Below are 68,658 nucleotides of genomic sequence, written 5' to 3' on the forward strand. Positions count from 1 at the left end.
TATTACACAGAGACTATTTTCTACGTGTTTTGGCTTTTGCCTGACACTTTGAATCAGGGGTTGATTCAGCTGTGCTTCATTCAGCAGCATGGCCAAGCAATAGCCCAGTACTCCCCTGTGTCTCACAAACTCTTCCCTCTTCCATCGCAGCAATGAGCCAACATTGCAGGAGAATTAGGCTTCCTCCAGTCATGAATGCTTCTGGAAGTGCACTGAAGGGTGGGAGGGAAAAAAAAGGAGAAGAACAAGGTCAGCTAGCTGATGGGGCATGGCTGAGCACAACCACTGCCTGCAGCAAATATCCCACATCCCACATGCAGAGCCATGCACACCTGATAGAAACTTGTCATTTCCCGGTCATTGACCGGGACATCCTTTGTTCCTCTTCCTCCTTATTCACATCTAGATGCATATTTCTCTCAATTTCTGGGCTCACATATGGTTAGAGTGACTTCCCAGGGCCTTCAGACATCACTTCTCACAGATATCCCCAATCCTCTCTCCCAGACTTAAGTAGTACCAACTGCTGCTTCCTGGACCACTCGCACTTCAGAAACCTTCCTGGATCTTCCAGTGCTTATTAGGATCTTCCTGAATTCTCCACAGTTCATGGTGAGACATCTTCTGTATGACAGGGCCTTGATGAGCAGCTCTTATGAAACGTTTGTTTGTAAGGCATGTTGTGTTGTACTCATGCTGAGAATTCCATTTGTCTTGGAACTGACTTGGAAGAGCAGCAGCCTGATTTACCCCATGTGAATACCAGCTGCCAACCAGAGGGTCAGGGATAGGGTTCAGTGTTTGAGTTAGGTTGGATATTAGAGTTAGGGCCGGGGCTAGCACTGATGATTAGATTTAGTGTTAGGTGAAGTGCTAGCACTTGAATTAGTGTTAGGTTGAGGAATGTGATAAGAGTTGTTATTTAGGAGAAAGAGTTTGAGTTTAGTTTGAATTTTAGGACAAGAATGGGTTAAGGTTAGACTTTAAGATTTTGAGTTTGAGTTATGGGTTAGGAGTTTGGGTTAGGGTTAGATTAAAGGTTTAGTATATGGGTTAGTTAGCATGAGGCACCAATTCCCAGCTTCCTTCCATGGAGAAGAACTATGTGAGGACACAGATGGGTATGGCTAATTGACAGCAAAAGAAAGCAAAAGGCACAGTTCTGTAAAAATAAGATTTATTAAGTCCAAGTCATATCCACTGAATCATAGAATCACAGAATGGCTTTGGTTGGCAAGATCAGAAAGATCATCCAGTTCCAAACCAAATTCTCTGGGCAGACTGATGCGGTGTCTCACCACCCTCTCAGTGAAGGATTTAGTCCTCACAGCTAACCTAAAAGCCTTCTGGTGTAAAACCATTCCCTCTTGTCCAATTGTATGTCTAAAAAGTTGGTCTATCTCCAGCCTCTTTGTTCCTTTCAAAACCTAGAAGACTGCAATGAGGTCCACTGGAGCCTTCCTTCTCTAAGCTAAACCATCCCAGCATCCTCAACCTTTCATCAGAGGAGAGGTACTTCAGACCTCTGAAAATCTTTGTAGCACTCCTCTGTACCCGCTCCAACAGCTCCATGCCTTCCTTGTGCAGGGACTCCAGGCCTGATCTTGATTTTCAGTACGAATACAGACCGTGAAAGCGGGGCCTCACGATCCTTTTGGCTTTTTAGTGCTCCAGATGGCACCTTACAAAGGCAGAGGAGAGGGGAAAATCACCTCCCTCTCATTGCTAGACACCCCTGTGTTGGTGCAGCCCAGGATACCATTGGCCATCCAAGCGAAAGAGCGCAGTGCTGGCTCATGGCCAGCTCTTCATCCATCAGGACCCCCAACCGAATCCACTTTCCACAGTGGAGAACCTCTGAGCAATAGAAAATATCTTCTCGTTGTGTCAAACACAGATTTCACGACCCCCCAAAACACTTACTGCCCATGTACTTTCATTGCTGCTGTTTCATCTCTGACACAGTGAGGCATATGCTGAAATCTCAAGTTCCATAGAATCAAGGAGGGAAAAGAAGAGACAAATGGAAAGTATTGGAGGGGAACAGAAGAAGCACAAGTAGTTAGAAAATGTTACAGATGTATTAAAGGAAAAAACATACTAATGGAAAACAACCAAGCACAACCTTAGAATGGGACACATTAGAGGTCTCCTGGGGAGAGAGATGGAATCGTTACGGTTACTGAAAAACATCCACAATAGCAGTTTCCAAATGGCATCCCTCAGTGCCTGGTTCCTCACGCTGTAGATGAGGGGGTTCACTGCTGGAGGCATCACCGAGTACAGAATTGCCACTGCCACATCCACGGCTGGGGAGGAGATGGACTGGGGCTTCAGGGAGGTAAAGAAGCCAGTGCTGATAAAGAGGGAGACCACAGCCAGGTGAGGGACGCACGTGGAAAAGGCTTTGTGCCGTCCCTGCACAGAGGGCATCCACAGCACGCACTGACGATCTGCACATAAGAAAGCAGAATGAAAACAAAACAACCAAAAAAGAAAGAACCACTAAACGTTATAAGACTGAGATTCCTGAGGTAGGAGTATGAACAAGAGAGCTTGAGAATGTGAGGAATTTCACAGAAGAACTGGTGCACAGTGTTGCCTCGGCAGAGTGGAAGTGGTATTGGCAGTGTGCAGCAGAGCATGGAGAAGCCCAGTGCCCCAGGCAGCTGCTGCCATGCTGGCACAAGCTCTGCCATCCAGGAGGATCCTGCAGTGCAGGGGCTTGCAGATGGCAACGTAGCGGTCATAGGACAGTGAGAAGGTAAAATTTGGCTGACAACAGGAATGAAAACAGACAGACCTGGGCAGCACATGCAGTGTAGGAGATGGCCCTGGTGTCCCAGAGGGCATTGGCCATGGCTTTGGGGAGAGTGGTGGAGATGCAGCCCAGGTCGAGGAGGGCGAGGTTGAGGAGGAAGAAGTCCATGGGGGCGTGCAGGCGGTGGTGGCAGGCTACGCCTGTGCTGATGAGGCCGTTGCCCAGGAGGGCAGCCAGGCAGATGCCCAGCAGGAGCCAGAAGTGCAGGAGCTGCAGCTGCCGCGTGTCTGCCAGCGTCAGGAGGAGGAACTCGCTGATGGAGCTGCTGATGGGCATCTGCTGCTCCTGGACATGGATAATCATCAAAGGAGAAACAAAAGGCAAGTTAGGTGAGACTTCTCTTGGCAACAACCTGTACCATTCCTTGGTGACCTTCCCACTGCTGTATAATCCAATACGTTTTCTTTATCTGAGGGAAATGATTGTTCAGATCCAGGACTTGAGACTATTTTCATGACTTTGAATACATAAGGAAGAGGAGAGGCTTCTGCCCATGGGCTCTTGAGAAAGCAATCCTCACCCACCCAGGTGGGTACTTTGCTAAGAGGCAGGAGTGCTTGGTTTTCCTTGTAGAATGTGACATCTCTCTTTGCATCTCCCCACTTCATCTCCCTGGGCTTTCAGGTATGTGGAGAGCATGATTGAGACCTGGCTTGCTGAGAAAGGCCACATAGACAGTATTCAGCTGATGAGGCGAGAGTAAACAAGACAAGGACACGGCGCCCTTGAGCAATGTAACAGAATGAGAAAAGAAGGGAGCAGAATGTAGAGATGAGAAAGACAAATAGCATGGTCTACAAGTAGCTGAAGAGCCTATCAGGAGCTCGGGCTTTGCAATATGTATGAGCTTCATTAGCGCCAACATAAATGCACGCAACCTTCTGATTAAAGTTGAGACTTTCTGATCAATTTTGTGGTCGTGTGTTTGTCTTCCGCTGAGCTCCAACACAGGTAAGGCTTTCAGGGAAAGATTTGCATCCTGCAGGGCAGCTCACAGCTTGGAAAGGCATCTGTCTTAGAGAGAGAGCCAAGTGCCCTAGTGATGGCATCTCATTAAAAGAATGTCAGCTCTTTCCCCAGCCTCACAGACTTTGCTGTCCACAGCCCCGAGCAGCTGCTCTCAGCCCCCGTGTGCTGCAGAAGGAACTGAGTTCATGCCTGGAGAGATGCAGCTCTGCTTTGCTCTGGCTGCAGACGAGGGGGTTCATGCTTGGACACCACTGCCATGAAGGCAGAGGTATTTCTGGGTGGGAGAGGATGCACGGGGGCTTGCTCAGAAGAAGGAGCCAGCTTGGAAGGGAATCCTATGTGGTTGTCTCTTGAGTTGTCCCTCCTGACAACATTTCTGTTTTTCCTTTCCTCTCATTCCCTGATTACAGCCCAGCTGCCCGGAGATCGTCTTCCCTGCCTGCTGTTTACAAGTCTTGTGTATTTTCCTTCTTTTCCTTTCCGCACTCACATTCACCACCCCAAGGTCAGTGCACCCATCTTTGCCTGTCAGGAAACTGCCTGTTTGCAGGGCAGTACCTGTGTGCATGCCTATCTTTGCAGGTATAAACAGACATATCAGAAAGCCTGAGTGGGATCAACAAAGCTGATGCTCATTCTGTCCACTGAGTGAGGAAAGGCTGATGGAACATGAGGATGCTGCTCACAAACCTGTTCACCTCCTGAGCTACAGTACAACAATCTCAGCAATGTGTCAGCTTAGACAGCTTCTCTCCCATTTCTCCAGTCATCCCTATCCTAAGGGTAGGAAAATGAAGCCCCATGTTTGGTCCTCCTTCTTATAAGTCCCCTCTGCTGGGTCCTGAGCGTGCAGTGCAGCTGTGAGCCCCCAGCCCCACGCAGCACCCTCAGCAGCAGAAGGCCCCTGTGCTGCTGGGGGGCTCCTTCCTTCCCCCACACATCTTCTTGCAGCTACCTGGCTCTGCTGGACAGCCCTTTACGCTTCCATAGGGATGGGATTCAGCTGAATCAGTTGAGGCATCTTATCCTGAGGTCGTAGCCCTGGGACCTGGAGGGCAGTCAGCTCCCTCCCGTGCCTCCCACACACCCAGCCAGACCAGCACTGACCACACATTTGGCCACAAGCAACTGGGCCCCCATCATCCCTCCTCTTTCACAGGCCTCTTTCTCCTCCATCTGCATTAATTCCCATCTTGTCTGGTGCAGTCTCTATCCTCTTATCAGCTCTCACTGACTGCATTTCCCTCTTGGATCCCCACAATGCTGGCCCCATGCTGGCTGTACCTCCCTCTCCCTGACGGAGCTGCCATCTGTGTCACAGGGGTTGTGCCGCACTCAGTGACATCTCTGTGTCTGCTGTAATGAAAAATAGCCTTAAATATGACAACCCCTTTTCTGGACAGTGCTCCTTGAAGACTTTGTCTGCAACACTGTGACCTCCCTAATGAACAGTTCAAGCCTTCAGGACTTGAGGGAAATGGCTTGTTAGGTCTTTCTGCACTGTAGTGAGCCCCACAGCGTGTGTGGTGTCCGTGAACTTCAGGCACTGAGAGAAGACTGCTGTAACCAAATGATGAAGGTGCATTTAAAATGCTGTCCAGAAATGTTGGAGAGTGTTGGAGTATTAATTGGTCCCTGTGGGGCCATTACCAACAAAGCCTCCCCATAGCTGTGTTAGAGCAGACAATTGGAGGCCATGATCACAGGCAAAGGCCCTGTGCAGGTGCTTTGAAGTTGAGAAAGCCCTTGGTTTGTCTGATGCAACAGAAGGGTAGGGCCATCGCTGCAGCCTCTGGGAAGGGTGGTCCTGTCCCTCACTGATGGCCCAAGGCTCTCTTACGGTCAGTGGGATGTGGGTGTGGAGTGTTCTGTGAGGGAGAATGATAGGACAACTACTGGGCTCCCCATACGGCTGCAAGGCAGCAAGGAGGCCCCCGTGGCACGAGGACAACACGTGCCCTCTTGAGCCTCAGCAGCAGATACAACTGCCACAGCCTAGAGGACAAAGACCTTGGTTTTCTGTCGGGGCCCTCCAGCATTGCCAGTGCTGTTACACAGAATCACAAAACGGCCTGGGTTGGAAGGGACCTCAAGGACCATCAATCTCCAACCCCCCTGCCACATGAATGGCCACAAACCTCCACATTTCATACTAGATCAGGCTGCCCAGGGCCCCATCCAACCTGGCCTTGAACACCTCCAGGGACGGGGCATCCACAACCTCTCTAGGCAGACAGTTCCGTTTCTGGCACGAGAAACTCAAATCTAACAAGCAGGGACACTGCAGGGGTTGGTGGCACTGTGGGTGTTGGGATCAGATGCCTCACTCTGCTTCGAGGAGAAATGTGCAAATGAAGAGTAGGTACCCATTCGTGTGGGTAAATTCTGTCAATACACTCAGAGGCGAGGCGATCTGCATTCCTGGTCCCCAAAGGAAATCCTGTAGCACAGAAAAGGCACCTTAGCCTTGCGTATGAACCACTCAGCACTCAGCTCTGAGCAGAAATGAAACAAATATCTCATGTCAATCTGAGCAGATCAGATCCTGGCACAGCCCTCAATTTCGGGGAAGTTGGTAACCCATTCACAAGTAAGGCTGTTCTTGAGACACTCCGTAAAAGAATTAAGAATAATTAATTGGTATCGTAGTCCAGGCTGAGTGGCTTATAGTAGACTCCCGCAGTGACGCCCACTTTAGTTCCCTATCCCTCAATCCATACCCAGAGGCTTTCAACCATGTCATTCATTACTAACTGTAAGCTCCATTCCATCCAGCCCACCAGTACACACAGCAACCCCATCCCATCTCACCTGCCCTGCATCTCCGCCCTAGAGAGCCCAGAGCCATCCATCACACACAGCACACTCCTCACAGCACCATTCCCACCATGTCTCACTCATGCTGATGATGCTGCAGCACACAGATCCTCCAACTCTGAATGCCTACATGAAAAACAAGTAACAAATAACAGCCTTGCACATGGGCACCCGGGGGGCTGGTTGTTCCCTCTTAATGCAACTAAACATGACATGTGACAAACCATGAGGGGAAATCCACCATTAAGATGATTTGTTCAGGATAAAATAATGGAAAAACAGCTTCATTGTCTCACCAAAATCAACTCCAATTCCTGCAAGCTGCATTCCAAGCACAGAAGCTTTATCTGAGCCCAGCAAATGAGAAGGCCCTGCTGCAGGAGATGTCAGACACACCTTCCCAAGGACAAAGCAAAAACCTTCAAGCTCAAAAGGGATCACTTGCAAGGCAGGCACGCACTGGAGAGCACTCTGATATCTCTGTGCTCTGGGGATGAGCAGCTTGTGCACCGCGTGGGTTTGCATTGCCTTCTGCTCCCACCACCTCCAGAAACTTGGGATGGTGCACTGAGGAAGAACAAACTCAGCTTTTTGGAGTTTTATTGCAGACAAACAAGGCTTGGCGTCATACAGCTGCTCTGACCAGCTGATTAAAGCATTTGAGAAGAGCAGCAGAACCAATGTGCAGCACGGTTAGGAAGGATGATGGGGCTGTGTGAAAGAAATGCCTCCCCAAAAGCAAGCACTGGGCTGGAGGAGGCACCAAAACCAAATCCTGCTTGCACCTTTCCCTCTCTTCATTCCACGTGCTGACATTTGTTTTCAGAACAAAAACAAGACTACAGTGAAGAAAGCTTCAGAACAACTCAGCTACTTTATTCACCCCCTTCCCTTTCCACTACAAATGGTTCTCAGAAAACCTCCAAGAATCACATTACTGCTCTCCTGACCCTTCTCCCAGATTCATCAGAGCACTCACAGATCACTGAGAGCAACACATGCACAGACACACAGAACATCCCTACACTGCCGCTTCTCCTTAGGAAATGGCATCAAAAAGCTGCTGGCAGGAAGAGCAGAAGAGGAAAGCGGGCATGGTGAGAGAACTGCTTAGGGCAGCAAGGAAAGGCCATCTGAAGCTCCTGGCTTAAGTCCCTTCTGCAGAGGGTGCCAGTGATGCACCAGAAACACCACCTGCAGGGCCAGCGAGGAGCTCTGCCCTCTGCACAAGGCCCTTCTCACACTCAAGGCAGTTCTAAGGCTTCCAGCCACGTGAACTCACTGGTGCAGGCACGGATTGGACTTCACCCAAGTGCAGACACTCCGGAACCTCAGCAGGTTCCAGCTGTGGCCAAAGCTCTTCTTGCAGGCTGCACATTTCTAGGGTTCCTCACGTGGATACACTGGTGTGCTCCCAGTTGAGCTCCCAGCTCTGGACAGACCTCTTCCTGCAGTCAAGGCACTCACAGGGACTCCCCTGGTTGCTTCTCTGGGGACTACTGACGGTAGAGGTCCAGACGAAGCTCTTCCCAAACACCCTGCAGACAGGATTTCTTCCTTCCTGATGACATATCGGCCAGCTGAGGTCTCCTTTGGGTCCTCACCTGCTGCCCCACAGCAGAGGAGTTTCTACAGGGAAGGTAAGAGGTGACTCTCCTTGCACACAGCCCTGGCAGAAATGTGCCACCTGGCAGAGGATTTCCTGTGGCTGTGACACATCCCACCCTGGACTCTGCTTTGTATGACCACTCAACAAAGCAACTGCAGCTGGAGGAGAGCAATACGCATAATTCTCATGGAAAGAAGGAAAAGAGGATTCAGTTTGGCCACAGAGCTCTTCCTCGACTCAAGGGATTTGTAAGGTCCATCACCACACAAAGCCATAGTTGGTCACCAAGCTGGGGCTCTGGCTGAAGCTCTTCCCACGTTCATGTGTCTGCAGGCTCTGTACCTTGTGTGGCTGTGCTGGTAGGTAACAAGACTGCAACTGCTTTTGAAGGTTCCCAGCGTCTTGAGATGCTTCTACAGCCTGCGTGCGCTGTGGATGTGCTGGTGGATGTTGAGACTAGACCTGCGTTTATAGCTCTTCCCACGCTCAGGACACTGAAAAGGTCTCTCCCCTGTGTGGATGCGCTGGTGTTGCTTCAATTCAGAACTGCTTTTGAAACTCTTCCCACACTCAGGACACTTGTAGGGTCTCTCTCCTGTGTGGAAGCGCTGGTGGTAGATGAGATAGGAACTGCTTCTGAAGCTCTTCCCACAGTCAGAGCACTTGTATGGACTCTTTGTTGAGCGTATGCACTGGTGGTTAATGATGCTGGAATCTTTTTCAAAGCTATTTCCACACTCGGTGCATGGATTCTGCTTTTTCTTCTGGCACACAACCTTGCTCCTGGGTTCTTCAAACTCCTCTTGACCTATGTTGAAGTCCAGTGGGCTCCTTGATGTCTTTCGCAGACACTTTCCCTGTGACTTCTTGATGTGCTCACCCTGACCTTGCTCCAGGCCTCCTTGGACATCCCTTCTGATTTCTTCCACACAGGCACTACTGCATCGCCTTTCAGCCACACCACTTTCCTGCTGATCCTCCAATACCTCTGTAATCCCGATTCCTGCTGGATGAAAGAGGAAATCCAGAAATAGCACACAGTGCCCAAAATAAAACACAGAGATGGCTCTTCCTGCCCCAAACCTCTTCCCTCCACCACCTCACCTGGGCTGAGGTCTCCTGGCACGGCCTCAGGGCTATGCACATCTGGGATCCAGGGCTCTTCTCCTCCTTCAAGCAGGGAGATCACCACGGGTCTGGGGGCTGCAAGTGGAGCTTCTACGAGAGAAACAGGGGAGATGAGAACATTTCCATCCTTCTGGCACAGTGCCTGTTCAACAGCTGCACTCTCTGTCCCTCCCCAGGGAGAAACCACACTTTGGGCCTGAATGATACTGGCCCACAGCTTCCTTTCGAGCAAAGAATGCTTTCACAACTCTGAAAATTATGAAGGAATGTTTTCTTTAAAATTAAATTGTGAACGGCCTGTTTCTTTTCTGAAAATATATCAATGACCAAGGCATCAAAATGTCTATGGCAACTGAATGCAAAATCCTACATGGTAAAGGAGTAACCAGGGAGTCATGTATGAGCCGGAGCTGGTAGCACCGTGCAGCGCACTGACAGAAGGGCTGGTTTTCTCCCTCCTGGATGATGCCTGCATGCCAGCACCGACCCTGGGGCGTTTATGAGTCTGCCGTGCATGGTAATCCCTCCTGAAACTCACGCTTCTCAGTGTTTCCTTTGTTGCTGTCGTTGTTATCAATATGTAACTGCACAGCTATTATTCTAGGCCCTGCCTGCAGAGGCTCATTCTGCACAGCCAAAGGTGCCCTAACGAGGAGGAAAGGCAGCAAAGCCCTCACCCAGCGAGGCCACGCACTGGTACGTCTCCAGCATCACGTCCCGGTAGAGTGCTCGCTGCGCAGGGTCCAGCAGCGCCCACTCCTCCCTGCTGAAATACACGGCCACCTGCGCAAAGCTCACGGGCTCCTGCAAGCAAAGAGGCTCCTTGCTGGGAACAGCCCAGGGAAGCAGCTCGCACAGGACACAAACTCCCGTCCCAGCCGCTTCTCTGGCCCCAGCACACACGTGCTGCATGAGGGCACCTCCCTCTCCCCCGGCATTCGCATCCCTCGCCCCTCGCCCTCTCCTGCCTGCTGCCCCCAGCCCCTACCTGATACGGATGTGCTGCGGCCATCTGCTGCTCTCCTGCAGGTGAGATGATCACGGCCGGAAGGAAAAGTCGAACTGGAGCCTGCAGGGACAAGAGAAATGGCAGGGGAGCTGTGACAGAACGCAGCAGTCCCTGCCCCAGCCCAGCCCTCCACAGCCCATCTGCAGGACACTGCCTGGGGGATGGCACAGCAGGCCTTGCACAGGAACACAAGCAGCAACAGCACGGGCAGCACTCTAGCTACAGCTGATTACAAATCACACAGCTGACTCAAACTGGGGGGCAGAAAGCACTGACACCCGGTTCAACAGCTGAGGGTACATGAACTGTATGCCTAAAGGCAATGCAGAGCAATGAGTCAGTCATCTTACCCCTAAACAGGGAGCAGCCCAAGCGCCCCTTGAGCCCTCCTGCACAGCATTGGGTGCACAACAGGAGCTCCCCACAATCAGGGATGTCTCTTGAGGTCACACCTGTACAGAGATCCCTCTCAGCTTGATGTCAAGACACCTTGCTGACACAGACCTTCTTTAAGAGACCCAACATTAGTCTGGAGCTTCCTGAGCTTCTAAGGGGTTGTGTTACAATGAATATCTGAAGGTAATCATAGAATTATACAAGGGCCTGGGTTGAAAAGGACCACAGTGACCACCTAGATTCAACCCCCGGCTGTGTGCAGGGTTGCCATCCATCAAACCGGGCTGCCCTGCGCCACATCCAGCGTGGCCACGAATGCATCGAGGGATGGGGCATCCACAACCTCCCTGGGCAACCTCTTCCCGTGTGTCACCACCCTCTGGGTGAAAAACTTCCTGCTAATATCCAACCTGAATCTCCCCTGTCTCAACTTAAAACTATTCCCCCTTGTCCCGTCACTATCCACCCGTGTAAGCAGTCGATCTTCCTCCAGTTTATGCGTTTCCCTCAAGTCCTGGAAGGCCACAATGAGGTCTCCCCGGAGCCTTCTCTTCTCCAAGCTGAACGAGCCCCCTCCCTCCTTGCACCAAGAATGCCTCGGCGGCTGCATTTCCCTCCTCCCCCCCCCCAGGGGGCGCTGCTCCCCACTCAGCTCAGCACGCACCCGGCGCTCGCTTCCAGGGCCCGTTCTCAGCACCGGGTGCCCTTTGCACGAGGCAGCCTGGGCTGCGCTTTGCTGACCTGCTGCTCGGGCGGTTCTCCACGCGTGCTCCAGTCAGCCCACAGGCTGTCAGCTTTCCAGCGTCTATCACACGGCCCAGTGCCGGAGCTGGCGCCGATGCTGGACGTGCTCAGGGCCCGCAGCTGAGCGCTAAAGGCATCTGCGGCTGCCCGGTCAGCCCGAACAAAAGCCTCGGGAAGGGTTTGCACGACCCCAGGTGAGCCATCAGCCCGGCGCCAAGCGCACAAAAGGTAACGCGGAAAGGGCCGCTGGAGGCAGGTGTTGCTGCTGCGTCCCCGAAGGGAAACTGCGGGCTGCCGGGGAGGGCGAGGGGAGCGGAAAGTAAGACACTCCAAAGGACTTATCGGGGAGCTGAAAGCTTCCATGGATCCATGCGTGTACAGCTGCGGAGCGAGGTCATCTCGTGCCTCCCGTGGCCCAGAGGGAGAAACGCAGTCGCAGCTGGGCTGTTACACAGAGCCAAGCGGGCAGCAGAGCACGCTCAGCTCCTCTGCTCGCTCCCTCTCTGTCCCAGCTCCAACCCCTTCCTGTGGCCCTCGGATCCCAACCCGGGCTGCAACACGCCTGGGAACCGCTGCTCCCGTCCCCTCGGGGTGCTGCTCGCAAGGAGAGGGAGAGCTTCCTGCAGCACGGGGACAGTGCGCGAGGGGATGGGTAAAAAAAAGCACACAGAGCAACGGGAGTAAGGGATACAAGCAACCAAACAACTACTGCTACTGAACAAAATCTAATTAGTATTAATACTGCTTGACGGTAAGAACTCTGTGCCCTGATTTAAAAAGAATCTCTTTCTTTCTTGACGTCCCAAAGCTGCAGGTCATCTACTAGTCCTCAAGTAGTGCTGCAGCCCTCCCCAGTCCCTGCCTCGAAACGGCGTTCACCTGGAAGAGAAAAATGCCTGCAGCTCCTCTGCACGAGCCACGAGGGGCACCTACCTCGGGTGCGGAGCAGGCTGCTCCCACCTCTGGCGCAGGCAACCGGGCTCCTGGGAGTCGCTCCTGGGAGAGCAGGGGATGCCGAGTGCCCGCAGCCCGGAGCTGGCCACAGGACGGCCTTGCTGCACCTCCTGCCGCCGCGGTGCTGCCCGGATGGCTTCCAGCCAGGCTCTGGCCGCTTCGGCACAGCCTCAGGTGCCGGGCAGCAATTCCCACAGCGAGCACGCCCCGAGCCGGCTGCCAGGCCTTGGCAGTTTCGCAGTTCGTTCTCATGGCACGTCTGCACCCGGGGGAGGGAGGGGGGATGGGGGCTGTGTGTTGTTACGCTAATGAAGCGTCGCTTTCTGCTGGGTCCCTTGCTGCCTTTGCTGGGGCCATTCGCACATCCTTGCGGTCGCACATCCCCACGTTGCTGTCCTGGCGCTCCTTTAACTCCTCTCACCCGTGAGCAGGTCCCAGAAGAGGCAATCTCCGGCTGCCCTGCTCTCGAGGGCAGCATCTCCCTGCAGCTGGCTCACTTCCTCGCTGTGCGCTGCCCATGGCACTCATGGCACGTTTCTCCTCACTGAGCAAGTGACGTCTGTTTCTAACGACTTCCTATCCTGCTTTCTCAGTTCAGTCCTCTCTGCACGGCATGAGCATGGTTAAGCTCTCTGCTGTACGAGGGCCGGCGCTGCTGTTTGCTGCTGTAGATCTACAGACTTTAAGGTCACCCAGAAGGAACCGCCCTCGGGGTAACCGGGGGTTTGTGTCCAGGAAAGACTGCTTCCTGTTCTGCTTCATTTTCTGTGGGGCAAACATGGCCTGCAAATTTCACTTGGCAGTGTTTAAACTCTACGCATCTTTCTGCAGGGGATGTTCCTCTGAACTTTGCTGTGATCACAGCCGCATCTCTTTCCTTTGCGCTGATAACCCAGTTGTACACATGGCCAAAAGTACTTCCTCCGCTCACGTCAGAGCTTTCCAAAAAGAAATGGTTTTGTAACACATTCAAAGGGCCGTTATCCCTAACGCAGAGGGGGTCAATGCATCCTCTTCTGACACTAATTCACTTCACTAGAAATAAACCATCCAATAAAGCTGTGGAAGCCAGAGGGCCTATCTATAAGGGGGTCATTCCCCGCTTCACTCTTTTCCAAGAAGTTCTCTGTATCCCTGGAGGAGGAGCCGTTCCACTGAAGCACTAAGTCTCCTCCTGCATAATGTCCTTTCTAGTTCTCAGGAAGGGTCTTACATTGAGGCCTGTCTATAGCTGTACATTGAATTTAGGTCCTTTTTCCTATTGTTGCCATTTTATTTGCACACCTAGGCCTACTTCCTGCTGCACCCCATAGTGTCCAATTGGTGGAGAGAATCCCACACTGAGGGATTTCCATTCCTCCATCTCTTGGTAAGGCTGTACGTATCCAACAATCAGGGAGCTTTAGGCTAACTGCTATTCCTTTAGTGATGTTTAAATAGGTATTTTCATGCCAGGCTGAAGCAAGTCTTATATAACACGTGCAACGTATAAAACACATTCTAAACATATTGTCTCTTAATCCTTAGCTTCAATGGTCTGGTCTTCTTAATAGTCCACTGCGGTTGAGATGTCTTCTTAACTCACGATGTTTACTCCTTCACCTTGATCGCTATATATGATGTTCTGGAACCCCAAATCTTGGAATTATATCTTGTAACAATATTTTAGTTACTCCCTGCACCTTGTTGGTCCTGCAAGGGAAAAGCCTCTGGCCAGCCCGAAAAGGTGTCTGTTAATACCAGCGTACACCTATATATATTTTCTTGGGAATTCAGAGAAATCAATTCACCATTGTTGCCCAGGATAACGTCCCTTCCCTATTTGTCCCATGGCACCCTGGGGCCTGTTCTAGGATTATCCTGTAACCAAATCTCACATTGCTGTGTTACCTGCTTAGAGGCGGTGGATAAATTCCAAGCCACGATCTGTTGGCTCAACTATTCATACAGGGCCTCGGTTCCCCAGTGAGTTTTCCTGAGCTCAGCCATGATTATGGCCCATAACAGGGAGGCGGGAGCTATTATCTTGTTTTGAAGCCTGCACCTCTGTGTCCTCTGTTTCTGAATACTCTCCAAGCCCCTCGATTAGTTTATCCAGGTCCTGTATTTTGTTTCCTTTAATCTCCTCTGAACCAGAAGGAAATAAAGATATTCTTGCTCTGATTCGCAAAAGACCTTTGGAGATATAGACAAGTTCAGCAGACACAGGGGGAAAAAACAAAAGATTGTAACTGTTTGTGCCAGACAGAACCTCTGGACGTGATCACGCGACATCTGGCTTGTACACCTGGCATGGGAGCGAGCAGATGCTATCAAGGTCAAGTTGACCAGTGGCAAACCTGAGGGGGCTGACGGAGGTGAGAGGCAAAGAACCATGGGTTCATGTGTGACAAAGGAGCAGATGGTGGACTGCCAAATGGTGGAAGAGTCCATCACTTCTACGTGGAAGTGCTTTACGTTGCCCCAGCCAGGAACAGATGGGGAAGACGACCTGCGCAGAAGGTCGAGCTGCATCTCACTCAGGAACGGTTCCATGGCAGGCTGGCAGCAGGGCGTGGAGAGCAGCACACTGCTGAGTGGCTGCTGACGGAGTACTGCACCGAGATGGGGGCCCTGATGCTCCTTCCTCGTCAGGGAGAGTGAGACTTGGGATGGCACAAGAGGGACGAGCCCAGCTCTAGTGCCATCTCCTTCAGGGCAGGATGGAAGATCCAGCACTGCCGCATGCAGCAAAAGGGTCACAATTCATAAGACACTTGACCAAGAGCATATTGTTCAAGTTCACTGTACACAATAAAAGTTTTTGTTCTGCACTAACAACAGAGTCTGTGTCTAATTGCCACAGCCTTCATCTGCTTTGCCTTCCTCAACTTGTATGATGACCTTTGGATAGGATTTAAAAAGGGCATAGAGAGTTTTTACCAGTATTCCATAGTTGTATATCCATATGCAACACCACCTTGTCATCCCTAGGAAAGTCTGGAGCTCCTTTGCTGTTTGAGGTTCCACAGTCTGGCAAATTGCTTCCTTCCTCGTTGTTCTCCAGGGCTTGGGATCCAGCAGCAACTTCGTAACCCAAATAGGTTACTTGTGGCCGTGCCATCTGGGCTTTCTGTGGAGAAACTCAGTAGTCATTAAGTCTGAGAAAGTTTAGCAGACTAATTGTCCTTGCTGTGCATACCTCGTTTGTATTGGTAGCTATCAGAAGGTCATCCATGTACTGTAACAGGGCTCCTTGTCCTGGGTCCGTACCTATTGCTCCACTCTTTGGCAAGTGGTTCCTGAAAAGAGTGGGACTTTTTTTTTTTTTTTTTAACACATGGAAAAGCGCTGTTCATGTAAGTTATGTTGGGTTGTGTTGTTCTTCCTAAATCAGGATTCTCCCACTCAAAGGTAAACATGAGCTGATTCTCTGGACTCAACGGTAGACAAAAGATGGCATCTTCTAGGTGGAGAACGGTAAACCATGCCAATTCCCCTGATAATTTTGTAAGCAGCATGTATGGGTATGCTACCAATGGGTATAAATCCTACACTATTCTATTGATGGCCCTTAAATCCTGTACTCACACTCCAATAACAACCCTGTCTCCGAAAACTGTCAATTACTGGCCGGATTCTTTTCCTGTCTCCGAATTCGAGGGGGTACTGTTTAATCCAAACAGACTGAGCTTCCTTCTTTATTCTGATTGCTATTGCTGGTGCATTCTTAGCTCTTCCTGGGGTTTCTATTACCCACACCCCAGGACAGACTCGATCACTTCCTTTGTCTGGGATCCTTGTCCCAGCAGGGGTAGTGATCAGTGCTAAATAAGCACTGCTATTAACAGTTCTTCTTTGACCTTAAATTCCGATTCTCCTTTCAACTTGATTTCAGCTTCCAGTTGTTCTAGTAAATCTTGCCCTAGTAAAGGCTTTGGTGAATTTGGCACCTTCAAAAATGTTTACAAATACGAAGTTGTAAAGACTTAAGAAAGTAAACCTCCTCACTTTTGCCAGTGGCTTCCCTTACGGTTACAAATTCATCACCTAATGAAGTTAGAGAAGGATTTAACACCCAATTAGATGCTCCAGCCTCTTCTACGAATACCACCCTTTGCAGCAATTCCTTCCTTAGCTTAATCTTCTCCACCCTTAACTGTTATTGCAACTATTACCAAATCCAGCGCCTCTTTTTGCACTAAGTGCTTTCCCGTTCCACCGGGGCAGAACCTCCTGGGCCCTTCAGCTCCCCTCCTTCAGCTCTTCCTGAGGAGATCTCTGGGTCCTAGAGCCCTGCTCTCAGCTCCTCCCCTCCTAAGGCTTCCCGTGCTAACACTGGGATATCAAGTTTCCCAGGTCTCTGCAGATGAAGGCTATTCGCTTCCAGCGTCTCATCTCCTGCCTTCGCAAAAACAATATTCACTGCTAAGTGCTCATCACCTTCCAACCACCACTGATTACATTTTTTAATTAAAGTTTTCTTGCTCACGAGGCCCCCAGGATCTCCAGCAATATCTCAAGGGGAATTTGCCTGGGAACTTCCTTTCCCCGTGCTCCTCCATACTAAACTTCACTGAGTCTTTATTGTTCCTAAAGCCCAGACCTTATAGCTGTACGTTAGTGTGACCAAATACATACTCCTCTTTAAACCCCAGCCCACAACGCCAACCGAAATGCCAATTTCCTCTATTCCACTGTAATTCCTGCACAGTACTACAGTTCAAGCCTCTGACAACAAATACAGGGTTAAACAAATATCCAATTAAACTCAATTCCCACATTCACACCACTCACACCTCCGATCCAATATTTAGCATTCAAAGCAGCCACTTATGAAGTCTCCGCTGCTGGGTAATGGAGTCTGCCTACTTCCCCAGGGCATGGGAACACCAAATTCCCTGGGCAAGACTATAACCAATGTTCCCCAGCAACAAGAGCACTTGTGTTGTAAATGGAATTCCACAAGCAATAATTCTATAACAGAAACACTTAACAATCACAAAGATAACGACAATGAAAAACCAATTTGAACATTTACACGTTACATGGTCCAACCAGGCCCCTTCCTGGCAGCTAACTGCAAATGCCCCTGAATACATCTATTGTTGTGATATTTTTCCAAAGTATTACAAAGCTTACATTCCTGAGCGTCACTCTCAGGGTGGAGCACACTCGCTCTGACTCGCGGAATCAAACTCTATAACCCAGAGTTAGGTTATAAAGCAGGTATGTTTTATTCAGCATTTGGCGCCAAGCTGGGTGCAAGGGGGATAGCTCCTCCAAACTTGCACCCCGTAAGGAAGAAGCTTGGTACAGATACAGGCTGAACGAATACACAATCAGTGGAATTCACGTGCGTATTCATTACATTCCTGACTTATCAACATACAGTCCTGCCATGAGCAGTGGGGGTCTCCTTTGCATGGGAGGAGAAGACACATTGTCTCTGACAGAAATAATCCGATCCTGATCCATTCTTTGTGTCAACAGAGTTTCCAGACGCCCTTTTCTTATCTGACCACACATCCTGCTTATCTACATTCCTAAACAAGAGTTAATCCTTATCTTGTCCTTTCCTTACTCAGCTCCTTCACCCCCACATAGGATATCTCCTTAAGACATATGGGTCCCTGTACCTGTAACGCACCTGGTCCGCACCAGGGCTCTTCCTCTGCACCACAGTGCATGTGTGGGTCTCCAGAGTTTTTAGCATAGCCGGCCCTCGTACAGCAGAGAGCTTAACCATGCTCATGCCTTGCAGAGAGGACCGAACTGAGAAAGCAGGATAGGAAGTCGTTAGAAACAGACGTCACTTGCTCAGTGAGGAGAAACGTGCCATGAGTGCCATGGGCAGCGCTCAGCGAGGAAGTGAGCCAGCTGCAGGGAGATGCTGCCCTCGAGAGCAGGGCAGCCGGAGATTGCCTCTTCTGGGACCTGCTCACGGGTGAGAGGAGTTAAAGGAGCGCCAGGACAGCAACGTGGGGATGTGCGACCGCAAGGATGTGCGAATGGCCCCAGCAAAGGCAGTAAAGGGACCCAGCAGAAAGCGACGCTTCATTAGCGTAACAACACACAGCCCCCATCCCCCCTCCCTCCCCCGGGTGCAGACGTGCCATGAGAACGAGCTGCGAAACGCTGGAAGCGAATAGCCTTCATCTGCAGAGACCTGGGAAACTTGATATCCCAGTGTTAGCACGGGAAGCCTTAGGAGGGGAGGAGCTGAGAGTAGGGCTCTAGGACCCAGAGATCTCCTCAGGAAGAGCTGAAGGAGGGGAGCTGAAGGGCCCAGGAGGTTCTGCCCCGGTGGAACGGGAAAGCACTTAGTGCAAAAAGAGGCGCTGGATTTGGTAATAGATGCAATAACAGTTAAGGGTGGAGAAGATTAAGCTAAGGAAGGAATTGCTGCAAAGGGTGGTATTCGTAGAAGAGGCTGGAGCATCTAATTGGGTGTTAAATCCTTCTCTAACTTCATTAGGTGATGAATTTGTAACCGTAAGGGAAGCCACTGGCAAAAGTGAGGAGGTTTACTTTCTTAAGTCTTTACAACTTCGTATTTGTAAACATTTTTGAAGGTGCCAAATTCACCAAAGCCTTTACTAGGGCAAGATTTACTAGAACAACTGGAAGCTGAAATCAAGTTGAAAGGAGAATCGGAATTTAAGGTCAAAGAAGAACTGTTAATAGCAGTGCTTATTTAGCACTGATCACTACCCCTGCTGGGACAAGGATCCCAGACAAAGGAAGTGATCGAGTCTGTCCTGGGGTGTGGGTAATAGAAACCCCAGGAAGAGCTAAGAATGCAGCAGCAATAGCAATCAGAATAAAGAAGGAAGCTCAGTCTGTTTGGATTAAACAGTACCCCCTCGAATTCGGAGACAGGAAAAGAATCCGGCCAGTAATTGACAGTTTTCGGAGACAGGGTTGTTATTGGAGTGTGAGTACAGGATTTAAGGGCCATCAATAGAATAGTGTAGGATTTATACCCATTGGTAGCATACCCATACATGCTGCTTACAAAATTATCAGGGGAATTGGCATGGTTTACCGTTCTCCACCTAGAAGATGCCATCTTTTGTCTACCGTTGAGTCCAGAGAATCAGCTCATGTTTACCTTTGAGTGGGAGAATCCTGATTTAGGAAGAACAACACAACCCAACATAACTTACATGAACAGCGCTTTTCCATGTGTTAAAAAAAAAAAAAAAAGTCCCACTCTTTTCAGGAACCACTTGCCAAAGAGTGGAGCAATAGGTACGGACCCAGGACAAGGAGCCCTGTTACAGTACATGGATGACCTTCTGATAGCTACCAATACAAACGAGGTATGCACAGCAAGGACAATTAGTCTGCTAAACTTTCTCAGACTTAATGACTACTGAGTTTCTCCACAGAAAGCCCAGATGGCACGGCCACAAGTAACCTATTTGGGTTACGAAGTTGCTGCTGGATCCCAAGCCCTGGAGAACAACGAGGAAGGAAGCAATTTGCCAGACTGTGGAACCTCAAACAGCAAAGGAGCTCCAGACTTTCCTAGGGATGACAAGGTGGTGTTGCATATGGATATACAACTATGGAATACTGGTAAAAACTCTCTATGCCCTTTTTAAATCCTATCCAAAGGTCATCATACAAGTTGAGGAAGGCAAAGCAGATGAAGGCTGTGGCAATTAGACACAGACTCTGTTGTTAGTGCAGAACAAAAACTTTTATTGTGTACAGTGAACTTGAACAATATGCTCTTGGTCAAGTGTCTTATGAATTGTGACCCTTTTGCTGCATGCGGCAGTGCTGGATCTTCCATCCTGCCCTGAAGGAGATGGCACTAGAGCTGGGCTCGTCCCTCTTGTGCCATCCCAAGTCTCACTCTCCCTGACGAGGAAGGAGCATCAGGGCCCCCATCTCGGTGCAGTACTCCGTCAGCAGCCACTCAGCAGTGTGCTGCTCTCCACGCCCTGCTGCCAGCCTGCCATGGAACCGTTCCTGAGTGAGATGCAGCTCGACCTTCTGCGCAGGTCGTCTTCCCCATCTGTTCCTGGCTGGGGCAACGTAAAGCACTTCCACGTAGAAGTGATGGACTCTTCCACCATTTGGCAGTCCACCATCTGCTCCTTTGTCACACATGAACCCATGGTTCTTTGCCTCTCACCTCCGTCAGCCCCCTCAGGTTTGCCACTGGTCAACTTGACCTTGATAGCATCTGCTCGCTCCCATGCCAGGTGTACAAGCCAGATGTCGCGTGATCACGTCCAGAGGTTCTGTCTGGCACAAACAGTTACAATCTTTTGTTTTTTCCCCCTATGTCTGCTGAACTTGTCTATATCTCCAAAGGTCTTTTGCGAATCAGAGCAAGAATATCTTTATTTCCTTCTGGTTCAGAGGAGATTAAAGGAAACAAAATACAGGACCTGGATAAACTAATCGAGGGGCTTGGAGAGTATTCAGAAACAGAGGACACAGAGGTGCAGGCTTCAAAACAAGATAATAGCTCCCGCCTCCCTGTTATGGGCCATAATCATGGCTGAGCTCAGGAAAACTCACTGGGGAACCGAGGCCCTGTATGAATAGTTGAGCCAACAGATCGTGGCTTGGAATTTATCCACCGCCTCTAAGCAGGTAACACAGCAATGTGAGATTTGGTTACAGGATAATCCTAGAACAGGCCCCAGGGTGCCATGGGACAAATAGGGAAGGGACGTTATCCTGGGCAACAATGGTGAATTGATTTCTCTGAATTCCCAAGAAAATATATATAGGTGTACGCTGGTATTAACAGACACCTTTTCGGGCTGGCCAGAGGCTTTTCCCTTGCAGGACCAACAAGGTGCAGGGAGTAACTAAAATATTGTTACAAGATATAATTCCAAGATTTGGGGTTCCAGAACATCATATATAGCGATCAAGGTGAAGGAGTAAACATCGTGAGTTAAGAAGACATCTCAACCGCAGTGGACTATTAAGAAGACCAGACCATTGAAGCTAAGGATTAAGAGACAATATGTTTAGAATGTGTTTTATACGTTGCACGTGTTATATAAGACTTGCTTCAGCCTGGCATGAAAATACCTATTTAAACATCACTAAAGGAATAGCAGTTAGCCTAAAGCTCCCTGATTGTTGGATACGTACAGCCTTACCAAGAGATGGAGGAATGGAAATCCCTCAGTGTGGGATTCTCTCCACCAATTGGACACTATGGGGTGCAGCAGGAAGTAGGCCTAGGTGTGCAAATAAAATGGCAACAATAGGAAAAAGGACCTAAATTCAATGTACAGCTATAGACAGGCCTCAATGTAAGACCCTTCCTGAGAACTAGAAAGGACATTATGCAGGAGGAGACTTAGTGCTTCAGTGGAACGGCTCCTCCTCCAGGGATACAGAGAACTTCTTGGAAAAGAGTGAAGCGGGGAATGACCCCCTTATAGATAGGCCCTCTGGCTTCCACAGCTTTATTGGATGGTTTATTTCTAGTGAAGTGAATTAGTGTCAGAAGAGGATGCATTGACCCCCTCTGCGTTAGGGATAACGGCCCTTTGAATGTGTTACAAAACCATTTCTTTTTGGAAAGCTCTGACGTGAGCGGAGGAAGTACTTTTGGCCATGTGTACAACTGGGTTATCAGCGCAAAGGAAAGAGATGCGGCTGTGATCACAGCAAAGTTCAGAGGAACATCCCCTGCAGAAAGATGCGTAGAGTTTAAACACTGCCAAGTGAAATTTGCAGGCCATGTTTGCCCCACAGAAAATGAAGCAGAACAGGAAGCAGTCTTTCCTGGACACAAACCCCCGGTTACCCCGAGGGCGGTTCCTTCTGGGTGACCTTAAAGTCTGTAGATCTACAGCAGCAAACAGCAGCGCCGGCCCTCGTACAGCAGAGAGCTTAACCATGCTCATGCCGTGCAGAGAGGACTGAACTGAGAAAGCAGGATAGGAAGTCGTTAGAAACAGACGTCACTTGCTCAGTGAGGAGAAACGTGCCATGAGTGCCATGGGCAGCGCACAGCGAGGAAGTGAGCCAGCTGCAGGGAGATGCTGCCCTCGAGAGCAGGGCAGCCGGAGATTGCCTCTTCTGGGACCTGCTCACGGGTGAGAGGAGTTAAAGGAGCGCCAGGACAGCAACGTGGGGATGTGCGACCGCAAGGATGTGCGAATGGCCCCAGCAAAGGCAGCAAGGGACCCAGCAGAAAGCGACGCTTCATTAGCGTAACAACACACAGCCCCCATCCCCCCTCCCTCCCCCGGGTGCAGACGTGCCATGAGAACGAACTGCGAAACTGCCAAGGCCTGGCAGCCGGCTCGGGGCGTGCTCGCTGTGGGAATTGCTGCCCGGCACCTGAGGCTGTGCCGAAGCGGCCAGAGCCTGGCTGGAAGCCATCCGGGCAGCACCGCGGCGGCAGGAGGTGCAGCAAGGCCGTCCTGTGGCCAGCTCCGGGCTGCGGGCACTCGGCATCCCCTGCTCTCCCAGGAGCGACTCCCAGGAGCCCGGTTGCCTGCGCCAGAGGTGGGAGCAGCCTGCTCCGCACCCGAGGTAGGTGCCCCTCGTGGCTCGTGCAGAGGAGCTGCAGGCATTTTTCTCTTCCAGGTGAACGCCGTTTCGAGGCAGGGACTGGGGAGGGCTGCAGCACTACTTGAGGACTAGTAGATGACCTGCAGCTTTGGGACGTCAAGAAAGAAAGAGATTCTTTTTAAATCAGGGCACAGAGTTCTTACCGTCAAGCAGTATTAATACTAATTAGATTTTGTTCAGTAGCAGTAGTTGTTTGGTTGCTTGTATCCCTTACTCCCGTTGCTCTGTGTGCTTTTTTTTACCCATCCCCTCGCGCACTGTCCCCGTGCTGCAGGAAGCTCTCCCTCTCCTTGCGAGCAGCACCCCGAGGGGACGGGAGCAGCGGTTCCCAGGCGTGTTGCAGCCCGGGTTGGGATCCGAGGGCCACAGGAAGGGGTTGGAGCTGGGACAGAGAGGGAGCGAGCAGAGGAGCTGAGCGTGCTCTGCTGCCCGCTTGGCTCTGTGTAACAGCCCAGCTGCGACTGCGTTTCTCCCTCTGGGCCACGGGAGGCACGAGATGACCTCGCTCCGCAGCTGTACACGCATGGATCCATGGAAGCTTTCAGCTCCCCGATAAGTCCTTTGGAGTGTCTTACTTTCCGCTCCCCTCGCCCTCCCCGGCAGCCCGCAGTTTCCCTTCGGGGACGCAGCAGCAACACCTGCCTCCAGCGGCCCTTTCCGCGTTACCTTTTGTGCGCTTGGCGCCGGGCTGATGGCTCACCTGGGGTCGTGCAAACCCTTCCCGAGGCTTTTGTTCGGGCTGACCGGGCAGCCGCAGATGCCTTTAGCGCTCAGCTGCGGGCCCTGAGCACGTCCAGCATCGGCGCCAGCTCCGGCACTGGGCCGTGTGATAGACGCTGGAAAGCTGACAGCCTGTGGGCTGACTGGAGCACGCGTGGAGAACCGCCCGAGCAGCAGGTCAGCAAAGCGCAGCCCAGGCTGCCTCGTGCAAAGGGCACCCGGTGCTGAGAACGGGCCCTGGAAGCGAGCGCCGGGTGCGTGCTGAGCTGAGTGGGGAGCAGCGCCCCCTGGGGGGGGGGAGGAGGGAAATGCAGCCGCCGAGGCATTCTTGGTGCAAGGAGGGAGGGGGCTCGTTCAGCTTGGAGAAGAGAAGGCTCCGGGGAGACCTCATTGTGGCCTTCCAGGACTTGAGGGAAACGCATAAACTGGAGGAGGACCGACTGCTTACACGGGTGGATAGTGACGGGACAAGAGGGAATAGTTTTAAGTTGAGACAGGGGAGATTCAGGTTGGATATTAGCAGGAAGTTTTTCACCCAGAGGGTGGTGACACACGGGAAGAGGTTGCCCAGGGAGGTTGTGGATGCCCCATCCCTCGATGCATTCGTGGCCACGCTGGATGTGGCGCAGGGCAGCCCGGTTTGATGGATGGCAACCCTGCACACAGCCGGGGGTTGAATCTAGGTGGTCACTGTGGTCCTTTTCAACCCAGGCCCTTGTATAATTCTATGATTACCTTCAGATATTCATTGTAACACAACCCCTTAGAAGCTCAGGAAGCTCCAGACTAATGTTGGGTCTCTTAAAGAAGGTCTGTGTCAGCAAGGTGTCTTGACATCAAGCTGAGAGGGATCTCTGTACAGGTGTGACCTCAAGAGACATCCCTGATTGTGGGGAGCTCCTGTTGTGCACCCAATGCTGTGCAGGAGGGCTCAAGGGGCGCTTGGGCTGCTCCCTGTTTAGGGGTAAGATGACTGACTCATTGCTCTGCATTGCCTTTAGGCATACAGTTCATGTACCCTCAGCTGTTGAACCGGGTGTCAGTGCTTTCTGCCCCCCAGTTTGAGTCAGCTGTGTGATTTGTAATCAGCTGTAGCTAGAGTGCTGCCCGTGCTGTTGCTGCTTGTGTTCCTGTGCAAGGCCTGCTGTGCCATCCCCCAGGCAGTGTCCTGCAGATGGGCTGTGGAGGGCTGGGCTGGGGCAGGGACTGCTGCGTTCTGTCACAGCTCCCCTGCCATTTCTCTTGTCCCTGCAGGCTCCAGTTCGACTTTTCCTTCCGGCCGTGATCATCTCACCTGCAGGAGAGCAGCAGATGGCCGCAGCACATCCGTATCAGGTAGGGGCTGGGGGCAGCAGGCAGGAGAGGGCGAGGGGCGAGGGATGCGAATGCCGGGGGAGAGGGAGGTGCCCTCATGCAGCACGTGTGTGCTGGGGCCAGAGAAGCGGCTGGGACGGGAGTTTGTGTCCTGTGCGAGCTGCTTCCCTGGGCTGTTCCCAGCAAGGAGCCTCTTTGCTTGCAGGAGCCCGTGAGCTTTGCGCAGGTGGCCGTGTATTTCAGCAGGGAGGAGTGGGCGCTGCTGGACCCTGCGCAGCGAGCACTCTACCGGGACGTGATGCTGGAGACGTACCAGTGCGTGGCCTCGCTGGGTGAGGGCTTTGCTGCCTTTCCTCCTCGTTAGGGCACCTTTGGCTGTGCAGAATGAGCCTCTGCAGGCAGGGCCTAGAATAATAGCTGTGCAGTTACATATTGATAACAACGACAGCAACAAAGGAAACACTGAGAAGCGTGAGTTTCAGGAGGGATTACCATGCACGGCAGACTCATAAACGCCCCAGGGTCGGTGCTGGCATGCAGGCATCATCCAGGAGGGAGAAAACCAGCCCTTCTGTCAGTGCGCTGCACGGTGCTACCAGCTCCGGCTCATACATGACTCCCTGGTTACTCCTTTACCATGTAGGATTTTGCATTCAGTTGCCATAGACATTTTGATGCCTTGGTCATTGATATATTTTCAGAAAAGAAACAGGCCGTTCACAATTTAATTTTAAAGAAAACATTCCTTCATAATTTTCAGAGTTGTGAAAGCATTCTTTGCTCGAAAGGAAGCTGTGGGCCAGTATCATTCAGGCCCAAAGTGTGGTTTCTCCCTGGAGAGGGACAGAGAGTGCAGCTGTTGAACAGGCACTGTGCCAGAAGGATGGAAATGTTCTCATCTCCCCTGTTTCTCTCGTAGAAGCTCCACTTGCAGCCCCCAGACCCGTGGTGATCTCCCTGCTTGAAGGAGGAGAAGAGCCCTGGATCCCAGATGTGCATAGCCCTGAGGCCGTGCCAGGAGACCTCAGCCCAGGTGAGGTGGTGGAGGGAAGAGGTTTGGGGCAGGAAGAGCCATCTCTGTGTTTTATTTTGGGCACTGTGTGCTATTTCTGGATTTCCTCTTTCATCCAGCAGGAATCGGGATTACAGAGGTATTGGAGGATCAGCAGGAAAGTGGTGTGGCTGAAAGGCGATGCAGTAGTGCCTGTGTGGAAGAAATCAGAAGGGATGTCCAAGGAGGCCTGGAGCAAGGTCAGGGTGAGCACATCAAGAAGTCACAGGGAAAGTGTCTGCGAAAGACATCAAGGAGCCCACTGGACTTCAACATAGGTCAAGAGGAGTTTGAAGAACCCAGGAGCAAGGTTGTGTGCCAGAAGAAAAAGCAGAATCCATGCACCGAGTGTGGAAATAGCTTTGAAAAAGATTCCAGCATCATTAACCACCAGTGCATACGCTCAACAAAGAGTCCATACAAGTGCTCTGACTGTGGGAAGAGCTTCAGAAGCAGTTCCTATCTCATCTACCACCAGCGCTTCCACACAGGAGAGAGACCCTACAAGTGTCCTGAGTGTGGGAAGAGTTTCAAAAGCAGTTCTGAATTGAAGCAACACCAGCGCATCCACACAGGGGAGAGACCTTTTCAGTGTCCTGAGCGTGGGAAGAGCTATAAACGCAGGTCTAGTCTCAACATCCACCAGCACATCCACAGCGCACGCAGGCTGTAGAAGCATCTCAAGACGCTGGGAACCTTCAAAAGCAGTTGCAGTCTCGTTACCTACCAGCACAGCCACACAAGGTACAGAGCCTGCAGACACATGAACGTGGGAAGAGCTTCAGCCAGAGCCCCAGCTTGGTGACCAACTATGGCTTTGTGTGGTGATGGACCTTACAAATCCCTTGAGTCGAGGAAGAGCTCTGTGGCCAAACTGAATCCTCTTTTCCTTCTTTCCATGAGAATTATGCGTATTGCTCTCCTCCAGCTGCAGTTGCTTTGTTGAGTGGTCATACAAAGCAGAGTCCAGGGTGGGATGTGTCACAGCCACAGGAAATCCTCTGCCAGGTGGCACATTTCTGCCAGGGCTGTGTGCAAGGAGAGTCACCTCTTACCTTCCCTGTAGAAACTCCTCTGCTGTGGGGCAGCAGGTGAGGACCCAAAGGAGACCTCAGCTGGCCGATATGTCATCAGGAAGGAAGAAATCCTGTCTGCAGGGTGTTTGGGAAGAGCTTCGTCTGGACCTCTACCGTCAGTAGTCCCCAGAGAAGCAACCAGGGGAGTCCCTGTGAGTGCCTTGACTGCAGGAAGAGGTCTGTCCAGAGCTGGGAGCTCAACTGGGAGCACACCAGTGTATCCACGTGAGGAACCCTACAAATGTGCAGCCTGCAAGAAGAGCTTTGGCCACAGCTGGAACCTGCTGAGGTTCCGGAGTGTCTGCACTTGGGTGAAGTCCAATCCGTGCCTGCACCAGTGAGTTCACGTGGCTGGAAGCCTTAGAACTGCCTTGAGTGTGAGAAGGGCCTTGTGCAGAGGGCAGAGCTCCTCGCTGGCCCTGCAGGTGGTGTTTCTGGTGCATCACTGGCACCCTCTGCAGAAGGGACTTAAGCCAGGAGCTTCAGATGGCCTTTCCTTGCTGCCCTAAGCAGTTCTCTCACCATGCCCGCTTTCCTCTTCTGCTCTTCCTGCCAGCAGCTTTTTGATGCCATTTCCTAAGGAGAAGCGGCAGTGTAGGGATGTTCTGTGTGTCTGTGCATGTGTTGCTCTCAGTGATCTGTGAGTGCTCTGATGAATCTGGGAGAAGGGTCAGGAGAGCAGTAATGTGATTCTTGGAGGTTTTCTGAGAACCATTTGTAGTGGAAAGGGAAGGGGGTGAATAAAGTAGCTGAGTTGTTCTGAAGCTTTCTTCACTGTAGTCTTGTTTTTGTTCTGAAAACAAATGTCAGCACGTGGAATGAAGAGAGGGAAAGGTGCAAGCAGGATTTGGTTTTGGTGCCTCCTCCAGCCCAGTGCTTGCTTTTGGGGAGGCATTTCTTTCACACAGCCCCATCATCCTTCCTAACCGTGCTGCACATTGGTTCTGCTGCTCTTCTCAAATGCTTTAATCAGCTGGTCAGAGCAGCTGTATGACGCCAAGCCTTGTTTGTCTGCAATAAAACTCCAAAAAGCTGAGTTTGTTCTTCCTCAGTGCACCATCCCAAGTTTCTGGAGGTGGTGGGAGCAGAAGGCAATGCAAACCCACGCGGTGCACAAGCTGCTCATCCCCAGAGCACAGAGATATCAGAGTGCTCTCCAGTGCGTGCCTGCCTTGCAAGTGATCCCTTTTGAGCTTGAAGGTTTTTGCTTTGTGTCATGGTTTTATGTTTTTTTGATTTTCAATATTTCACATCAAAACATCACGTACTGGAATTAAAGTGTTAATGCTCCAATTCCAGGTACCTGTCCCTATACATTATGGAAGTCATGGGATCTGGCCCTTCTGGGTGGGGCAGTCTCTTACTGCCTGGCAGTGGGTGCTGGAGGTGCTTTCCCAGCCGTTCCAAGCTTTTCAGGTTTGACTCGGTCTCGGGAACTCTCTCTTATATCTTATTTGATTTATTAGTCTCAATTTCAATCAGATTGTATTATGTTGTGTTATCTTACCTTCCGATATCATAGTTAGTAAAATAAGTTTACCTCCATAGATTGTTGCCGCTGTTTTTTTTTCCTCCCTTCCTTCCTTCCATTTTTGTGGGGCCAGGCGGGGGGTAGGGGGGGAGTGGGGAGGGCAGGGGCCGACTGCCCCCTGTCACGGGCATAAATTGATCTACTTAACTCTGTGACAGATTTTGGTGGAGAATGCGGGCATAGCTGCTTTTTAGCTCTTAGAAAGAATCTCGCTCTCTGCTCTTAGAGAGCTTTGTTAGGGAGCATTATCAGTAGTTCAGGTTTTTGTGCTGGAAAAACTTGACCTTGAAAGTCCAGGCGTACTGCCAGTATTCTGGGATATTTGTAAACTTTGAGCACTGCTTAGTCTGGGTAGTGCCTTTTTTCCTTTCCGCCCTCTCTTGTTAGCTTCAATTCATTAACCCCTTTTGAGCAGAAGCCAGCGGTGAACCCACTCTATCGTGGGAGCGCTGTGTAAGGGATTAAAAGCTATGGTGTTACTCGCAACCTATTGGCCAATCATCAATGTCATAATCACTTGTTGTGGAATTGTGTTCATATATAACAACATAAGGGCACTGATGGAGACGCCTGTATGGTACCTATATTGGTACCTCTATGCAATGTGGTATGATATGAATTTTGACACTTGCATCCCAGATGGAATGGCTAATTTTACAAACCACACGATGTTCAAACCAGTTTCCAGGCTTTCCTCTCGGTTTATGAGATGTTTTTCCAATGCTGAGTTAATTCTCATGCTTGTGGGCGTATCAGTCCTGTTCATATCAGTTTCTCTGAATGTATTCCAGTACAGGAATAGTAAGCAGAAGGAGTCTCCTCCAAAACCAGAGAATGCTGACTGGCAGGGAATATGGAGAGGTTTAGGAAAAATCTTAGAAGCATGGGGACCCGCAATGTCATGGGATTTCACTCTTGAGCACCTGTGGGATCCCCAGAAACTTAGCCAGTATTTGAGTCAGGGACGGTGCGGCTTATGTAAATCTAAGGAGGTACAACTTATTTGGGGTTTGGCTTGTGCTTACTGTGCCCTATATAATACTGTTTTGGAGAGAGAGAGTTTCCGAGCTGAGGTTCAAGCCAAAGGGGAGAATCTCCAAGTCAAATCTGATCAATTACAGGAGACACCAGTAACAATATCAGTTGCCCCTGTGGAGGGCAAGAAATGGAAATGAGTGTCCTCACGTCTAGAATGGAAAAAAGAAGAAGCGGAGGAGGAGGTGGAGGAAGATCCAGGTGAGGGGCCCTCCTCGGAACCACCATCATCAAGAAAGGCAAAAGGAAAAACAAAGAGACATGCAGAAGAGAGTGATGAAGAGGAAGTCTCTATTACTACTCATCGGCCTCTGAAGATGACTGAAATCCAAGGCTCAGGAAAGGAGTTTACACGGCGCCCAAATGAAACTCTCGTTTCCTGGTTGCTTCACTGTTGGGACGGCGGGGCCAGTAGCTTGTCTCTAGATGGTAACGAAGCTCGCCAACTAGGAGCCATTGAAAGAGATCCAGCTATTGACAGAGGAATTAGTCGATGTTTGGATGGGGCTGCCTCCCTCTGGGAACGAATGTTAATAGCTGTGAAGGAAAGGTACTCCTTCAGAGACGGCTTGAAGCCTGTGATGAAAAGGTGGGATACAGTTGAAAAGGGTATCCAGTATTTGAGGGAAACAGCTGTGGTGGAAATGCTGTATGACCCTAACTTTGTTCTTAACGACCCACACCAAGACCACGATCCTGAGAAAGTGAGGACAACGCCTGAAATATGGCAGAAACTCATAACAACAGCACCAGACAGATACGCTGCTACACTAATGGCAGCATCTGACAGATACCAGGACCAACAGAGAAGACCCTTAGTTTTTGAATTGATTCTTACGCTCCAAAGCTATGAACAACAGCTACCCCCAACTCACGCCTCCATCACCGCCATCTCACAAATGACGGAGCAACTGAATGAAATGCGAGAGCAAGTGTCTTCACTGATGAATCGTGACAAACCTGTAGAAGTATATGAAACGCTTGATGAAGATCACAATAGTCAAAAGAGTCTACTGAAGGAGATGAAGGAGCTGATGAAACTAATGCGGATCCAACTAACTAAAGACAATGAACCCTCCTTCTCAGGTGCACCATCAAAAATCTCAGCTGTTAGAGGCAAGCGCTCTCCAGCTCCAGGAAGGAATCCTACATCGCGACTTGCCTTGTGGCGTTACTTACGTGAGCATGGAGAAGACATGAGGAAGTGGCACGACCAAGCTACTCATGTACTACGAGCACGGGTGAGAGAATTACAAAGCAGATCAACCGCCAGTGCAGTTGCTCTGGTTACCACAGGTAATGAATAGAGGGGCCCTGCCCTCAGTCAAGGGGGGAAAGAGATAATAGAGTTTATTGGACTGTGTGGATCCGATGGCCTGGCACATCAGAACCACTGAAATATAAGGCATTGGTGGATACCGGTACAGTGCACTCTGATGCCCTCGAGTCATGAAGGGACAGAATCAATCCATGTTTCTGGAGTGACTGGGGGCTCTCAAGAATTGACTGTGTTGGAGGCCGAGATAAGCCTCACTGGTAGGAACTGGCAAAAGCACCCTATTGTGACTGGTCCAGGGGCTCCATGTATACTTGGTATTGATTACCTCAGAAGGGGATACTTTAAGGATCCCAAAGGGTATCGATGGGCCTTTGGAATAGTTGCTGTAGACACAAACAACATTAAGCAGCTGTCTGTTTTGCCTTGCCTGTCAGAAGATCCGTCTGTTGTGGGACTGCTACAGGTAAAAGAGCAACAGGTACCAATTGCTACAAAAACGGTGCACAGATGGCAGTACCGCACCAACAGGGATTCCTTGCTCCCCATTCATAAGTTGATTTGTCAACTAGAGAGTCAGGGAGTGATCAGCAAAACTCACTCGCCTTTTAACAGCCCCATATGGCCAGTGTGTAAAGCCAGTGGAGAATGGAGGCTGACGGTGGACTGCCGTGGCCTGAATGAGGTCACACCCCCACTGAGTGCTGCTGTGCCGGACATGTTAGAACTCCAGTATGAACTGGAATCAAAAGCAGCCAAATGGTATGCTACCATTGACATTGCTAATGCCTTTTTCTCCATTCCTTTGGCCAAAGAATGTAGGCCACAGTTCACTTTCACCTGGAGGGGTGTTTAGTATACTTGGAACCGTTTGCCCCAGGGGTGGAAACACAGCCCGACCATCTGCCATGGGTTGATCCAAACTGCATTGGAACAGGGCAGTGCTCCTGAGCACTTGCAGTACATTGATGACATCGTTGTGTGGGGCGATACAGCAGCAGAAGTCTTCACAAAAGGAGAGCAAATAATCAGATTCTTCTGTGTGCTGGTTTTGCTATTAAGCAGAGCAGAGTGAAAGGACCTGCTCAGGAGATTCAGTTCCTAGGTATAAAGTGGCAAGATGGCCGTCGTCACATCCCGACAGATGCGATCAACAAAATCACCGCTATGTTTCCACCCACTAGTAAGAAAGAGACACAATCTTCTTTGGGTGTAGTGAGCTTTTGGAGAATGCATGTTCCAAACTACAGCTTCATTGTAAGCCCCCTTTATCATGTGACGCGAATGAAGAATGAGTTTACATGGGGCCCTGAGCAGCAGCACGCTTTTGAACAGATTAAACAGGAGATAGCCCGTGCCGTGGCCTTAGGGCCAGTACGGACAGGGCAGGATACAAAGAACATCCTCTACACTGCTGCTGGAGAGAAAGGTCCCACTTGGAGTTTGTGGCAGAGAGCCTCAGGAGAGACCCGAGGCCAACCCCTGGGATTCTGGAGTCGGGCCTACAAGGGGTCGGAAGAGGGCTACACGCCAACTGAAAAGGAGATCTTAGCCGCGTATGAGGGGGTTCGGGCTGCTTCTGAAGTGGTCGGTACTGAAACACAGCTCCTTCTGGCACCTCGACTGCCAGTGCTGAACTGGATGTTTAAAGGAAAGGTTCCCCCCACCCATCACGCAACTGATGCCACTTGGAGTAAGTGGATTGCGTTGATTATGCAGTGAGCGCGGATGGGGAACCTCAGCCATCCAGGGATCCTAGAGGTCGTCATGGACTGGCCTGAAGGTAAAAAGTTTGGAACATCACCAGCAGAAGTATCACGAGCTAAAGAGGCCCCACCATACAACGAATTACCAGAAAATGAAAGAAAGTATGCCCTGTTCACTGATGGATCGTGTCGTATTGTGGGAAAGCATCGCAGATGGAAATCTGCTGTGTGGAGCCCCACAGGACGAGTTGCAGAGGCCACTGAAGGGAAAGGAGAATCAAGCCAATTTGCAGAGGTAAAGACTGTCCAACTGGCCTTAGATGTTGCTGAACGGGAGAGGTGGCCAATGCTTTATCTTTACACTGAGTCATGGATGGTGGCAAATGCTTTGTGGGGGTGGTTACAGCAGTAGAAGCAAAATAACTGGCAAAGAAGGGGTAAACCTATTTGGGCTGCTGAACTGTGGAAAGATATTGCTGCCCAAACAAAGAATATGGTCGTGAAGGTGCGCCATGTAGATGCTCATGTGCCCAAGAGTCGGGCTACTGAAGAACAGCAAAATAACCACCAGGTGGACCGAGCTGCCAAAATTGAGGTGGCTCAGATAGACCTGGACTGGCAGAACAAGGGTGAATTATTTCTAGCTCGGTGGGCTCATGAGACCTCGGGCCATCAGGGGAGAGATGCAACATATAAGTGGGCTAGAGACCGAGGGGTGGACTTAACTGTGGATGCTATTGCACAGGTTATTCATGACTGTGAAACATGTGCCATAATCAAACAAGCCAAGAGGATGAAACCACTCTGGGAGGAAGGGCGATGGCAAAAGTATAAATATGGAGAGGCATGGCAGGTTGATTCTATCACCTTGCCACGATCTCGCAGTGGTAAGTGTTATGTGCTCACCATGGTGGAGGCAACCACAGGGTGCCTTGTAACATATGCAGTACCCCATGCTACCGCCCGAAACACCGCATTGGGTCTTGAGAAACAAGTCCTGTGGCGACATGGCACCCCAGAAAGAATTGAGTCAGATAATGGGACTCATTTCAAAAATTCTCTTGTAAATACTTGGGCCAAAGATCATGGCATTGAGTGGATTTACCATATTCCCTATCATGCACCAGCCTCTGGTAAAATCGAACGATACAATGGGTTGTTAAAAACAATGCTGAAAGCAATGGGTGGCGGAACATTTAAGCACTGGGAGAAGCATTTGGCAGAAGCCACCTGGTTAGTCAATACCTGAGGATCCATCAATCGTGATGGTCCTACCCAATCCAGCTCCCTACATACCGTAGAGGGAGATAAGGTCCCTGTAGTACATGTAAAGAGCATGTTGGGAAAAGCAGTTTGGGTTCTTCCAGCTTCTGGAAAGGGCAAACCTCTCCGCCATACTGTTCTTGCCCAGGGACCTGGGTCCACTTGGTGGGTAATGCAGAAAAATGGGGATGTTCAATGTGTACCACAAGGAAACTTGATGCTGGGGGAGTGCAGACAGTAATTCTATGTATACGTATATAGACGTGTGTGTGTGATGCATTTTTAATCATTTTGTTTGTTTGTGTATGTATGTGTATATATATATATTAAGCATGATATAGTGATGTAGAATAAGGGGTGGAATGTCATGGTTTTATGTTTTTTTGATTTTCAATATTCCACATCAAAACATCACGTACTGGAATTAAAGTGTTAATGCTCCAATTCCAGGTACCTGTCCCTATACATTATGGAAGTCATGGGATCTGGCCCTTCTGGGTGGGGCAGTCTCTTACTGCCTGGCAGTGGGTGCTGGAGGTGCTTTCCCAGCCGTTCCAAGCTTTTCAGGTTTGACTCAGTCTCAGGAACTCTCTCTCATATCTTATTTGATTTATTAGTCTAAATTTCAATCAGATTGTATTATGTTGTGTTATCTTGCATTCCGATATCATAGTTAGTAAAATAAGTTTACCTCCATAGATTGTTGCCGCTGTTTTTTTTCCCCCCTTCCTTCCTTCCCATTTTGTGGGGCCAGGCGGGGAGTGGGGAGGGCAGGGGCCGACTGCCCCCTGTCACGGGCATAAATTGATCTATTTAACTCCGTGACACAACGCAGATAATAAACACGATGAAAATGAACTTTTTACCTGTCGAGGTGGTGATGGGGCAAAGGGGAATGGTTTTAACGTAAAGGGGGGAGATTTGGATTAGATGTCAGGGATGTTCATCACAGAGGGAGCTGAGGCCTGGCACTGCTGCCCAGAGAGGACGTGGGTGCCCAGGTCCCATTGCAATGAATGGAGACACAGGGAGGGACGTGGCTGATGACACTCAAACTCCCGGTGGCATCGCAGGGCTGCGGTGCTTTGACTCCGGGAAGCCACCAAACTCCCACCTGCTGGCTGTCTCCCTTCACACATCCGCCTGTCACAAAGCACAGGGGCTGGAAGGGATCTCTGGAGATGAGCGCAGTACAACCTCCCCCAGAGCAGCTTCCCTGCAGCGCTTGCACAGGAGAGTCTGCCTTGAGCTGGGAAGCCCAGAACTGACCCAGCGCTCCACACGAGCCCAGTGCTTTCTGCGGCCCTCAAGAGCTTCCCAGGGCCACCAGTCCTGCCCAGTGCCCCCACGTCAACGCACCCGATGCTCAGTACGTGACCATCTCCTTTCCCCAGGCACAAAACGAGGCGACGGGGGCACTGGCAGCAGCAGGGAGGAGGAGCTGGGGGAGCCGCAGCTCTGGGCTCTCTGCAACCACCCCAACATCCCCCAGCTGCTGGATGCGCCCTATGGGACGGGCACCTCTGGGTGTGCGCTGCGTGCACGTGCTCTGCAGCCTGCCTAGTGCAAGCAGGGGGAAGCAGCGCGGTGCCGGCAGCACTGCGGGGAAACCTGCTGTGCTGCAGCGTGAGCCTCCGGTCCTGCTGCTGGGCACCGCCGGGCGCAGCCTGGCTCCGTCCTCTCCGCACCTCCCTGCAGGGACCGATGGCCGCGCCCGGGATCCCCCCGAGCCTTCTCTTCTGCCGGCTGAGCCGCCCCAGCTCTCCCAGAATCCCAGCCCAGCCATTTCCCACGCGGTGCTGAGGAGCGGAGGGGATTTGGGGGGACGAACCGGGCTGGTGGTTGCAGTCCTACGACTCTGCCCTCCGTGCTGCCCCGTCCTTCCCCAGAGCTGGGCTCTGGGGTTATTGGAGCGGCAGAAATGACTGCACACAGAAGTGCGGAAAAATGAACGCTAAACTTTTAATCATTTCACATACAGAGCAATAAGCAGAGAAATGACCACATTCCCAACCAGCTCACATCCTAACGATCGTTCCCCCCTCACAGCTTCCCTCCTCGGGGCCAACACGAAGCGGCTCCATGTCGGCTCCGTACAGCTCCGGGAGCTCCGCACGGGGACAGGCAGGGATATGGAAAACGGCACCTGGGGACTGCAGCTGCGGGGCAGCAGCTCAGCACGGCGCTGCCGATGACTCGAGCAAAGCAAGAACCAAAGGCGCCCGCCTGATTCTCCGCCGGGCTCGAACGCGTCTCGATCCGTGGGACCGGTTCCTCTCTTTCGGGGCTGCCCGGCTCAGCCAGGAGCTGCTCCTGCACACCGGGCGGGTCCCGCTGCTCGTGCTCAGCCGCCGCTTCTCACAGCCCGGCAGCGCCCTGCATTCCCTATCGTGCACAGCCTCGGGGAAAGCCAAGCCGTACAGCGGACTGTTAACAGCTACACCGAGAGCAATGGCTGCCGAGACATTCAGCTGCTGGGACGCACGTGTAGGAAAAGCTGCCCGGTTAGTCGCTGCTCGGGGATCTGCCAGCAGTGCTGGTCCTGCCCAACCAAACCTCCTGCACACCGCAGAAGTCAAATGGAAAAACGGCGCCCGCTGCCATTCACTGACCCTTGTCAGAACAGCTTTGCACAGGAATGGAAAGCTGGCAAGAGAAGAGGTGTGTGTTCTGAGAGCCAGGGCTGTCCGGCTCATCCCGGAGTTCTAACAGGAAACACAAGGCAGAGCTCTCGGCTCTCTGTTCCTTCTTGCAAGGTTGCTGCCCTTCAAAGTGCGCTGTGGATGGGCAGCACGGCGACAGCCCAAGGATGGCAGCAGGAGATGCAGCACAGCCCTCTCCAGCAGCAAGGTGCATTGATTCCTCTTGCTAGTTCTTGAAGTAGGAGGCGTGTTTGGCTTCCAAAGCCAGTGGCTTGATAGCATGTTTTGAAGGCTCTGGTGCTCTTCCTCTGTTACTCACATCCTAAGGCAGTGATGGAGTTCCCTTGCTCTGTAGGAATGGTTCCTGTGCAAGGCCACGGTCGTCTGCCTGTAACAGATTCTGAAGGCGATGGTTTTGTGCCTGCAGTTTTGGAGTTGGCTTTGTAATGGCAACTGCGCCCTGCTAACGTGCAGCTCCTTCTGACACAGGCAGGAGGCAGGCAGCAGTACTGCAGCTCCTCTGGCAGCTTTGCAGCTACGTCAGGAAGCAGAAGAGGTGGACTGGAAAGAAGCACTCAGCTCCTGGGACGTTCCCCTGTTCTTCCCCTAGCTGTCCTCTTGCCTCACCCCAGATCCCCTTGCATTCCTGTAGGTGTCCCTTCCCTCCCCCTGGCTGCCCCTTGCCTTCCCCAACGTAACCCTTTACCTAGCCATGACAGCCCACATATAATTTCCTCAGAGCCTCAATAGCTCCCTCAATATTTCCCCGGCAAGACCCCTGTAGGCACCCCAGAGCCCCCCCCAGAGCCCCTTAATGACCTCCTCAGACCTGGAACTCCTCCCCCATAGCTGGCCCCAAACCTCACAGACCTCCATAGTTCCCCCAATGGACTCCCACTGAACCCCCTTATTTCCTCCTTCAGACCTCCCTTACCACCTCCAGGGCCCATTAGCCATCTCACAGACGCCCACAGCCCCCGACAAGGACCCCCATCACTATTCCAGGACCCCCACAACCCACCTGGGGCTCCTCCTCACCCCCTTCTCCCTCCAGATCCCATACAACTGAACTATACTGGGGCAGGGGCGGCTGCTGCAGGAGAGGAATGCAGAGCTGGCGCAGGTGTAGGGCACAGATGGGGGTGGAAGTGATGTGGGGGGCATGGGGAAAAGGGGTGCACAGGAACATGGGAGCATTTGGGGAGGATATGGGGATACGGGCCACAGGCTGCAAGAGCAGAGTGCTGCTCAGGAGAAGGCAACGTGTGAGGTAAAGGTGGCACATACGGGCTTTTGTGGTCACCTTGGGTTATGGCTCATGGGGTTATGGCTCAGGGCCACACCTTCGGGCCACAGGGCCCCCCGTCCCCTCTCCAGAAGAATTAAAAGCACTCCACCACCACCCCACACCCCCCTTTTTACCTCAACCCACTCCCCACATCCTCACGTTCCCCCTGTGTCCCTATACAACCCCATATCCCAGTGTCTCACTTGCAGCCCTGTGGGATAAACAAAGTCATTACCTTGCTAACGTGTAAAAAAGCTTAGCAGTAAGTTGAGCCAGACACAAACACACACGAGACGCCTGACTCCTACATGTAACCAGTTGTTTTTGCGCGGGTATAAAAGGTTGTGAGCACCTACAATAAAGGTCCTTCGTTCTGCACCAGCAAGGGAGTCTGCGCCTCTCTCGCCACACCAGCAAGGGAGCTCGGAGCCCTCTTGCCACAAAGAAGAGAGGAGAGGAGAGAAACGATAGAGCAGAACAAAGAAAAAGGGAAGAGAGGAGCTTTTAAGGGGAAGAACAGAAGAGGGAGGAGCAAGAGGGGAGGAGAAAGAGGTAAGAAGAGCAGATCTAAAAAGGACAAGAGAAAAAGAGAGGGCGGGGAGAACAGAGGGAACAGCAAAAGAGGGAAGGGCAAATGGAAGAAGAAAGGAAGGAATGGGGCAGAGAAAAGAGGGAGAAGAGTGCAGAAAAAAAAAAGGAGAGGAGAGAACGAGAAAAAGCCACAGCAAACTGAGTTACTGAGAAAAGAAAAAAAGAAGGAATACGAATAATTTTTAAGTTCTACCAAAGTCAAATTCTTACTAAGACAGATTTTTTTTTTTTTTTTTTTTTGCAGTATTTGCATCTTCTGGACAATTTAAGAATATTCAGGAACATTTTAAGTACGTTTTTGTAACGTCTGTTTCATCTCAGCTGCTCTAAAATGCCCAACAGGTGTCGGGGGGGATCATCTCCTTAAAGGCACTCAGAAAATCCCACTTTTTGTGTCTAACATCGACAAGTTTACCTTCATGAAGGAGTAGAGAGACTTCCCATACATGGTCAGGAATTCTCTTCTGATACCCAGTATATCAATTCCGGAGCGGGACACCACCGCTCTGATCAGAGTGTTGTCATCTGCACCCAGGCCCTGGAAAGCAAAGCAGCCACATGCAGCTAACAGAGAACCTGCTGGAGAATCACCCATAGACACAAAGGTCTCAGTGCTCAGTCTTGTGCAGGAGCTGCTCTTAATTAGAGCATTTTTGCATAATGGAGCGATCCATTAGCAGCTTGCTCCTGACTATTACCCTGATGTGCAGAAAAGCCTGAGCTGCCCTAGAAAAGCCAGTTTCCTGGCTGGCTGCAGCTTCCATCTCACGACTGCCACAATGCTGCTGACTCAAGCATGAAAATGCAAGAAAGAAGCAAGCAATCTTACTCCACAATCTGTTTATCTTCATGGATTTATACAGTCTTTCAGCAAAGCACGCAGGCTTGTTTCGCATGCACTTTACTGTAAGGAGAGACAAGAACAAGAGAATTCAGGTCAGGAGAAGCAGGAGCTTTACCACACCGCTGCAGCACTTTCTTGGTGCAAGTGTTTCTTCTGTCAAGATGCAACTCCAGGCCAACAAACAGCAAACGCAGTGCAGGCATCCACAGTCAGTGATGTGCTGTGAGCTGATGTCTCTGTGCCTGCACACAGCAGTATTTGCATGAAGGCTTTCATGCCTCCTGACAGCAAACCTCTGCTGCCAAAGCTCCCTTTGGCCAGGCACACCATACCATACAGCACAATATACATTTCTCATCTGACTGGGTCTGTAAAGCATACAATCGTAGAACTGTTTGGGTTGGAAGGGACCCCTAAGATTATCTAGTTCCAACCCCCCTGCAATAGGCAGGGACACCTCCCTCTACACCAGGGTGCTCCAAGTCCCACCCAGCCTTGCTCTGTGCCCATAAACAAAGACAAACCTGTACATAACAGTCACTCAAGGGAAGACACAGCACCTCTAATCATTTCATTTCTTTGTAGACAACATTTAAAAGCAGAGCGCTCACCTACAGGCAGCAAAGCATCTTCCAGGTCTCCTGCCATCTCAGATTTAATGCTGTTATGTCCTTGTTAACAATGCCTCTGTACAATCAAAAACTAGGGGGAAGAGTCCATGGCGAAAAGTCAAAGAGATTCAAAGGACCGCTTTGCAACAAGCTCTTCATATACTGCATGAACATTCTTTCATCCCTGCAGCACTCTCAGCTAAATCAGGATCGTCCCACAGAAATAATTCATTTTCACTGCTAACAGTCTTGCTAATTGGCCTACCACAGCTAGTACCATTTTCAAGACCTGCTGCTTTGTGCTGCTAATCAAGTTTCTTAGCTCCTCTCCCCCCTGCCCCAATGGCAGTCACACTTCATGATCTCTGCTTTCCATGCTGGAGCTGCAGCCAGTTGGACTTAGGTTTCTCAAGTCCCTTTCAGTCTCAGGAGGGAATAAAACAGCCTGAATGGAATGGATGCAATGGGGCTCTCTCTAGGACACCTGCTGCCTCAGAAGAGTTCACATCTACTGGACAGCTACAGAGCTCCTACAAAAGCATCACACACAAACAAGGAAGGAAAGAAAAACCCAGGACACTGTGCAGGGGTCCTACCTCTCACTAGGTGATACCTGTTCCGTGTACAGAGGATGGACATAAACTGCACCTCATCTGTTCCCCACTTCTTCTCCCCCGCTTCATACAGGCACTTCAAGACATTAGGGGTGACAAAGTAAGGCTCATGGAGAAGACTGGGCGTACAGGAGATCTTAAATCCCTTGCAGCTAGAGCACTGCTGGCGCATACTTGTCTAGATCACGGATATTTTCCAACAAGTACCTACCAGGCACGGCAACCCACAGCCAAAATCTCATTGCCCCTGCCAAGTAGCCAGCCTGTCTACAGACCTCTCATTAGAGACTTGCAAACAAGGCTAAAAGCATTATTTCCATTTCACAGGCTGGCTTCTCTTCACCATGCATCACCTGCACAAGAATAGATTGGGAAGCACATTACTACGCACCTGAGCATCTTGCTGAGCATGGGCATCATCCACATACATTCCTTCATCTCTGTTTCCCTACAAAGACACAAGGATAGAAGACTCAGTTCACCAGAGCATCTACTGGAAGCAACTCCTGAGAATTCCCCATTCATGAAAAGCTGCTGGGGATGGATAATGGAGTCCTTCAAAGGGAACACTAGCTTACAAATGAAACGCAGCTCAGATGTACTTTGGGCTTCCTTGTGAAACGAGCAGCAACCCACTTTACTGGGACATTTAAAGAAGAGCCCACAGCACTCATGCACACCCAGAGTCAGAGTTCCCTCCCCGGAGAGGCTGTGTTTGAGGAGCAGGCCATGGGACACACAGGGTGAGAAAAAGCCAGCCTGGAGCTCCTCACCACTGAGTGCAGAGCTGTGCCCACAGCTCTGAAGATTCATCCCCTTCTCCTCTCAGCTTGGCTCACTGTTGCGAGGGACACGAGGACCCTTCGAAACATGGAAGATATGTCAGATACGATGCCATCCTCAAGGGAGCAGCCATATTCCAGCAAGAACACACACACAGCATCCGTTAGGAGCAGGGCCACCACCTGGGTGCTGCCCACATTTGCCAGCTGTAACCTAGCTAAGTACAGAACTGTGCCCAGGGCTCCCAGCAGCACTGCAGCACTCCAGCCATCATCATTAGTGCTACAGCCTCCAATTAAGAAGCGCAGACAGAAGGAAACTGACAAGAGAGCCTTTCGCACTCCTTATTAAGCTTGTAGTTCTCATTAATGCCACAAATCTCTCCATTGGTGCAAGAAGCCAGAATTTCCATCGGGCAACCTTCATCTGCTCCTGCTCCCTAGGGAATCACCAAGGTAAGACTTAAGATACCAGCACCTGCTTGTGATGTGCAACCAGGTTTCTTTAAGAGAGAGAAGACATGCATAACAAAGCAGTAAGTCCTTGGCCAGAACTTAAGCAATACAAAAGGAAGATTTCCAAACCTTCATAGCCCTCCTTAGTTCGTGCACGTCATACATGGTGGTGGGAGTCATCACCCCAATGATCACCCTCTCAAAATTCCCACTCAGCTCCGACTTCAAGTCATCAATCAAATCCTAGAAGGCGAAGAGGAGAAAGGAGTTGGCAGAAGGGACGGCCTTTGAGGACAGAGGAACTGAGCTGTTCAGCACTCCTCTTCAGGCTCCAACCCTCCTTGCATCAACAACTGCTCTGAACTGAACAAGAACAAAACAACCTTGGTCAGGTGAAGTCTCTGCCGACCTTTCTCTTGTAGAGATTGGGTCGTTTTTCACTTTGCGCCCAAGTGACACAACCACGTTCATGCATCTCTGCAGACCACCCACCCTGCCAGTAGTGCTCTTAGAGGTGATCAGAACTTGCTGACGCTGGGAAACATTTAGTTTGGTCAAGACGTCAGTGATGGCATCTTCATCCGTGCCTGCAAGAAACAAATGGAAGCTAGTCAGGATGCTTGCACAAGGATCAGAAGTGCCCTCTGGTCTTGTGCCACCTCCAGTCCCTCACACAGCCGGCTCTCAACAGCTCCAGGACTACATCGATGCACACAAAGCTGCCAGGACCCATGCCACCAGAGCAGCTGCATTTCGGGACACGAAGGGCAGTTCTGTTTCCGCTTTCCAACAATTTTTAGGGCAGCTGTGCAGCAGAGCAGTGCAAGCAGCTATGCTTCCCTCTATCAAACCACCAGAGCAGCCATTCGCAGTGCTGGGGAAAAAATAAAAGTTGACCATGGAGGGAGATCAACTTAGCAAAGCCCTTCATGGCCTTCCTGAGTGCCTGCACTTCTTGCTCAGCACTGAAACTTGAGACCCCCTCGATTGTTGCCTAAGGCCACAAGAAAAGGACTTAGCAAAGGCAGACTGACGCACGCAGAGTTGAACTGGAAAAAAAAAAAGAAGACAAACATAAAAGATGTGAACACAGAGATAGTAAAACTCCACCCACACAACTGATGCTTCTCTCTCACTTCTGTCTCACACGGCAGCCTGTTCTAGTGGGACTTCCCAAGCATATCAGAAAGAAGCCACGGGGGCACAACTGCATGGAGAACATATCTCCATATTGCTGCCCACGGAGTACCTGGTTTCCAGTGAAACAAAAGCTGGACCACCCGGCATCTGTGTTCAGGCCCACCAGGCCTTCTTCCTAGCAGTTCTCCACGTCAATCATAAAGCAATGCGCTCCCATCATAGCCCTAGTCCTGACTTCTCTTGTAGCAGGTAAGGACCAGTATTCTGCACCATTCCTTTTGCTCTGCTCGGCACTGGGGAGGCTGCAGCTGGAGAACAGCGTCCAGCTCTGGGCTCCCAGTACAGGATACAGCTGGACATGCTGGAAAGAATCCAACGCAGGGCTACCAAGATGGTGAAGGGACTGGAACACCTCTGCCATGACAAGAGGCTGAAAGAGGGGGGGCTGCTCAGCCTGGAGAAGGGGAGCTCAGGGGGATCCCACCCACGGCTGTAGAAGTTCTGCACAGAAGTTTGTCCTGATATCCAACCTAAACTTACCCCATGTCTGTGTGTCCTGCGGAACCCCACAGATGTGACAGTGGGCTGCTTCTCAAAGGAAACCAGTGCTCGGCGTCGGGAGTGGAGGAGGAAGCAGCTGATCCTGCCAATAACGCTGCCATCGCGTGTCCCTCCCCGGGACTCCCACACCTTCCTCTCCCCAGCCCGGCTCAGCTCCTCGCAGGCTGCAGACACTGCTGAGGCACTCGCGCTCCAGGCCGTCATCTTCTTCCCGTGCCGCCGGACCGCTCTCTGCAGGGCTGCGCTGAGCTCCTGCTGCTGCACCAGAACCGCAGCTCCCGTGCTGACGGACGGCGGAGCTTCGTGCCGGCACCCACAGCATGCGGCCCCCGGGCTGCTGGCGGCACGGCAGGATGCTCCCCTCCCCGCCTCCCTCCCACCGCCCCTCGGCTCCGGCATCCTCCCGTTATCCGCCTGAGGAAACGAAGGCCCCGCACAGGGCTCTGGACGGGCTGACCGACGGCTGATGCCAACGGAACGACGTTCAACACCGCCACGCGCCGGTCCCGCACTTCGGTCACGACGACCCGAGGCATCTCTGCAGGCCGGGGGCAGAGCGGCTGGAAGGCCGCGCGGAGGAAAAGGATCCGGGGGCGCGGGCCCCGGGGCCCCGGAAGCGGAGCGGGCGCACGGCGCGGGGCCACGCGGGACGCGCGCGGTGATGACGCAATGACGGCGCGACCGCGGGCGCAAACGACCCCGCCGGGAGCGCCCGCCCCGTTCCGCGAGCCGACCAATAGGAGAGCGGGGGAGGCGGGGCCGAGCGCGGGCTCTCCGCCAATGGCGGCCGCGGGATTCCGTGCCGGGAAAGCGGCGCTCCGCCGCCCCGCGTCCTCGCCGCCGCCCGCCCCGCGCCTCGGGGCCCCGTCCGTCCCGCGTCAGAACGGAGCCGTCCTCCGGAGTCGGCGTCGCGGCGGGGCGCCGCCGGCTGAGAACCGGCGGCTGACTGCGAGCGGCGGGACGCCCGGTGTCCGGGAGCGGCTCCTGGCCGAGCCGGGCAGCCCCGAAAGAGAGGGACCGACCCCGCCGATCGAGACGCGTTCGAGCCCGGCAGAATCGGGCGGCCGCCTTCGGTTCCGGCTCGGCTCGGCTCGAACGGTCAGCAGCGCCGTGCTGAGCCGCTGCCCCGCAGGCGGAGGACTCGACTGCCGTTTTCTGTATTCACGTCTGTCCGAGAAGAAAGCTGGCGGCGCTGGCGCTGACCAGGGAGAGGGAGGCCGGGGGCCGGAAAGCTCTCGGGCTGCGGCTCCAGGGCAGGCAGAGGAAGTCACGGCGCCGGTGACATCAGCCGGGCTGCTGGGACCTGCGTGCTGTCACGCTGCGTTTCCGTGACGACGGCGGGCTCTCCCCGAGGAGCCGAGGGCAGCTTTGCTGCTGAGTTCGTTACCCGACGAAGCCCGACGCGGGGGGGCTGGGCAGACAGTCTTGCCAAAGAGGCCCGTGCTACAGCAAGATTGACAGCACGACGCCTTTTGTTCCCCTTGAGCCCTGGCCAGGCTTCGGGGCGAAAACCAAGAGGAGAAAGAGGGCAGCGGCTGTTCCCCCGGACTGCTCCGTACATTGGTTTACTGTGTGCTAGAAAGGCTGGAGCTGCTTGCAGCGGCTCTGGACGCCTCACTCGTGGGATGGATGCATTGCTGTGCAACTTCCCCATGGCTGGGAGAGGTTCTTCAGATCCTCCCTGCAAACGGGGCTCCCCAGTGACTGCGGATCTGGCTGATGGTAAAGTGCTGGGGCAATTGGTCGTGGATCTTTCTTCACCGCTGTGCTCACGTGGCAATGAGTAGGCCCACTGCCTTGCTTATTCCCTTTACTGCTAAGCTTCTCTTTTGGCTATAGATGCTGCCAATATTACTGTTGGTTTTATTTTGTCATAGGCAGTAAAATAAGCCTATCCCAAAGACGTTGGTGTCTTTGTTGCAGCTGTTGAGCCCACTGATTGGCACAACAGCATTAACACATGATGGGCACGTAACTTGGACATCAGGAACGTGACTTCAAAGGCTTCAAAGCATCGGGAATGTCTCCTTTGGAGAGAGACTGAGAGGTTTGGGCTTGTTGAGCCCAGAGAACAGAAGGCTTTGGGGAGACCGTGTGGCTGCCTTTCAGTACACGGGGCCTCACAGATCACCCTTGCTGAGGGTGAGCACTATTCCCTCATCGAGGATATTGATGAAGATGTTGAACAAGACCGGACCCAGCACCGACCCCTGAGGAACACCGCTGGTTACAGGTCTCCAACCGGACTCTGCACCACCAACGACGACCCTCTGCGCTCTGCCAGTCAGCCAGTTCTCAACCCACCTCACTGTCCACTCATCTGTCCACAGTTCCTCAGCTTTGTCATAAGGATGTTGTGGGAGACGGTATCAAATGCCTTGCTGAAATCAAGGTAGACCACATGCACTACATCCACCCAGCCAGTGACAACATCGTAGAAGGCTACCAGGTTGGTCAAGCGTGCCCTCCCCCTGGTGAACCCTTGCTGATTACTCCTGATAACCTCCTTTTCTTCCAGTTGTCTGGAGATGGCATCCAGCACAAGCTGTTCCATCACCTTTCCAGGGACAGAGGTGTGCCCAGATGGCCAAGAGGGCCAACAGCATCTTGCATTAGAAATAGTGTGGCCAGCAGGAGCAGGGAGGGAATCATCCCCCTGTACTCAGCACTGGTGAGGCCACGCATTGAGCACTGTGTTCAGTTTTGGGCCGCTCACTACAAAAAAAGACATTGAGGCCCTGGAACGTGTCCAGAGAAGGGCAACAAAGCTGGTGTGGGGTCCGGAGCACAGGCCTTACGAGGAGCGGCTGAAGGAGTTGGGGTTGTTCAGTCTGGAGAAGAGGAGGCTCAGAGGAGACCTCATTGCAATCTACAACTTCCTGAATGGAGGCTGTGATGAGGAGGGGTTTGGCCTCTTCTCCCAGGCAACAAACAGGACCCAAGGAAATGGCCATAAGTTGTACCAGAGGAGGTTTAGGTTGGACATAAGGAAGAACTTGTTCTCTCAGAGAGCAGCCAGGCACTGGAATGGCTGCCCAGGGAGGTGGTGGAGTCGCCGTCCCTGGCAGTGTTCAAGAGGCATCTGGATTAGGAGTTACAGGATATGGTTTAGTGCTTGTGGCAGCAATGGTGATGGAAGGATGGTTTTTTCTCCTTTCCTTTTTCTTCTTTTCTTCCCTTCCTTTCCTTTTTTTCCTTTTTTGATTTTGTTTTCTGTTTTCCATCTTTTCTTTCCCTCTCCCCTTTTCTTTCCCTCTCCCCTTTTCTTTCCCTCTCCCCTTTTCTTTCCCTCTCCCCTTTTCTTTCCCTCTCCCCTTTTCTTTCCCTCTCCCCTTTTCTTTCCCTCTCCCCTTTTCTTTCCCTCTCCCCTTTTCTTTCCCTCTCCCCTTTTCTTTCCCTCTCCCCTTTTCTATCCCTCTCCCCTTTTCTTTCCCTCTCCCCTTTTCTTTCCCTCTCCCCTTTTCTTTCCCTCTCCCCTTTTCTTTCCGTCTCTTTTCATCTCTTCCCCTTTCTTTCCTTTTTTCATTTCTTTTGATTCATTTTGTTTAGTACTTTCTTACTTTCCATCTTTTAGATTCCTTTCTAAAAGAAAAGATAGAATGGGAGACAATAATTAAAGAAACAAAACCTGTTTTGAAAGCCATGGGGCCGGATGGATTGAACCTTGGGGTGCTGAGGGGGTTGGCAGATGTGGCTGCCAAGCCACTCTCCATCATCCTTCAGCAGTCCTGGCTAATTGGGGATGTGTCCTGGCTGTCCCTGAACGTGTTTAAAGAGCTCTGGATGTGGTGCTCAGGGACATGATTGAGTGGTGGGTTGTTAGAGTTAGGGGAGTATGGTCAGGTTGCGGTTGGACTCGATGATCTTTCAGGTCTTTTCCAACCTGATCCATTCTATGATTCTATGGATTTAACAGCAGCGTTCTTGTGGGAGCTGCATTGAGACTTGCAGTGTCTCTGGGTCCCCAGAATTACTTTCTCCAAGCTGATTCGTAGGTGCTGGCACTTCTTTAAAGCCAAGAGCAGCTGCTGATGGGAGGAAGGTAGTTCAGGCTCATGAGCTCTGCAGCATCTCCCAGGATGGTACCAGAGGAGGCAGGAATGATATTGCAGAAGAAGATGAGAAGCTCCCCAGCAGGAAGCCAGAAACCCTGCGGGAGAGTCGGAGCATGTGTGGATGCCCAGGAGGTAATGCAGCCCCAGTATTTGAGAAGCGCGTGGCCATAGAGCTGCGGCCCAAGAACAGAGCTATTCCGCCTTTGCAGAATAGCTGGCATCCCAAGAAGGACTCGTCTGTCCTTGTAAAAAGCAGGGGGAGGGCACGTCCAAATGCTTGCTGGTTGCTTGGGAGCTCAAATCCTCCAAGCTGGAGGCAGCCTGGGGGTAACATCTCCTTGGTCCGATCGTGCAGCACCTGAGCAAGAACTGGCTGCACGAGGGTCATCTTAATTTCTCTGTTCTTTTACTTAAATAAACCCGTTGGGAGACCGTGGTGTTGGTTTCCTAAAATTTGGATTTGGGAGGTGAGCACGCCCTTTGCTTATGATGGAAGCACAGAAGTGATGCGGGCACTCGCTGAGGTCACAGTCATCGCCGAGGTGGGAGCATTTGTGGCACAGCCGGTGAGCAGAGCTGGTGCTCTGGTGAGCGTGCTGCACGCAGAGACTGAGCTTTCCTTGAGAGATCGCCCTGTGAGAGCCCGTCGGAAGCACCGCTGTGGCGTGTGCGTGAGCTGGGCACAGCTCAGGCTGAGCAGGCCGAGCAGGTAAGCTGGGTTTGGTGCTGGGTGGTTGCCGGGAGGTGTCTCAGCAGGAAAGCTGGGCTGGGGTGGGCACACTGCATCAGCCCTCGTCCCGGCTGGCAGTGAGACAGAGGGAGTTTTCTTCAGGACAGCAACACCAGCCATGTGCTTCAAGGCGCGTAACTATTGAGGAGATGGAGAACGCTTGCTGTCAGAAATCATGGCAGCTGTACAGGAGCTGGGTGTATTTTGGGGACAGTCCTTGTAACCAGCTGGTTTCGAGACATTGCCCTGCCCGAGAGTCTAAACTGCACAGCAGAAGAATGCTGGGAAAATGCTTCTTCCTCACTGTTTTTCACTTGCAGGTTCGTTCCTTAGGGTTCCTTTTTCCTTTCCAAAAGGAGATTTTGGGGATCGAGGCACTTGAAGAGAGAGTGAAGCCAGCTCTTTCCAACAGTGCGGGCAGTCCCTGTGGAGAGGACCCTGGGAACTTGAGCTTCCCCTGAGACGTTCCCCAGCATGTCTCAGCAGGGAGACGGACGCAGTTCCCATCGCTGCTTTGCGCGTGGAAAGGTATGGCTGGGTTTCTTTCGCTTGGGTTTCTCCTTTCTCTGGTTTTGGAGGGGAAGGGGTGGAGCAGGGGGAGCCCTGCTGGTCCTTTGTTAGCTCAGTAAGCGGCTGGGTTGTGCACTTGCAGCAACAGGACAGCATTGCCAGGCTCCTTAACCTGCTGGGGCAGGGTGGGAGCAGAGAGCGGGCACTGCCCTCCTGCCAGCTGCGCCTGGTTATGGTTTGCCAGCTGCCCTGGGTTTCTGCTGAGAAGTTTGTTCTAGCTGCCTGCAGTAGTAAAGGGTGGGGAAGAAATAGTGGTGAAGAGCTAAGGCTGTGTACGGTAATTTTGCATGGGTTGAACTGTGGCACCTGAAGTCACTGTTTCCCTCGGAATAATGCTGGTGTTTGCAGGTGTGTTGGTTTAACCCCCCGAAGTGATGTCTGAGAGCGCCCGTCTTCTCCACCTGAACGATGAGAAAGCTGGATATGCCCAGAAATTCCAGCGCGTGCAGATGTTGTGAATGCGCTCCCAAATGTTTCCGTTAGTGATAACTAACGTCTCAGCACTCTGATACCCATCTCTGGCACCATCTGGAACGCTGCATCTCTTTGCAAACGTTGGGTGCCCGTTTCCATGGCCCTTCCTTTCTTTCTCTCCTCAGAAGCAGCACGGCGCGGTTCCCTGTGTTAGGGAGCAGCACCCAGCAGGCTGCCAGAGATCCAACAGCGCCTTGCAGCGCACAGAGGGACGCGATGGGGACGGACCATCCTTAGCACCACGCAAAAGTGAGTCTCTTCAGTCCTCTGTCATGAAGTATGGAAGAATGCATTTTAAGTATTACTTCTGAGCGGTGCAGCACTGCAGGGATGTCCGGTAACCATGGTGGAAGCATTAGAGAGGCCGACAGCAACAGATGGCAGCAGTGAGACAGAAGTGTGTGTGTAAGTGGTGGTGCTCAGAGCTGAGTGCATTCCCTGTAGGGACAAAAAATCCGTGTCTCGACTTTTGCAGCTGATAGCGTTTTGTGTGCTGACGCAGCTTTGCTCTGCAGCATGCAGAGCTGTCAGGCAGACCAGGGTTCCTCTGCTGCCACCTGAGCGGGAATGAGAGCAGTAGTGCTTTGTGCAAGCGCACTGCAGTTTAAAGATCAGTTTCTGTTCTGGCTGTAGAAGAGTGTCTTTTGGTTTTTGTGGTGGACGTGGGCTAACAGGACAGTGCTGCTCCTGGTGTCTGTGAAATCAACACACAATCTGTTGTTGTAGGGACGGAGCCTGCGCGTCCATGGAATGGTGCTGGGCTTGGGGGGAAACGGAAAGCCTCCCCAGGTAAGAAGCTCTTGTGAGCTGTGGTGTGGGTACCTGCCTCTAAATAGGGCTGCATGAAGGGCTGTGTGGGATGGAGGAGAAAAGAAAGGGCACTGCAGATCTGTGCTGACTGCAGAAATGGCACAGCGTTGTAGCAGCAGAAAGGCCAATTGAAGAAACTACGCTTGAGGAGCAGAAGTTTGTGGTTGGCTGTGCTAAAATGCTCCTCCAAAGAGATGCTCTTCATGTCTTTCTTGTTTCCTTTCTGACAGAAGCTGATGCAAGCAGGCTTGCAGTGAAGCGCAGCCTTGCAGGAAGCCAGGGGAGGAGCATGGAGTGTGGCACAGCCCCCAAGAGAGGTACAGACACACAGCAGCATCTGGGTTTGGTGCACTGTCTTTCTAGTTAGGCTTTCTGTCTGTCCTTTCCTGGGACTGCTGTCGTTGCGTGTTGCTTGAGATCTTAATCCCTGGGGATTACAGTTGCCTTTCCTGTCCCAATTGGAAATGGCCCACAGTTCAGCCAAGATCCCAAGGTCCATTGCTGTGAACACTCGAGAGTTCCTAGCATTGTGGCCCATTTTGCAGACCGAAGGCAGTGTGTGACTCTCTTTTAATCTTGCTGCTTCCCCTTGCTTGATTCGAACAGGGAGAGGTGGTGAGCCAAACGGCAAGATGTACACAAAAGCTCCTCTCCAGGCTCCAGGAGGGCTTCCTGGAACAGCAGGTCCCAGCAGACGGGAAAGACCTTCCCCTGCAGTTGACAACCACTCCCTCTCCAACACCATGGCTGCACGAAAGCGCAAGGGAGTGGAGGAAGAGGAGCAAAAAGCAGAGCTGTGGCCTGCCAAGAAACAAGTGAAGGTGGAGCGCGATGGGGAGAAGGCTCAGAGCCCACATCAGAGCAGAGGCGGTGTGCCAGCTCCAGCAACACACCCTGGGCCTGCCCCAGCACCGACTGAGCAGTTCCGGACCTCAAAGCGAAGAGGTAGGAAGGTGCTGCAGCTGCCCTGGTGAGGTGCTTCCCTTATCAGGTGCATGGAGTTTGCTTAGGATTTGCTTTGCTTTCTCCTTCTCTCTGCGGAGAGGGGAAAAGAGTAGAAGGCTGCCGAGTCCAATGGCAAGGAAGTGCCAGAAAGTGTAACCCTCTCTTTTCCCATGAAATCCATGACGGCCTTCTGCTTGTCCCACTGGAAATACCCTTCCCTGAGAGGCTTCCTAACCTGTTTTCATGTACCCATGTTTCCGCGGTTTTGCTGTTGACAAACTGAATTTCTCTCCTCTTTCTCTATAGCAAGACGACAACGACAAAAAGAGAGGAGAGCAGAAATGAAGAAGGCTGCTCTGAGAGCTGCCGCTGCACGTGCAGAGGTGAGTCCTCGGTGAGCACAGACACGGCTCTTGTTGTTCTCTGTCTGTCAGACGTGAAGGGGATTGTAGAATGCTGGGGGAAGCGGTGTCCTACTTTGACGCTCGCTTTCTTTCTTTCCAGTCCTCCACAATGAACAGCCTTGTGGAGATGATGGAGAAGCTGCAGCTGAAGGACTGAGTGGAGGAGCATCAGAAGGCAGCGGCTTCGTGGCAGCAGCCCAACTTGGCACTCTGGTTGCGGTCCATCAATAAACAATTGGAGCTTTGTATTCACAAAGAGCACACGGCCTGATTTGTCCAGTGGCACTCAGTGAGCTGCTGCACCACCTCCTCGTTATTCCACTCGCGGCGCTGGGTCAGAACTCCCACATCTCCATCAGGGGATGCTGCAGGTTATAGAAGCAATGGACGCACCAGTCCTTGGCCCTGCCCATAAACGCACTGCCTGCAAAGCACGTGCACAGAACTGCGAGTAGCACGGCCTGAGCACAGGCGCGCTGAGTTAGAGAACAGCTGTCTCGAGCTGTCTGAGTTTCTCAGGGCAGCACTGAGCAGAAGTGAGCGTGTGCCCCTCACCCTGCAGGCGTCTCTGTTGGGGGAAGAGAGGCTCCGCCGGCCGCCTGATCCCAGAAGGCAGAGGTGTTCTCCTGACTTCTCTGCAGTGCTACCTTGCCTCATTGTCCCCCCTCTCTTCAGCCGTTTTGATGCTACTTTTCATCCTTTGGGCAGAGCTTGAGTCACTCTCATCATCGCACAGCTTTGTACTGAGCGGTGTGGAATTTTCTGGCTTTGCTCTTAAAAGCCTAGGCTGAAAACTGCAGCGTGCATGCTTAGTTTACATGGGGACATGGGGGGGACATCCCCTAACCCCCATTATCGAAAAATAAACCTTAATTGCAAAAGTGAGGGGTGTCAACCCCCGACCCATGGGAACAAAGTGGTCCGTGGGGGTGACACTGTGGGGGTGTCCCCATCTCCAGTACATGACACCACCAGGGTGCCATGAAGGTGTCCCCAACTTTGGTGGTGTGACAGCACGATGCTGTGTCCCCACTTCTCCAGGAAGTCCTCCAGCTGGTTACAGTGTCCCCAGCTTCGGCTCAACATCCCCAGGGGGTCCTTTTGTCCCCTCTGCATGACGGTGACATCCGATGCTGGCTGCCGAACGTGACACCCGATGACGATGACACCGCGTCACGGCTGTGCCACGCTGGTGTCACACAGTCCCCTCTGGTGGTGGCACAGAGTTCACCACCGTGCGTGTCCCCATCCTCATGTCAGACGATGGTGACAGCGCCAGAGGACTCCAGTGTCACCAGGTCCAGCTCTAGGCGGGCCTGGAGGGGTGACAAAGAACAGTGAGAGGCTCAGTGACAGCATGGTGACAACGCAGAGCTGCCTGTGCCTGGCCCCATGCGGTGGTCAGAGTACAGGGAATGGTGTCACCCGATAGATGGTGGCACACAAGTGATGGTGACACCAGATGACGGTAACAACAGTGACAGCCAGGGATGGGGACACTGCATCACGGCTGTTCCACATCGAGGTCACCCTGTGTCACGGTGTCACCTGAAGACAGTGACACTCAACGACTCCCAGTGGCATCCAGTGAAGGGAAGAACCAACAATGGTGACACCACCAACCCCATGTCACACCCACAGCAGACCCCACATGTCCCCAGCCCCCCTCCCTGTACACTCCTCATCACCTCTTCAATGAGGATGGCACCGCTCTGCAGTTGTGCCAGTCCTCTTCTTGCTTGCAAGTGTCCCATTTGGTATTGTCATCCAGTATTTTTGGGAGAAAACGTGTGGTAGTTCTAAGAGAAGGGGTATTTCTGGGAGCAAATCTCCTCTTTTTGGAAGAGAAGGTGAAATTTACCACTGAAATGTGGTATTTCTGGGAGAAAATGACATACTTGAGGGAGAGAACTCGGAAATGGTGGGAGAGAATGTCTTCTATTCAAGAGCAACTGTGGTATTTTTGGTGTGACGACTGGTCCTTTGGGGAGAAAATACAGTAAATATGGGAGAAAATGTCCTCTTGAGGAGTGTCAAGTAGTACTTTTGAGAGAAAATGACAGGTATTTCTCAGAAAACTGCTGTTTCTGGGAGATAGTAGCATCCTTCGTTGGAAAATGACAGGTGTTTGTGAGAAAGCTGGTATTTTGGGAAAAAAGGCCGTATTTTTAAGACGAAGCTGGTATTTCTGGGGGAATATGTCCCGTCTTTGGGAGAAAAGTGGTCTATCTTGGAGAAAATGTCGTGTATTTGGGAGAAAACTGGTCTATCTGGAAGAAACTGCCATTTTACTGGGAGTAAGTGTGATCCTGAGGAGCGTCAAGTAGTATTCTTGGGATGAAACGTGAGGTATTTCTAAGAGTAGTGGTATTTCTGGGAGAAAATGTCTTGTTTTGGGGGGAAAAGATCACATGTATGTGAGAAAGCTGGTATTTCTGGGAGTAAACACCATATTTTTAGGAAAAAATGGGTATTTCCCAGATAATCGGTCACATAGGAGAAAAGTGGTCTATCTGGGAGAAAATGTCCTTGTTTTTTGGTGGAAGAGATCATGTGTAGGGGACTAAAATAGTGTTCCTGGATGAAAATGTCACGTATCTGTGAGAAAAGTGGTATCTGTGGGTCACAGTGCTGTTCCCCAGGGGTCGGTGCTGGGGCCTGTCCTCCTCAAGATCTTTCTTGATGAGCTGAGGGCACTGAGTGCACCCTCGGGAAGTTTGCGGATGACACCAGGCTGGCTGGAAGTGTGGATCTGCCTGGGGGTAGCGAGGCCCCACAGAGGGATCTGGACAGGCTGGAGAGCTGGGCTGAAGCCAATGGGATGAGTTCCAACAAGGCCAAAGGCTGGGTCCTGCACTTTGGCTGCAACAACCCCAGGCGACGCTACAGGCTGGGGGCGGAGCGGCTGGAAGATGCGTAGAGGAAGTGGACCAGGGGGTGTTGATGGATGCTGGGCTGAAATGAGCCAGCAGTGTGCCCGGGTGGCCAAGAAGGCCAATGGCATCCTGGCCTGCATCGGGAACGGTGTGGCCAGCAGGAACAGGGCAGTGATTGTCCCCCTGTCCTCAGCTCTGGTGAGGCTGCACCTCGAGTGCTGTGTCCACTTTTGGGCCCCTCACTGACAGAAAGACATCGAGGCCCTGGAGCGGGTTCAAAGAAGGGCGCCAAGGCTGGCGAGGGGTCTGGAGCACAGAGCTCACGAGGAGCGGCTGAAGGAGCTGGGGTTGTTCAGTTGGAGAAGAGGAGGCTCAGGAAGACCTTACTGCTCTCTAGAACTACCTGAAGGGAGCTTGTAGTGAGCTGCACTTCAGCCTCTTCTCTCGTGTCACTAGTGCCGAAAAACGACGTTATAACCCACAAATATCAGTGTTCTCCCAAATACACGATGTTTTCTTCCGGAAAGATCACTTTTCAATCCTAAATATGACAATTTGTTCCAAAAATGCGATATTTTCTCCCGGAAATACAAGCATTCTCCAAAATCCATGATATTTTCTCCCAGAATGCCAGCTTTATCAGAGATATATGAAATTTTCTTCCAAAAATATGATATTTCCTCCCAGAAATATCAGTTTCCTTAGAAATTCTTCACGTTTCCTCCAAAAAATACAACATTACAATACCCCCCCTTCCCCATAATGTGATACTTTCTCCAGGGAGTCACAGTTTTCTTAGAAATACCTCATGTTTTCTCCAAACAATATGACATTACAATCCTCAGTATGACATTTTCTCCCAAAAATAGGACATTTCCTCCCAGAAATACCAGTTATCTTTACAAAAATATAACGTTTTCTCCCAGAAAAACCAGTTTTCTCCCCCAAAATAGGACTAATATATTCACCCAGAAATACCAGTTTTCTCCAAAAATAGGACTGCAGCCATCGGAGATCTGCTGGAAGGACAGACGGCCAGCTCCAGGAGCTCCAGGAGGCTCCTGGAATGCAGCCATGGTCACTTTGTGCTCCGGGCGTTGGGCAGACCGACCAGAGGTGAAGCGTGGCTGGATCTGCTGCTCAGCAGTGCGGAGGAGATGATGAGTGAAAGGCGTTCAGTTTGGGGCAGCCTGGCTGCAGTGAGCACGGCTTGTGGGGTTGGCGATCCAAGGGATGTGGGCAAGGCAAGGAGTGGGGCAGGACCTGAGCTTTGGGACGGCGAGCTTTAAGCTTTCACGGGCTGATGGCCCAGATCTCTGGGGATCTGTCTGTAAAAACAAAGATGATGAGCAAAGCTGGCTGCTCTTCAAGGCTGCCTTCCCTTCTGAGAGCACAAGAGCTCTCCCTCCCTCTGAATAGAAAGCAGAGGACGCAGGAAGCCCATTGGCTCAGCGCAGACCTGCTGGGCAGCTGGGGGCAAAGCAAGGAGCAACGAGCTCTGCTAACAGGCTGTGTCACCTGGAGCAATACAGGGCTAACAGGCCGTGTCACCTGGGAAGAATACAGGGATGTCTGGACCTGCAGATGTGAGATCAGGAAACACAAGGCGCAGAACTGAACTTGGAGAGGGACGTGAAAAACAACAGGAAGACTTTCTACACGTGCATTGGCCAGAAGAGACAGGTCAAAGCAAGTGTGCCTCCTTTGTAAATGTAAAAGGAGAACTGCCTGCAACAGATGGAGAGAAGGCTGAGGTACAGAATGAGTTCTGTGCCTCGGTCTTCACTGGCAGACAGGATTCCAGAGTTTGTCACGTCCCTGAGCCCTGCATCCATAAACCTCCAGGTGGGGACCGGGGTGGTAAATACCCCCTGCTGTGAGGGCAGAGCAGAGAGACTGCCTGATGAGATTGAACGTGTGCAAGTCTATGGAGCAGATAGATGGTGAGATGTGAGACTGAACGTGTACAAGTCTATGGGCAGGATGGCGTGCATCTCAGGGCTCTGAAGAAGCTGGCTGCCGAGCCGCTCTCCATCATATTTGAGAAGTCGTGGCTGTCAGGTGAGGTCCCGGATGCCTGGAGGAAGGGTCACGTCACTGCCGTTGGCAAGAAAGGGAGCAAGGAGGACACGGGAACTACAGGCCGGTGAGTCTCACCTCTGTGCGTGGGAAGATGATGGAACAGATCCTCCTGGATGACATGCTTGATCACATGAGGAGTGAGCGTGTGATCCGAGACAGCCAGCACGGCTTCAGCAGGGGAAGTCATGCTTAACCAATCTGGTGGCCTTCTGTGATGGAGTGACGGCATCGGTGGACAAGGGGAGGGTGACCGATGTCATTTCCCTGGACTTGAGCACGACCTTTGACATGGTCCCCCACCACATCCTTATCTCCAAACCGGAGGGATGTGGATTTGATGGGTGGACCACTCGATGGATAAGGAATTGGTTGTAAGGCCGCAGACAAAGAGTGGTTATTAATGGCTCTATGTCCAGGTGAGGCCGGTAACGAGCGGCGTCCCCCAGGGGTCTGTCTTGGGACTGGTGCTCTTTAGCATCTTTATCAATGACATGGATGGTGGAATCGAGTGCACCCTCAGCAAGTTTGCTGACGACACCAAGCTGAGCGGTGCGGTTGACACGGCTGAAGGAAGGGATGCCATTTGGAGGGACCTCGACAGTTTGGAAAGGCGGACCCGGGTGAACCTGATCAGGTCCTACACAGCACAGTGCAAGGTTTTGCACTTGGGCCAGAGGAATCCCAGGCATCCATACAGACTGGAAGGAGCGGTCCTTGAGAGCAGCCCCGTGGAGAAGGACCTGGGGGTCCTGATAGATGAAAAGCTTAGCATGAGCCAGCAGTGTGCCCTTGCAGGTGGGAAAGCAAATGGGATCCTGGGCTCCATCAGAAGAGGGGTGGCCAGCAGGGACAGGGAGGTGATTGTCCCCCTCTACTCCGCTCTTGTGAGGCCCCATCTGCAGTACTGTGTCCAGATCTGGAGCCCCCAGTACAAGAAAGACAGGGAGCTGTTGGAGAGGATCCAGAGGAGGGCCACAAAGATGATCAGGGGACTGGAGCACCTCCCTTATGAGGACAGGCTGAGGGAGCTGGGCTTGTTCAGCCTGGAGAAAAGAAGGCTGCGGGGTGACCTCATTGCAGCATTTCAGTACCTAAAGGGAGCCTACAAGCAGGAGGGAAGTCAACTCTTGGAAAGGGTAGAAAACTGCAGGACGAGGGGAAATGGTTTGAAGTTGAGGGAGGGAAGATTTAGGGTGGATGTCCGGGGGAAGTTCTTTACAGAGAGAGTGGTGAGGCACTGGAACAGCTGCCCAGAGAGACTGTAGATGCCCCATCCATCCCTGGAGGTGTTCAAGGCCAGATTGATGGGAACCTGGGCAGCCTGGTCTAGTGTGAAATGTGGAGGTTGGTGGGCCTGCAGGTGGCAGGGGGGGTTGAAGATTCATGATCCTCGAGGTCCCTTCCAACCCTGGCCATTCTGTGATTCTGCTATTCTTGTAAGTGATATCCTTTAGTCTTCAGTATAACAGGCATTCTGTGACTGTGCTTTAAGACAGTCTCCCTTGAGCGTTTTAGTTGTGCTTGTTTAGTGCTTGTAAAACCAACTGTGCAAGTGCTGCTCTCCTTTGTGAGGGGATTGCTGGCAGGAGCTAAGCAGTTACCACAGGCACCTCCAGCAAGGAGCTGCGGTGGCAGATGGGTGGGTGGAGCAGCTGTCTTCCAACCTGTCCACTGCAACAATTAGCATTCTGTAAGCTACTCTTCCCCAGTTTGCAGAACGAGTATCAAAAGTTGATAGTCTTTTGTGAAATAGTAAATGCGGGTTGAAAAAAAAAGATGATATGACATTCCTGACTGCAGATAAACAACAGCACAGATGCTGGTCACCGCCGCAGAAAAAGCTCGACTTGTTAATGAAGCAGCTTATCCATCTGTGTTGGGATTTTGTACAGCTGACCTCACCTGCCTCTCATTCCTTGCCATCACCCCCTTTTTCTCCTAAGGTGAAAAAGACAGCCTTATTCTTTGTGAGTCCGTAATTGTGATCGTTTATTGATTGAGTACAACCAGATAAGACATGGAGTGCCAAGTTGGGAGGCACTTGCAGCGCTGCCCTGTAACACCACACACTGCAGCTGCTGCCTTCTGATGTTCGTCCTCTCAGTCCTTCAGATGCAGATTCTGCATCAATGCCACAGGGCTGTTCATTGTAGAGGACTGGAAAAAAACAAAGTATAGAAATAGAACAGAAACAATCTAGGGAGACCTCACTAAGGAAGTCTGAACAGTAAACTTCCACAACAGCCCCATGCAGAACAGCAGGTTACTGCCATTCAGATCACTGACATTACTTCCCATAACACACAGCTTCGCTGCTGTCCCCTCCCTTCCCTAGCTGAGCTGCATGCCCTTCCTTTTCCCTACCTGAGCTGCTTGCCCCTCGCCTCCTTTTTCTTGGTGCTCTTGCCTTTTCCTGCTACTCACTCCCAATCTCAACACTTGCCTGCTCTGCTTGCTGCTCTGACAAGTGCCTCTTAACTCTGCTCGCAGCTTCTCTCCTTCTGCATGCCCTTCTCTATTCCCTTCTTGTGCCCTTCAGGCTTCTGCTCCCCTTGCTGAGCAAGCCCATGCCCGGTAGCTCCCCTTCAACCTCCTCCGCCCTTTGCCTTTCTCCACACAGATGCTTGCTTCTGGCCAGCACTCCTGCCCGCTGCCTAGCCCACAGCCCGCATCTCTTGGGGAGACAGCAAGGTGGCCTGGAGCTACCCACACCTCCTCCCGGGCACGGCTTCTCAGCTTTGCTTCAAGCCCACAAAAAACCCCAAGGAGCTCCTCTTACCTTTGGGCTCAGCTTCTTCTCCTGCCGCGCAGCTCCTGTGCCAGGCCGGGGCTCAGCTTTACCCACACTCCTCCATTCCTGCAAGTTTGCTTTCCTTTGCTCTGCTGCAGTTAGCTTTCCTACTTGCTTTCTCTTGATATACATGGATTGCTTTTTACTTTTTTTCCTCCTCTGTGCCTCTTTTTTTCTCTGTTTTCAGCACTTCCATTTTTTTTTTCTTTTTCCATCTTCTTTTTTCTTACTTTTCATTCTCATTTTTCCTTTTGTTTTTTTTTTTCCCCACCCCCTGGAGATTCTCCCCATTTATCCCCCTCAGCTTGCCTGTATCTGTGCCTCCAACTGGGTCTTCTCTCTCACATTCCCGTCTAGTGCCCGGTGTAGCCCCACATTACCCTCTATTTCGCTGTGCCCACGCAAGCCCCCTATTGTCTCTCTGCAGCCTTTTATAACCTTACACCTCTCTACGTCCCCCCCAGTCCCACCCACAGACTCCTGTCATGCCTGTTTCTCTATACCACGCCTACAGCCCTCCCACTGCTCCCTGTAGCCCCACATCCCCTTCTATCCCACCTCTATTCCCCCTACAGCCACTCATAGAGCCACAGTTTCTTAGGTCCTCCCCCAGCCCCCTATATCCCTCCCCGTAGCTCTCCCCAGCCCCTCCCACCCCCCAATGCTCCCTATAGCACCGTGTCCCCCCGTTACCCCCTCACAGCCCGCTGCTGCCCTAAATCCCCCTGTACCCACCCCTATCGCCCCATGTACCCCGATACCACAGCCGCTGCAGCCCCGCCTGCCTCCCTATCCCCCCTCCCGCCTTCCCAGCCCCTCACCCCACCAGGCTTCCTCCCCTGTCCCGGCGCCGCTCTCTGTCCCTCCCGGCTCCGGCTCTGCTGTGCTCAGCACCGCTCCCGTCGTGCCGCGGTTCCGTCTCGGTGCTGCCCGGACAGCTCCGGCGCGCAGCGGCGGTGCGGGGCGGCCCAGGCTGCGGGAGCGCCGCCGCCTGAGGGGAGAAGAGCTCTGAGCCGGCTGCCAACGGCCGTTCCCGCGCGCCGCGCCTCAGCCAATCGGAGCCAGCGCCGCTGCCGTTGACCAACGAGAGCCCGGGGGCGGAACGGATCGGAACGTGCCCAACGAGAGCCCGGGGGCGGGACGGACCGGCACCTGACCAATGAGAGCCCGGGAGCGGGACGGACCGGCTCCTGCCCAATGAGAGCCCGGGGCTGGGACGGTCCGGCACCTGACCAATGAGAGCCCGGGGGCGGTGCGGCGTTGCGCTGCGCTGTTGGTGGGAGAGAGCGGCAGGGGGCGGGCCGTGGGTGGAGCCTCGGGGTGCGCCCTACTGCTATAGGGGGTGCGAGATGGGACTGGGATTGACAGGTGGGAGGTGGGGTTGGGATGTGAGGTTGTGAGTGAAGTTTGGAACTGGCGTTGGGAGCTGGGGTTGGGATGTTGGATGTGCATTGGGATGTGAAATGTAGGGTTGGGGTGTGGGGATATGGATATGGGGTGAATATGGAATGGGAGATAGGAAAATGGAATATATATGTGATGGGCTTGGGATGGACATGGGACCAACACTGAAGAATGTGGGATGGATTGGGGATGAAATATGGACACGGGATGGGATTGGGATGATAGTGGCATGGGATAAGTAGATGGAATGGACATGGGATGCATGTGGGGATAAGGATTCGGAATGGCTATGGATATAGGGTTAGGGATGGGGATAGGATGTGGGGGTATGGATGTGGGATGGGTTTGAGATGGCTGTGGGGTGGATATGATGGATATGGGATGGGATAACGTTGTGGGATACGGACGAGGGATGGCTACGAGATGGGGCTGTAGTGGTTATGGGGCCATAGGGGCGATGGGGCCAGAATGCTGCAGTCACCTCTGTCCCCAGAGTTCATCCCCAGTGTGACACATGGAGCCCCACAGCCGCTCCTCTGCCCTTTATCACTTACATGGGGAGGACATCCCCCATCCTCCATTATCAAAAATAAACCTTAATTAGAAAAGTGAGGGGTGTCAACCCCGCCCCATGGGAACAATGTTTTCTGTGGGGGAGGGCACAGATGGCGTCTCCAGAGGGCTGTCCCAAACTCTGGGGGGTGTTCACAACTCTAGGATATGACACCACCAGGGTGCCATGAAGGTGTCCCAAGCTTTGGGGTGTGACACACGGATGTCCCCAATTTTGGTGGTGTGACATTGTCATGTGGTGTTCTCACTTCCCTGGGAAGTCCTCCAGGTGGTCACGGTGTCCCCAGGTTCAGCTCAATGTCCCCAGGGTTTTTTTTGTGCCCTCTGCATGATGGTGACACCCGGCGCCAGCTGCCAGGAGTGACGCCCAACGGTGATGACACCGCATCACGGCTGTGCCACGCTGGTGTCACATAGTCCCCTCTGGTGGTGGCACAGAGTTCACCACCGTGCGTGTCCCCATCCTCATGGCAGACGATGGTGACAGCAACAGAGGTTTCCGGTGTCACCGGGTCCTGCGGTAGGCAGGTCTGGAGGGGTGACAAACAACAGTGAGAGGCTCAGTGACAGCATGGTGACAACGTGGTGCCGCCAGTGCCTGCCCCCACGTGATGGTCAGAGTACAGGGAATGGTGTCACCCGATAGATGGTGGCACACAAGTGATGGTGACACCAGATGACGGTAACAACAGTGACAGCCAGGGATGGGGACGCTGCGTCACGGCTGTTCCACATCGAGGTCACCCTGTGTCACGGCGCCACCTGAAGACAGTGACATTCAGTGACACCCAATGGCATCCAGTGAAGGTGACACTCAATGATGGTGACACCACCGACCCCATGTCACACCTGCACCAGACCCCACATGTCCCCCAACTTTCCCCTGCCCCCCTCCCTGTACCCCTCCTCGTCACCTCTTCAATGAGGATGGCACCGTGCTGAAGTTGTGCCACCATGGCAGGGGGGACAGCATGGGACAGTCATGGACAGCCAGGTGACAGCGTCCAGGAGCTGTAGGATGCGGATGGGGCTCTCAAGGTACGTTGGTACGGCCCCAGGTTCCATGGTTACGGTGACGGTGAGAACTTTGGGGACAAGTGGTTGTCCGGTGTCACCCGGTGGCCCTGGGGGGATTGTTTCCGTGGGGCTTTGCACAGGGATTGGTGGGAACCATCCATTTCTGAAAGGAAGTGGCAAAAAATATACAAGAAAAGTGACATAGTATTGATTTTAATGGAAACAGACATTATTGGGGGCGATCCCACGGGGACAAAGAAGAGCGAGAACGTGTCACTATGTGAGGTTGTCCTCAAAATCCCCATTGGAGACCTCTGGAGGACTCCAGGAACGCCTGGGGACCCCAAGACACCCATGGGACATCTCCAGACCCTTCCAGAAGACAATAGGACCCTCTGAACCCACCTGAGGACCCCCCCACATTCCACAGGATCATTCTGGGATGTCTGCAGACCCTTCTGGATGAATCCAAGGACCCCCTGGATCAATTTGAAAACCCCCTGCACCCTCCAAGTCCTCTCTGGAACATCCCCAGAGATGTCTCTGATGACGAGATGACTCCAGGACCACTCAGACCCACATGAGAACTCTCTGGACCCTACCAGACTCTACTGGGACATCTCCAAATCATCCCAGTGGCTCCTCGGAGCTCCTGGACCCATCCTGGGAGCTTCCAGATCCTTCCAGGGACCCCCAGGACCATTCTTGGGACCCCCTGGACACCCCAGGATCCCTCTGGGACATCTCCAGATCCTTCTGTATGAATCCAAGGACACCTTGGATCCACCTGGGGACCAACTGGATGCCCCAAACCCCTCTACAACATCTCCAGATTCTTCTGCATGCCTCCAGGGGTATATAGGGGGGGGCTCGTGGGGAATCTATGGGCGGAAAGGTGTGAGTGGGGCTTCTGTGAGGTGGAAAGAGGGTCTGGAGGTGGAGAAAGGTTGGAAGGGGAAACTGAGGGATTGTGGAGGGCTTCTGTGGCGTGGAAAGGGGCTCTGAGGATGGAGAGAGGGGGTTGTGAGGGGGAAAAGAGCAGAACGAGGCTTCTGTGAGTGAAAAGGGGGCCTGGGGATGGAGGGGTACATTGTGGAGGGGAACTTGAGGGGTGGAAAGGGGGCTTTTGTAGGGCAGAAAGGGGGGTCTGGGAGTGGACGGGGGGTTGTGTGGGGGAAAAAAGGGGTGAGTTGGGTCTCTGTTGGGAGGAAAAGGGGTCTAGGAATGGAGAAGGGGTGGCAGAGGAAATCTGGAGGGTTGTGGGGGGCTTCTATGGGGTGGAAGGGGAGTCTGGGGGACACCTTAGGGAAGTATTGGGGGGGAGAAGAGGAGAGTGGGATGTCTATGGGGTCGAAAAAGAGTCTGGGGGGAAACGTAGTGGCTTGTGGGGGGAAAGGGGTGAACAGTTTCTACAAGGCAGGAAGAGCATCTGGGGGTGGAGGGAGGGGTGGGAGGGAAGAGCCAGGGGTTGTGCGAGGCTTCTATGGGGTCTGGCTGAGGGGAATTGGAGGTCAAAATGAGGGAACTGACTCCAGGGGTCAGGGAGGAGTGCACAGGGGGGTACAGGGACCTCTAGGGGTCAGAAAAAAGGGGCCAGGAGGTGGGAGGAGAAGGGAGGACACGGGACCCTGGGGGTCAAATAGAGGGGAATGGGGGGTGGTAGGAGACTCTGGGGATCAGAATGGGGAAATTGGAGTGGGGGCACTCGGGGGGAGGAGAGGGGGTTCGGGGGTCAGATAGAGGAGACTGGGAAAGGGGGGGACTCTAGGGGACAGAATGGGGAGAGCGGTGGGGGGGTGGGGGGACACCAGGGATCAGAACGGGGGACTGGGGAGGGATGAGGGATCGGGGGGGGGGACCCTGGGGATCAGAATGGGGGAGGCACAGAGGGGAGGGGTGGAAGAGGACTACGGCGATCAGAACGGGGGGACTGGAGGGGAGGGAGACCGGGGGGAGGGTGTAACCCCGGGGGGCACACAGAGGGACTGGGGGATGCGGGCGATCAGCGGCAGGGGGAGAGGGGGGGAGGGCAGCGAAAGACACGGGGTGGGGGAGGCGGCGAGACGCAGGGCAGCCGCCCCCGCCGAGGGAAGCCCCGAGCACCACGGAGACCCCGCGGGGCCGAGACAGAGCGGCACGCGGCCCCCCCGCCGTCTTCACCCCGGCCCCCGCCCCGGCGCCCCCCGAACACCCACCTGTAGGAGCCGAGGCGGCGCCCGGAGCCCCGAGGCGCCCCGCACCGCTTCCGCACGGCCGCCTCCTCGGGTCGCGGCGTGATGACGTCATTCGGCGGGGACGGCGCGGCGCCGTAGCGACGGACCGGTGCTGAGGCGCCGTCGCCGTGGCGACGCCGTCGAACGGCACCGCTCCTGCGGGAGCCGCGCTGAGACGTGCGGCGTCTCCGGCTTCCCCAGAATCGCTTTCTCCAGGCCGATTCCGAGCTGCTGGCGCTTCTTGAAAGCCGAGCGCGCATCTCTGCCCGGTTTTCTCACGGCTCCTGCGGCGGCATCTCTGGCCGCTTTGTCCTCCAAGGAAGAACCGAGCGGTGGCCCGGCCGGGCTCGGTGCGTGGGATGTGAGAAGGGCACAGCCCGGAGCAGGACCTGAAGAACGAGCTCAGCTCACCGCTGGCACGTGTTCTGTAGTCCCCCGGGTCCTGCAGAGCTGCGCTGGACTCGCTGAGCAGCACGGCGTGGTGCGGGGATGTAAGAGAACACAGGTGCTCGGTAGACTTGCTGGGGCAGGAAGCTCTCACTGATGCTAAACTTGCTGAAACGAAGTGACTCGTTCAGGACACGTGCCTGAAACATATGCTGGTTCTCTAGGCAGAGCTGCCGGACAGACCTGTCAGCACTGGGAATTAAGCACGGCAGTGAGATGAAGCCAATGATGCGTTCATGTAAGAGCAAGAGGTGCTTTGGAATGCCTTTATGGCTGCACAGCTCCTCGGGAAGCAGTTACACCTGCCGGCTCAATAAGAGCTGTCCCGTAGATGCTGTACAGCTGTGGAGCCTTTGCCCACCTGCACTGCATCTTTTAGATGCATCATTGAGAGGAATTGAACCAGCAAGGCTTCAGGGCTGAGCTCTAAGAATGGAAACTCCCTCAACTTTTGAAAGAGACCGGGTTTCTAAGGTCTTAAGACCTGGAGCTGGCAGGGCACACCCCTCTTGTGCCTTTCCCCCGACTGGTTTTTGGGAGACAGCAAATGGACACCCCTACAAGAAGTCTCAGGGTGTTTCCTTCTGACACTCTTATTATGGAAGTAAGAATACATTCCTGGCTCCATTTTGCTCCTGTGTCACAAGACAGAGATTTAAGCTACCTAAAGTCACTTTTCCACAAACGTTCCCACAGAAAGAAGCATCCCACATCTCTCTGTAGCTACGAAGACCCTGACTTCTCAACCCTTTCCAGGTATGTTTTACTGTCTCTTTCCAAATTTAGAAACGGCAGCTGTGCAGAAAAACATGCCACAGATCCTGAAGTGTGGGCCAGCGGGGAGTTTTACCCCATCTCCTCCCTGATGTCAATCTGAAGTGATCTCGTTTAGTCGTCAGTATAACAAACACATCCTGTGACTGTGCTTGAAGACAGTCTCCCTTGAGCATTTTAGCTGAGCTTGGTTAGCGCTCTTAAAACCAGCTGTGCAAGTGCTGCTTTCCTCCCCACTGTGAGGGATTGCTGTCAGGAGCCAACCAGTTATGCCAGGCACATCCAGCAAGGAGCTGCTGTGGCACGATGGGCGTGTGGAGCGGCTGTCTTCCAACCTGTCCTCTGCAGCAGTTAGCATTCTGCGGGTTACTCTTCCCCAGTTTGCAGAACAAATATCAGAAGTTGATGCTCTTTTGTGAAAGAGTAAATGTGGGTTGAAAAAAAGGCAGTGTGACATTCCTGACTGCAGGTGAACAGCAGCACAGATGCTGCCAGCCCCGCTGTAAAAGCTGGACTTGTTAATGAAGCAGCTTATCCATCTGTGTTGGGCAGTGGTATCAGGGCATTGCTCTTCAGATCTTTGTTTTCCATCTGAGGATTTTGTCCCAGCAGGGTTTGTGCCTCAGGATTTTGGGCAGGAGAAGGGCTGGCAGCAGCCCAGGGCAGGACGTGGGTCTCCTGGGGACAGCAGCCACAGCCCCTGCCCCATCTGCACAGTGACCCTGGGCCATCCGTAGGACACCTCGAGACCCTCCTCCTCTGCACACCCCACAAAGCACGAGGGAAGGTCTGGGGTGGCACTGGTCCTCCTGGAATGGGGCAGGGATGGTGCCCTCCATCCCATCCATCCCCAGTGCTCAGGGCTCCAGAGATCCCCAGGGTCCCTCAGTGTCCCTGCACCAGTGCCACTCTTATCGTAACAGACTTCTTCCTTATGTCCAGTCTAAAGGAGAAGAGGAAAGGTTGTCAGGGGGTTTCCCCAGTGAGAAGTACAATTTCAGAAAGGGACGTGTACAGAGAACCCAGAGGGATAACAAGGCAAGCCTAACAATGACTGCTACAAAACCAATGGTACAAAGAGAGAATTCACTGCCAGAAATATCTCACAGTCCAGTGATAAAGATTCACAGCTGCAAGGTTGTCTTCTAATTAAAAACAGTAATTACAAACAATCTGGATTTTTGAGCTAACTGTTATAATAAATATTAGTAGGTGGGGATTGCTAAATAGTGCTGCAGTCTCCTACTCGTAACATCCTTGCTGCTTCATTCTGGGTGCCGTCACTGAGCAGCATCTAATGGATGGTTCTTCCCTGCTCAGCTGGCTGCCTTAGTTGGAGCCCTGATAGCAATGACGTGGTGATGGCAGGCTTAGTTTTGCTGTTTTCTCCTCGTCAGAATACTCCAACTTTTGAAGGAAGCAGCTTCTTGTTTCCTGCCTTCCTGCCTTCCTGCCTTCCTGCCTTCCGCCCTTCCTCCCTTCCTCCCTTTTAATTTTAATTAATTTGGAATATCTATATTCCATATAGATGTTTTGAATATCATTATTTGTAGTGCTGAAAACTTTTTTAGAAAACAGTTATACTCAGTTAAAAAGGTATAATAAGGAAAAAAGAAAGAACCCTCTGATGTGTTGACCAGGGATGAACATAAAAACAGCTCCCAGTTAATGTATAGGCAGCTGATGTGACTGCCTCTGTCCTCAGCAGCTTGCTCAAAGGAACCCCACAAAGCATTTTAGCGCTGGGCTGCTGAGGGAAGCTGTCAGAAGAGGAGCACTGTGTCCTCTTGCAGAGGACCGGGATGCTTTTACAGCTGACTGACTGACGGCTGCTTTGTTTGTGGCCACAGCTCCTGAGGAGTGCAGCAGTGCTGAGAGCTGAGAGGAAACGGGGGAATGTTGCACCTCCTGGAGGATGCTGAGAAATCAGTGGCCTAGGGCGGGTGCTGGAGAGGAGCTGCAGGGTGCTGTCATGGCAGCTGGGCACTGCTGGTAGCACAACGGACTGTGCCTCTGCTAAGGCGACTGCAGTCACAGAGCGAGCAGTGACAGCAGGCATACGAGGCTTGCAGCACTGCCTTCCTCCTGTCTCTCTCCACGTTCAGATTCTCGGCCCAGCCCACAAAGCAAAATGAAGTAGAGGAGGCAGGAAATGTGCTCATAGTTCTTGCTTGGTTCCTATTGCAGAGCAAATGATTGCCTGCTGTCCAGTAAAGCTCACGCAGAAGCACTGATGCTTTTGCATAATGAACTGCCACCCTTGTCCCCTGCCCAAGCCGGGACGTAGGGCACCCGCAGCCTCTGGGCAGCCTGGGCCAGGGCCTCGCTGCCTCTGGGGGAGGGATTTCTCTACACATCAACCTCAGTTTCCACTCTTGGAGTTCAAAGCCATTCGCACACGACAGTGGCTGTCTGCCAATGCCAAGTGGCACACAAGGTCTGCTCGTGGGTCAGGTAGTGACATGACAGCAGTACAGCGTGGACAATTGTGATGGTACTTTCTATTTATTGGTACAGCACAGCCTAGAAAGCCCCGGTTGATGCCAGCTGTGGTTCTCTGGCTGTCAGATGATGCCCCCAAACCCACACACGGGGTGCTCCCACCTCCTGACTGATGGTGGAGAAGTGGGAGGGCAGAAGTGATGCTGGGGGGGGAAGGGGCGGGAGTCAGGGGGCTGCTGTGCCTGTCATACTTCCCCCAGACAGTTTTTTTTTTTACAGGTGTTACATGATGATCCCCCTGAGGGGGCCGCTCCCACCTCTTGATGGATGGTGGAGAGGAGTGGGAGGGCAGAGGTGGTGTTGGGGGGGCTGGGGGCTGCAGGGTCTGATATGCTTCCCCCTGGCATTCTGGGTGGTTTTCTGGGTGTTGGGCAATGCCCCCAAACTGACAACCTAGGGGGGCCACTCCCACCTCCTGAAGGATGGTGGAGGGGAGTGGGAGGGTGGTGATGATGCCCAGGGGGACGGGGGGCTGCTGGGCCAGTTGGCTTTCCCCAG

The 68,658-nt window shown here is 52.5% G+C and overlaps 4 protein-coding genes, 1 long non-coding RNA gene and 1 pseudogene across 7 annotated transcripts; 3 read left to right on the top strand and 3 right to left on the bottom strand.

Moving 5' to 3' along the window:
- Positions 1–8,594: 8,594 nt before the first annotated feature.
- Positions 8,595–10,356, bottom strand: LOC149913941 (zinc finger protein 621-like). Its single transcript, XM_090128176.1, has 4 exons — positions 10,333–10,356; positions 10,022–10,148; positions 9,321–9,431; positions 8,595–9,222 (listed from the first exon to the last, which is right to left on the bottom strand). Exons 1-4 carry the CDS (start codon positions 10,354–10,356, stop codon positions 8,630–8,632), a joined length of 855 nt encoding a protein of 284 aa, XP_089984302.1. The 3' UTR covers positions 8,595–8,629.
- A 14,667-nt stretch (positions 10,357–25,023) lies between these two features.
- On the top strand, positions 25,024–27,192 carry LOC149913942 (zinc finger protein 621-like). Of its 2 annotated transcripts, XM_090128177.1 has the most exons (4): positions 25,024–25,047; positions 25,232–25,358; positions 25,949–26,059; positions 26,158–27,192. In XM_090128177.1, exons 1-4 carry the CDS (start codon positions 25,024–25,026, stop codon positions 26,748–26,750), a joined length of 855 nt encoding a protein of 284 aa, XP_089984303.1. In that variant the 3' UTR covers positions 26,751–27,192. The 2 variants fall into 2 exon arrangements, 1 of the variants encoding a protein (XP_089984303.1); XR_016460775.1 differs by lacking the exon at positions 25,024–25,047 and having other exon boundaries at positions 25,317–25,358; positions 25,946–26,059; positions 26,161–26,245.
- Positions 27,193–29,497: 2,305 nt separating this feature from the next.
- Positions 29,498–31,368, top strand: LOC149913943 (uncharacterized). The gene has a single exon (XM_090128175.1). It carries the CDS (start codon positions 30,037–30,039, stop codon positions 31,024–31,026), a length of 990 nt encoding a protein of 329 aa, XP_089984301.1. The 5' UTR covers positions 29,498–30,036; the 3' UTR covers positions 31,027–31,368.
- A 7,809-nt stretch (positions 31,369–39,177) lies between these two features.
- LOC149913944 (uncharacterized) lies at positions 39,178–44,114 on the bottom strand. 2 transcript variants are annotated; one of them, XR_016460777.1, is made up of 4 exons: positions 42,285–44,114; positions 41,922–42,035; positions 40,946–41,002; positions 39,178–39,389 (listed from the first exon to the last, which is right to left on the bottom strand). It is a non-coding gene; the product is annotated as an uncharacterized LOC149913944 (long non-coding RNA). The 2 variants fall into 2 exon arrangements; XR_016460776.1 differs by lacking the exon at positions 39,178–39,389 and having other exon boundaries at positions 40,637–41,002.
- A 5,390-nt stretch (positions 44,115–49,504) lies between these two features.
- LOC149913945 (uncharacterized) lies at positions 49,505–51,743 on the top strand. The gene is made up of 6 exons (XM_090128178.1): positions 49,505–49,571; positions 50,049–50,111; positions 50,363–50,449; positions 50,739–51,077; positions 51,384–51,460; positions 51,582–51,743. The coding sequence occupies exons 3-6, from the start codon at positions 50,422–50,424 to the stop codon at positions 51,636–51,638; spliced, it is 501 nt and encodes a 166-aa protein (XP_089984304.1). The 5' UTR covers positions 49,505–49,571; positions 50,049–50,111; positions 50,363–50,421; the 3' UTR covers positions 51,639–51,743.
- Positions 51,744–60,594: 8,851 nt separating this feature from the next.
- LOC149913946 (uncharacterized) lies at positions 60,595–61,595 on the bottom strand (annotated as a pseudogene).
- Between the last annotated feature and the right edge of the window lie 7,063 nt (positions 61,596–68,658).

Source organism: Phasianus colchicus, chromosome 32 (genome assembly GCF_987193195.1).
Source record: "Phasianus colchicus chromosome 32, bPhaCol1.hap1.1, whole genome shotgun sequence".
Taxonomy (NCBI): domain Eukaryota; kingdom Metazoa; phylum Chordata; class Aves; order Galliformes; family Phasianidae; genus Phasianus; species Phasianus colchicus.

Excerpts from the sequence above, each read along its gene's own strand:
- LOC149913941 (XM_090128176.1), bottom strand. The coding sequence starts at position 10,356 with ATGGCCGCAGCACATCCGTATCAG. Across the intron at positions 9,432-10,021 it reads CCAGTGCGTGGCCTCGCTGG|CTCCACTTGCAGCCCCCAGA; the intron begins GTGAGGGCTTTG and ends CTCTCGTAGAAG. Across the intron at positions 9,223-9,320 it reads GCCAGGAGACCTCAGCCCAG|CAGGAATCGGGATTACAGAG; the intron begins GTGAGGTGGTGG and ends TCTTTCATCCAG.
- LOC149913942 (XM_090128177.1), top strand. The coding sequence starts at position 25,024 with ATGGCCGCAGCACATCCGTATCAG. Across the intron at positions 25,048-25,231 it reads CCGCAGCACATCCGTATCAG|GAGCCCGTGAGCTTTGCGCA; the intron begins GTAGGGGCTGGG and ends CTTTGCTTGCAG. Across the intron at positions 25,359-25,948 it reads CCAGTGCGTGGCCTCGCTGG|CTCCACTTGCAGCCCCCAGA; the intron begins GTGAGGGCTTTG and ends CTCTCGTAGAAG.
- LOC149913943 (XM_090128175.1), top strand. The coding sequence starts at position 30,037 with ATGACTGAAATCCAAGGCTCAGGAAAGGAGTTTACACGGCGCCCAAAT.
- LOC149913945 (XM_090128178.1), top strand. The coding sequence starts at position 50,422 with ATGGAGTGTGGCACAGCCCCCAAGAGAG. Across the intron at positions 50,450-50,738 it reads TGGCACAGCCCCCAAGAGAG|GGAGAGGTGGTGAGCCAAAC; the intron begins GTACAGACACAC and ends TGATTCGAACAG. Across the intron at positions 51,078-51,383 it reads CCGGACCTCAAAGCGAAGAG|CAAGACGACAACGACAAAAA; the intron begins GTAGGAAGGTGC and ends CTTTCTCTATAG.